At 35.9% G+C, this 72,089-nt stretch overlaps 2 protein-coding genes and 1 long non-coding RNA gene across 5 annotated transcripts; 2 read left to right on the forward strand and 1 right to left on the reverse strand.

Annotated features, from left to right (window-relative positions):
* Positions 1–25,114: 25,114 nt before the first annotated feature.
* LOC142632596 (uncharacterized) lies at positions 25,115–25,696 on the reverse strand. Its single transcript, XM_075806971.1, has 2 exons — positions 25,390–25,696; positions 25,115–25,335 (listed from the first exon to the last, which is right to left on the reverse strand). The coding sequence occupies exons 1-2, from the start codon at positions 25,694–25,696 to the stop codon at positions 25,115–25,117; spliced, it is 528 nt and encodes a 175-aa protein (XP_075663086.1).
* Positions 25,697–27,858: 2,162 nt separating this feature from the next.
* LOC142631749 (putative GEM-like protein 8) lies at positions 27,859–36,314 on the forward strand. Of its 2 annotated transcripts, none has more exons than XM_075806046.1 (4): positions 27,859–28,283; positions 28,399–28,485; positions 28,569–28,846; positions 35,926–36,314. In XM_075806046.1, exons 1-4 carry the CDS (start codon positions 28,112–28,114, stop codon positions 36,106–36,108), a joined length of 720 nt encoding a protein of 239 aa, XP_075662161.1. In that variant the 5' UTR covers positions 27,859–28,111; the 3' UTR covers positions 36,109–36,314. The 2 variants fall into 2 exon arrangements, with proteins under 2 accessions (XP_075662161.1, XP_075662162.1); XM_075806047.1 differs by lacking the exon at positions 35,926–36,314 and adding an exon at positions 35,783–35,919 and having other exon boundaries at positions 27,945–28,283.
* Positions 36,315–53,567: 17,253 nt separating this feature from the next.
* Positions 53,568–57,022, forward strand: LOC142632257 (uncharacterized). Of its 2 annotated transcripts, XR_012843762.1 has the most exons (7): positions 53,568–55,130; positions 55,270–55,498; positions 55,600–55,820; positions 55,960–56,052; positions 56,145–56,252; positions 56,351–56,724; positions 56,862–57,022. It is a non-coding gene; the product is annotated as an uncharacterized LOC142632257 (long non-coding RNA). The 2 variants fall into 2 exon arrangements; XR_012843761.1 differs by having other exon boundaries at positions 55,270–55,820.
* Positions 57,023–72,089: the final 15,067 nt, after the last annotated feature.

The raw sequence follows: 72,089 nt of genomic DNA on the forward strand, positions 1-72,089 counted from the left end.
CTCTGAAAACATATCAACATATCAACTGGAAATCTACATTTCCATGATCAAGACAAATCATCTTAGTTGATGTGTTATAATCTTCGCAGATGAAATGCCCGATTTCATCACCGACTACGAACTACAATTCTAAGTTTACAAAGAACTTGTGATTTACATCTTCTGTGACTTTTCACATAAATCACATACTATGCATCTCATGGACTATATGATAATGTCCTAATATTCATGTTATCATTATTTTTAGATAAAAATAAAACAACTTTATTAAACACAACATTAAGTCATACATAATGTCATACATAATAAAATACATAGCATCATACAACAGGATTTAAGGGCACACATCCTAACACCACATCACTAACTTCTTGGTGGCTAGCCTATAAAGCTTCTCATGGTTCTTAGAAAGCTTGTATAGTTTCCCATAGGCTGTATGGATATCATCTTGATAATCCATCTTTTCAAATTTAGGTTCCACCAATTCCTCTTCTTCATCCACATCTTCAACAACCCCTTCAGTAGGATTGACAGTGGCAGTGAAGGCATTCAAGATTTCGTCATCCTCATTGTCGGAATCATCCTCAAGCTCAGTGTCGCTTAAAGTAGCAGCTAGTGCCTTACTCTTCCCAATGCTCTTGAGATATGTGGGACACTCCTGCTTCATGTGACCGAAACCTTGACATCCGAAGCACTTGGGTCCTATGGGAACAGTGTACTGACCGCATTCCTTGCATCCTTCTTCCCTTTATCTTGGCTCTTAAACTGAGAAGAACTAGATTGCCTACGGTCCTTGTCGAAGCCTTTTCCATTGACATTTTTCATGAATTTCTTGAATTTCCTGGTTATGTAGGACTTCATCTTAGAGTCTTCATCATCTGATGACTCATCTGTCTCACTGCTCTTGGCCTTTAGTACCATGCTCTTGCCTTTTCTCGACTTGCCAATTCTTGTCAATCCTAGCTCATAGTTTTGCAGATTACCAACCAGCTCAGTTAGAGGAATCTTGTCAATATCCTTTGATTCCTCTATCGCCGTGATCTTGGCATGGAATCTCTCGAGTAGAGATTTGAGCACTTTCCTCACAATCTTGGGTTCAGGAATGATTTCCCCAAGATTGAAGGCTGAGTTCACTATGTCCTTGAACTTGGCATAGAACTCATCAAATGACTCATCCTCCTCCATCTTAATTTCTTCGAAGCTTGTAGTGAGCCTTTGTAGCTTTGAATCTTTGACAGCCTTTGTTCCCTCATAAGTTGTCTGGAGGATGGTCCATGCTTCCTTAGTAGTTTCAGTGGAGGATATCTTCTTGAACTCCTTATTAGTGACCGCACTGAATAAGGCATTCAATGCTCTGCTGTTGAAGTTTGCCGCCTTGATCTTAGCTTCATCCCAATTAGCTAGGGCTTCTTTAGGCTTGGTCCAACCTATCTCCAGAGTTTGCCACATCTTCTCATCTAGAGACTACAAGAAAGCTCTCATGCGTACTTTCCAGTATGCATACTTAGTACCATCAAACAATGGAGGTATGATAAGAGATTGACCTCTATCCATGACAAATAGGGGTCAATGGATCACACACAAAGATTAAATCCTAATCACAGTGTGCCCGCTCTGATACCACTTGATAGGCCAAAAACGTATTGACCCCTTGTGATGGATTAATTAATTAATTAGCCAAGTTCAATTAATTAATCAATTTAACATGCAAAGCATGTGGTAGCACAAACAAATCACCAAATAAACTAAGTATGCAGTGAAAAATAAATAACACGGTGATTTGTTTATGAATGGGGAAAACCTACACGACACAAACCCCACTAGGTGAATTTAAGGTCACCACTCCCGAAACTCTACTATTATCACAACAAGCGGTTACAAGTAAAGGAATCCCAAGTACCTTACCAACCTACAGTTGAACCCTTACCCCAAAACCCAATTGGACTTGTTTTGTAGTGACAGTTTCTCCTTTCAATGCACGGCTCCCAAGTACATGACTAACCAATTGCGCGGATCTTAGTACGCGACTTCAATCACCAACTAGAGAAGATTGTTGGCTGCAAAGTTCTTCAATTTTTCCGCACGATGAAGATTAAGAAGATGCTTGGTTACAAAACCATATGGTGCAAAGACACAGCAACTTCTTCACAAAAGAGATGAACTAGGGCAAGAACTTCGTCTCAAGTTACAATTTGCATGAACAAGGATTTCTCAATGCTTGTGCAACTTGCCACCCTATGACGGCCCTTAAAATAATCCTTTTATATGTCTAGGGTTAGGAGAAAAGAAGGCCCAAAGACACATCCATGGATTAGAATTAAAACAGAACTTGGAATCTGTTTTTCTTAAATCTCGACAGCCATAGGTGTCAAGGTGCTGTCGAGCCTCGGGGCTAGAACAGCTTCTTAAAGCTCGATAGATGCAGCTGTCGAGCCAGCTGTTGGGCTTTAATGAAGAGCACTTCTCAACTTGTTTCTTGGACAGACTTGCATGGCTTTAACACTTGATCTTGAAACCTTGTTTCTTGAAGCATTAACCTCATCCTAAATCTACCCAATTACAAGTAAAGTGCGTTTTGACAAAGGATTAGCCAATTACATAAATAATGAATGACATATGTTCTAAACAAGTGAAACACATATGTCCTAACACACACCATTTTCATCCATTACAAAATTCTGTATGTTTCTCTCCTTATATATATATAACCGATTATCTAATTGGGCTAGCCTTTTTTGCCATTCCAATTGGGTTTTAGTATATGGCTTGGAGTGGGATCAAAAGAGACAAATAAGACACTAGCTATAATGGGTTTTGGGCCTTTCTATCAACTCTTGACAAGCTCAATATTACCATTAATTATATTTAATACCATTATATAAATATAATTTTACTTTAGGCCTTATTAATAAATTATATGCTAAGAGTTTATTATACATTCAACCCCTTCATTAAAATATTCGTAGTAATACAAAGTCATGAATGTTGACTACCACTTTGAAGATTACTACATCTTAATCCTTGAGTACCCGATTTAATCCTTTAAAATTCATCATATATTTATGAAATCTAATTTCATATATATATATATTAGTAAATTTTTACTAAAGTGGTTAGGCCTAACACTCTATATAACCAAACCCATTAAACTTATCTCAAGGGAATATTTTATATCTCTGTTAAGATATTATGAATTACATCTTGAGAATATATATTCCTTCAACATTGATCGTCACTTTAGATCTCACTTTTGATATATCAAAGCAACCTATACTTCATGATCAAGTTCATTATTCTCTTAGGAATGAGAGTTCATGTAAATAGAAGTTGTGAGAATTAATATTCATTTGACAGTCGTTAGTAGAATAATAATTCTCACAGCGGTCCAGTTCAATATGTCTTAAAACTGAAAACATATCAACTAGAAGTCTCCACTTCCATGATCAAGACAAATTATCTTAGTTGATATGTTATAGTCTTCACAGATGAAATGCTTAATTTCATCACCGACTACTTTTGAGTTTACAAAGAACTTGTGATTTATATCTTCTATGACTAAATAACATAAATCAAATACTATGCATCTCAAAGACTATATGATAATATCCAAATATTCATTTTACCATTATTTTAGATAATAATAAAACAACTTTATTAATCAATACAAAATATCTTACATAATGTCATACATAGCATCATACAATAGGATTTAAAGGGCACATATTCTAACAATCCCCCACTTGCCCTAAATACTATTATGCACTAATCTAACTCCCATTTCCTCTAAATATGACTCAAAACTCCTTTGGGGCAAGACTTTGGTAAAGGGATCTGCTAGATTATTTGCACTATCAATTTTTGCTACTACTACATCTCCTCGAGCAACAATGTCTCGGATGATGTGGCACTTTCTTTAAATATGCTTTCCTTTCTTGTGATTTCTTGGATCCTTGGATTGTACAACCACTCCACTACTGTTGTAGAACAATGTGATAGGAACTTGTTCCATTCTCACAACACCAAGATCATAAATGAATTTCTTGGGTTAAACAGCTTCCTTTGCCGCTTCACAAGCAATAATATATTCAGCTTCCATGGTGGAGTCGACAATACAAGATTGCTTAACACTCTTCCAACTTATGGCTCCACTTCCAAGGTGAACACACAATCAGAAGTGGACTTTCTGAAATCAAGATCTGACTGAAAATCAGAATCTGTCTAACCAATAGGTATCAAGTCCTCACATCGATAAACTAGCATATAGTCTCTCGTTCTCCTTAGATACTTAAGAATATGTTTTCCAGCCTCCCAATGTTTTGGTCCTGGATTTGATTGATATCGGCTGACTATGCCAACTGAATAACAGATTTCTAGCCTAGTACATAGCATGGCATACATGAGACTTCCCATTGTAGAAGCATAAGGAACTTGTCTCATTGTCTTTTCCTCTTTAAGAGTCTTAGGCCTTTGATCATCAGACAAAGTAAGTCCATGTCTGAAAGGGAGTAATCCTCTTTTGGAATTTTTCATTTTAAACCGTTTTAGAACCTTATTTATATATCCAGCTTGTGACAAGCCTAACATTTTATTCTTTCAATCTCGCCAAAGCTTGATCCCTAAAATATAGTTAGCTTCGCCTAAGTCCTTCATATCAAATTTGCTTGACAAAAAAATCTTTACTGATGACATTACCCCTACATCATTTCCAATGAGTATAATATCATCAACATAAAGCATTAGGAACATTACTACTTTATCTCGATGTCTTTTGTACACACATGGTTCATCTAGATTTTGTTCAAAACCAAATGACTTGATTGCTTAATCAAATTTGATGTTCCATGATCTAGATGCTTGCTTAAGTCCATAAATGGACATTTTCAACTTGTATACCATATGCTCTTAGTTCTTTGCTATGAAACCTTCTAGTTGCATCATATAGATTTATTCTTCAAGATTGCCATTAAGAAATGTAGTCTTGACATCCATTTTCTGAATCTCATAATCATAATGAGCAGCAATGGATAAGATAATTCTGATAGATTTAAGCACTGCTATTGGCGAAAAAGTTTCCTCATAGTCAATACCTTCCTTTTGTGTATACCCTTTGGCCACTAGCCTTACTTTAAAGGTTTCAACCTTTCCATCTATCCCTCTCTTTCTCTTGTAAACCCATTTGCAAACAACAGGTTTAATGCTGTTAGACGCCTTTACAAGATCCCAAACTGGATTGGAATACATTGAATCCAATTCAAATTTCATAGCTTTAATCCAATGAGGTGCATCTATATCTTTCATTGCCTATTCATAAGTGTAAGTATCAAATTCAGCCTCTTTTGAGATAGCTTCATAAGTTTCTCCCAGACCTATAAATCTTACAGGTGGCCAAACAATTCTCCCACTACGACGAGGCACTTGTGTACTAGTCATCTCATGAGTAGAATCTTGTGGTGTATCTAATACAGCCACATCATCCTTAGTTTCATTTATTGATTGTTCAATTACAAGTTCAATTACATCCACATCATCACTAAGCTTCTTTCTTTGCTCATAACACAACATCAAAACTCCCAAAACTTACTATTCTTCATAAACTGAAATTGGAGGGGAAAAACCCGATGTGGGACTCATCACACACCCACACACATCATACAAAAAATCAAATTGGGACATCACAATCTCCCCCACTTAAATCTCTAATCTTCTCGTTAGGGCCCACTTTGCGGAGTAGTGTCTCCGAGTCTAAACGGAGTTACCGGGGCGGCTCTGATACCATTAAAATTGTCACGCCTCGAACCCAACCATAAAGATAGGTACGTGACAATGACCGCACGCTTATAAAGTAATCACCCTTCAAGTATGCAAGGCCTTCATAGCACTAAAACTTATCCTCAAAATTTTCTTCAAATAAATTAATAATATCTCAAAAATTTCTTTATGAATAGATCTTCAATAATTTAAAAGGAACAAAATCCAAACCTCATGTACATATTGCAAATTGGCCAAAAGATATAAGACTATTACAAGGCCATCTAATTCCAAAATCACTAAGCTTCTTTCCTTGCTCACAACACGATATCAGAACTCCCAAAACTTGCTATTCTTCACAATATGAAATTGGAAGGGAAAAAGGGGGTGAGTTGACAACTCAATAAGTAACCAAAGTCCTAATAAGTTGAATTGAATATATAGGCACAGATCCCATACAAGTCAGAATTCGTGCACTTATCCTTCAGGAGTTGAACATGCAGGCACATCATACAGAACATATCCTATGGGAATTGAACATGTAGGTGCAGTAAAAGAGGTAGAGATAGAGATAGAGATAGAGACCAAGGACGGGTGTTCTTTCTCATGGAGTGTTGGGCTTGAACACTTTGTGCAGAGGTTGTTCTAGCCATACGACATTTGTTAGGTTGTTGTATCTAGGGGAGAAAAGTTATAAAAAAAAAGTTTGCATCGATTATAAAATTTAGCCAACCAAAGGCTTGAATCTCCTTAAAGAGAGTCTCAGTCCAAATAGTGTTGTGTATTTTATATTCTCAAATGAATAATATTCAAAAGTATCATTCAGTTTCTCTTTGTGTTATTTCCGTTATTATTGTAAAGGGTAATTCCACTGCAAAGGTAAACCTTATTTCTGTAAATAATAATATGCCAAAAAATTATTTTCCTAGAAATGGTTTATTGAAGCCTAAAAAGAGAGTTTTCAAAAATAATAATAGACCTCAAGGAAGGGGAAAGCCAAACAAAAATTACAATAAGAACCAAGGCCCCCCTTCACAAGATCAATTTAATAGATCTTGTTTTGTCCGTGACAAGAGTGGGCATATTGCTTGATTTTGCAAATTTTGGAAACATGAATCTGTTCAGCAAGTTATCTTAACCAAAGAGCCTTTAGTGGCTGTGATCATAGTTGTCAGTATTGTATGATACGTATCGTACACAATACATATCGTACGATACGTATTGTATCATGTGTAAAAAGTTTCGTATCATATCAGCATATTGTAAGTGCTCATGAATCGTATGATACCGTGTGCATATCGTATGAATCATATCATATCATATGATACATAGAAAAATGCTTTAAAATGAGATTTTTTTGTTAAAATTTGTACTTTTATTTGAATCTAACAAGTTGTTAGAATTGTTTTTAACACAAAATTATTAGGTTACTTAACTTGGCCTAATAAAATAACATATTTATAAGTTTTTCCCCCTCTCTTTCTCTTACAAAATTTTGGAATACACAGTACACACTTACATTTCACTTTAATATTTGCAAATTTATTCTCTATACTATGAATAAGTTATTAATTGACAATATAATTATTTTTTATTTTTGTCATTATTTTTATAAGTACAAGAAACTAGATTGCCAATAAGAATTTTTTTTTAATTATTAAAATAAAAAGAATAAGAAGAGATAGTAAATGTTAATGACGATGAAGAAAATTTTAATGAAAATATAAGTTTACAAAATGATAAAAATGATGATAGCATTGACTTGGATGGGGTTTATTAGGCAATATGATGAAAATAAATTATTAATTTTGGGTCATTTGTGATATATTATCACTTTTGAATTTAAACAATTTGAATGTGTATGTTATAAACACATGACATTTCGATTTATTTAGTTAACTTGTTAAATATTATTACATAAGTGATGAATAAATTAGTAATTAGTTGAATACATTTAAAATTTATAATGAATATACCACTTATATATGTATATTTATAATTTTTTTATAAATTTTATTAAGTGTTTGTGTATCTTACGATACATGATACGATACGATACACGATAAGGAAAAATAAAAAATCGATTCATGATGCGATTCACGTTTTGACAACTATAACTGTGATTATAGACATCAATATGATGCAATATGTTGAAGGGTGGTGGGCAGATTCTAGTTCTAATAGGCATGTCTGCTATGGCAAAGATTGATTCAAGTTGTACACTACTTTTAAAGAAGAGAAAACATTTATGGTTGGTGACTCTAGCAAAACCAAGGTTCTTGGGAGTAGTGAGGTTGATTTGAAATTCACTTCTAGACATGTACTAACATTGAAAGATGTGCTTTACACTCTGCCAATGAGAGAGAGTTTGACGTTAAGCTTTTTACTTAACAAGGCTGGCTTTATGCAGACTATGGAATCTAATAATTATGTAATCACTAAAAATGGATTATTTGTGGCCAAGGGTTATGCTTGTGATGGAATGTTTAAGTCAAATGTTAAGAATAATAAAGCATCTACTAGGTCAATTTATATGCTTTCTTCTATTAATTTTTGGCATGCTCGTTTATGTCATATAAATAGTAGATATATGGGAATCATGAGTAGTTTAAGATTAATTCCAAGACTGTCAAAAGATTTTGAAAAGTGTGAAAAAAGTTTAAACCGGATGGATCGATAGATAAATTTAAAGCTAGATTTGTTACAAAAGGCTTTAAACAAAAAGTTGATATTGATTTCTTTGATACATTTTCTCTGGTAATAAGAATTACATCTATTAGATTGTTAATTGCTATTGCTGCAATATTTTATTTGAAAATTATCAAATGGGTGTAAAACTAATTTTCTAAATAGGGACCTAGAGAGAGAGATTTATATGGACTAACTTGAAGGCTTTGTAGATCCTGAACAAGAAAGTAAGGTATGTAAGCTAATTAAATCCCTATATGGCTTAAAACTGGCACCTAGAGAGTGACATGGAAAGTTTGATGCTTGCATCATTGTGAATAAATATAAATCAAATGAATGTGAGTAATGTATTTATTCTAAATCATGGAATAATTTACATGTTATTATTAGCTTCTATGTGGATGATATGTTGATTTTTGGCTCATATATGCATGTTATAAATGCGACAAAAAATATACATAAAATCCATTTTGATCTTAAAGATCTTAGTGAGGCTAATTTTATTTTGGACATAAAAATTATAAAAACATGTTATGGAATATTTCTTGATCAATCACATTATGTTGAGAAAATATAGTTTTCATTATCACAAAAGGATTATGCTAGTATTGTTGGTAGTTTGCATTATGCTATTGATTGTACTAGACCTGTCATAGCATATGTAGTATGAGTGCTTAGTAGATTTACTAGTGTTGGGAAATTTAGACCTTGGTTGATAGAATTAACAAGTTTTAAACCCAAGTTGTTAATTAGGTTTATTATGAATAAAACTTGTTAAAATAACAAACATTAATATCATGTCAAAATCATGTGTAGCGGAAAAGTAAATAAACAAGATATGATGACCCAGGAAAAATAATTAAACAAACTAATTTCACAGTAAAAAACCTGGGAGGAAACCTTCTCGAAAAAAAATTCACTATAGTAAAGAGAAGTTTCAGATCTAGTACAAAACTTTTGTCTCTAGACTTTACAATCCCTGTAGATGAACTTACAGCAGAAACCTTCTATTGCTTCAAATTCTCTAAACTCTTCAATATATGAAGCCACCCTTTTATGTACGGATCCCAGTACATGACTAACTCCTTTGCACGAATCTCAATACGTGACTCACTCACCAACTTGAGGAAGAAGAATGTTGGGTGTAAAGTTCTTCACTTTATTAACAATGAAGATCAAGAAGCACTTGGTTACAAAATCCTAAGGTGCAAAGACCCAGTAGCTTCTTTTAGAGAGAATAAGGCATCAGTCACCTTTTGCATATGTTCTCCTTGTATTCTCACATGTAACGGCCTTTAAAATAAGCCTTATATATGTCTAAGGTTGTGAGAAAAGAAACCCTACACAAATACATAAGTATGGGCTGAAAATCAAATCTGGAAATCTGAATTTCATAGTTCTCAATAGATACCTCGATAGATAACTATCTATTGAGCTTTAATGAATCAGCACTTTTGCACTTGTTTCTTAGACAAATTTGCATGTCTTCAATACTAGACTTGAACTCTTGTTCTTTGAAGTATTAAACACATCCTAGATCTACCTAAATACAAGTAAAGTGCATTTTGTCAAATATTTAGCCAATTACATAACATGTTGACATATGTTCCTAACATCAAATTACATATGTCCTAACAACTAGCAAGCCTATTAGAGATCATTTGCTAGCTATTGAGCGAGTCATGAGATCTTTAATTAGTACCAAAAGTTATGGCTTATTTTATAAAAAGTATCTTGCTGTGATTGAAGCTTTTAGTGTTGCCAATTGGAATACTTTGTCAGGTGATTCTCTCTCCACTGCTGGTTATATTTTTACCTTAGGTAGTGGTGCTATTTGTTGGAAATCTAAAAAGCAAACAATAATTGGCAAGTCAACAATGGAAGCTAAATTAATAGCATTAGCTTTAGTTAGTGAAGAGGCATATTGGCTTAGAGATTTGTTATATAAAATTTCACTTTGGGAAAAGCCAATTCCACCTATATTAATTCATTGTGATAGCACTACCATAATTGGTAGAGTTAAAAACCATTATTATAATGATAAATCCAGACTTATAAGAAGAAACCTCATTACCGTGCGATCTTATTTGAGTAGTGGCATCATAACTATGGATTATGTTAAATCTAATGATAATCTTACAGATCCATTTACCAAGACCTTGGCAAAAGATAGGGTTTGGAATACATCGAGGGGGATGGGACTAAAGTCTATAGATTCATAAGCCATGTATGAGGATACCTAACATAAGGACCAGATATCCTGAGAATTGGGTTCAATGGGAAAAATGAACCATACGATGGTTGTAAGAAATGCACTATTTCTTTCTTTATTTATTTATTTTGTAAATAATTTTAAAATTTTCATCCCTATGATGTAAGTGCATTTATCTTGTAATGTGGAGAGGTTAAGTAAAAAACTCTTAATGAAATATGTAGCTCGTATGAGTGGGGTGTTAGAATTACAGCAGCACCCTTGACAAAATTTCACCTATGTGAGCGTGGGGGTAGGGCCGCTCCCTCTGAGATTTGGACTTAATCTCAAATACACTCATGAAACTGGAATTAGCACACAATGGTAAACTGCTAGCTATGAAAACTCATGTCAACACCTGGGTTGTTATGTGTAACCAATGATGCTTAATTTCCCTAAAACAGCCCTAGTTCAAGTTGGAGACCACTACAACTTTGGAGTTGAGATTGCCATTTTATTAACTGAAGGTTTAATGCAGAGCACACCTTCATGAAGCATAGTGACCCATCTTTGCCTAGTAATCTCTCTTTAACTAATAAAATTTAATATTAAAACGAGTAGGGGATTGTTGGAGTATTTTAATATTGATTAATTAAAATGGAATTATATGACAATATAAATATAAAGATGTGGGAGTTAATATGGAAGATAAAGAGTTAGTGGAAATCCAGCATTTAAAATGAGAGAGAATCTTTTATTCTTTTTAATTGTGATGATTAATGGGCTGATATGTATTGTGCAAATATTAAACTAGATACATTCATAATATTTTCCATATTCATTAGTGAGTAAATGGCCTTTTTAATATGGAAAATGAAGAGCTTTTCACCCACTTAATGGATTAACTGTTGGGCCTATTTATTCTTCAAAAACTCCTTATCTCATCCATTAATTGTGTAACTCCAGCCTATTAGATTTATGTCCATAAATTAATCTTGTAACACCCGCTACATTAGAATAATGGACCTAATTAATCAAATTAATTTGGGTAATAATTTGGTGAGGCCTATTGAGCCTATAAATAGACTCATTCAGAACCATTCAAGTCACTGCAATATAACAACATTAAAACACCAAAAAATCCAGAAATCACAAGCATTCTTATACACTAAAAAAATAGAGAGGTTATTGGCTAGGTAGGGTGTTCTTTTTTATGGAGCTTTGGGCTTCAACACTTTGTGCAAAGGTTGTTCTAGCTGTATGACATTTGTTGGATTGTTGTATCTTAGAGGAGACAAGTCAGAGAAGGTCTGCATCGGTTACAAAGTTTAGCCAGCCAAGAGCTTGAATCTCCTTAAAGAGAGTGAGTGTCGTACCTCAATCCAGATAGTGTTGTGTATTTTCTAATCTCAAATAAATAATATTAAGAAGTATTATTCAATTTCTCTATGTTATTTTCATTATTATTGTGTTTGCACCAATAATAAGAGGTAACTTTCAAATGATATATATATATATATATATATGCACATGTGTGTTGGGGGGGGTTATGGGTGTGCAGTCCATGATTAAGTGATAATTGTTGGGCTTAGGCCCCAATTAATTTATGTGAAACTTAGGGTATAGCTCAAAATGGAGATCCCAAGAAGAGTTGGACTGATAGTTGGTGGTTATGAGTGTTTTCAGGGTTGTACTTATAACACTAAAATCAGCCCCTCCCAAAACTAGACTAGGGCTCCCTCTGCTCCAGAGCAAAACTTGTTGACTGAAAGAGTAGAAGAGGTGAGCTACACAGTTTAGTAAAGGTAAGTTACTTGAGAATTTAATAAGAATGCATGCAAACCAAAGAATTTCATTTTGTGAATATTTAGATAGGAGAACATATTTCATGCATAGTATTTTACACTCTTTATAATAATAACCTATACAATTTTGATAGGAAAATAATTGTTCTCCTTTTTCTAAGCAGAATAATATTACAACACCTTTTTCTAATTGAATTTCATTCAATTCTTACAAAATCACCAAACTTAATATTAATGGTTTAAAATCATATATATATATATATATATATATATTCTTATTATAAAATAATCAATTCTTTCATAGTCTCAAAACTTGATAAATTCATAAATTACTGAAATCAGATAATTTGTAACTTTGGCTTAAATCAGAAACATTATTTCTTCATAAAATTTTCATAAAGTATTATAACTTTCTTAGTTACAAAACTTAACATTTCAAAAGGAATGGATATTTGATAACTTTTAACATAAACTTATACTTTCATCAAAAACTTTATCTTTAAGGAACAACAGAAACTTTAGAAACTTTTATCTTTAAGAACCACATAAACTTTTCATCAGAAGCTTCTTTTCATGAGAGCTTATAACTTTTCATTATGCTTATAATGCATTTCAACGAAATCATTCTCTCATGATCATTAAATAATATAGTTGTTCATAAATAATATATTGGTTAGTCCAAAATCCATATCTAAATAGTCTGTACAGAATTGGGAGGCTCCAGCACACTGTGCCAAGCATCCAGCATTCCGCACAATGTCAAGGATTTCTGGGATCATATCATAACACAAATCATCAACCACGTGGGTTGGTTGGCATCCTCCACAAGTTGGCTGTTCCAAACAAGGACTGGTACAATAGAGTCTTCACACTTTAGATGGCCAATCGGATAATATTTTCCATGGAAAGCTAGTAATTTAACTCCTACTAACTGAGTTCAGATCATACTAGAGGACATAACCCAAAACATTTCATACTTATTGTAGACACCACATTTTGTACCCATTAATAAATTTTGGTCCATGGCCCCAATGATGAGTTTAACATATGTCAACCAAGGGTAATTAAAGAGTTCACAATAGTTTAGAAGTAATCACAACTCAAAAGTGCTCAAATCGCTTTGAAACTGATACTGAAAAATGACTTTTGCTCACTATTTTAACCATAACTTTTGATCCACAAAGCATTTTTGAGTTAGATTTATTTCATTGGAAATTAAACATCCTGACTTCAATTTTAATACAAATTTTGCCTAATTTGGACTTATATTAAGTGAGTAATGACTGTTTGAAGTTGGGCCAACTGGGTAGCCCAATTTTCTAGGTATTAAAACTTCATTTTAAGGGTCTAAAACATAATACTTTGATGTGGGCTGGCCCATGGACCCTTGAGAACATCCAAATATCATTAAAAGTCTGAAAACCCTAATTTTAACTTATAAATACGCATCTTATGCCTCCAATCAAAACTTTAGCTAGAGAGAGTCATTCTTTAGACTACATTTTCTCTAAAAACCCTAATTCTCTTTTCTAAAACACACACACATAGCAACTTTTCACGTTTTTTACAAATTAAAAATCTCTCTATAGTTAGTTCTAAGGCAGAAACTATTTTTCCAATTTGATTTCTCAAAACCTTTTTCAAAAATAATCTTGTTCTTAAGTTGTGATTATCAAAAACTATTGTATTCTTAAATTCTCTTGTTCTCTCAACTTAACATTAATGTTGTAGGCACTAAGGGGTTGATTAAATATCAATCAAGTGTGTTTTCATAAGCAATGTGAGTCTCCCTTCATGGCTTTTCCTTGAATTGGATCTTTTATAACTTGTTCTTATTGTTCTTAACAGATTCGTATGTTGTGCATTCTATATATAGAAATATGACTTGATTCTATTTGATTGTTTATTTGTTGTGTCTCACTATATTTTGATCAAAGAGTTAAATGTTTAGATATTTTGATGAACATATTTTGATGTGTTAAGTGTGTTCTTGTTTGTTGTTAGATCCAATGCATGTTTAGGAATAGATTTTTTTTTTGTTGGTTTAGGTTATTTATTTTTTTATTAGAAGCATGTTAGGGTTTTTGGGGGCGTGTCTGCACACATAATTCTATTTGTGCACGCAGGCTTATGTATGCACACACATACTTCGGCCTAGAAACCCTAATCCGAGCTTTTCTACTTCTCTTTCTTTATTTCCTTGTGTCATATGCCTTTGTTTTGGCTCCTTTTTATGTTTTTGAGTTTCTATTCATTTTTTTAATTGTTTGTTTGCCTTTAACATGCTAGATTAGGGTTTTCTTTTTCTTTTCTTGCTTTAATACCATGACATGAATTCGCATGTCCATTCATTGATGCATAGGTTCTGAGATGCAGTAAGGTAAGTCATGCATCCACATGAACCTGCATTGGATATATATTTAATGATGAGTTGAACATGCTTGGTTGGATGATGTGTTCTTAATGTCTAGAATGAAATCACATGTTTCTTTGATGTTGCCATGTCTATGTTTCTACCCTTGTGATATCTTGTTGTTTGCTAACTTGGATGAGGTGATATGATATGCATGATAGATGTATGCTAGGCTTTATGTAAGTTGCCATGATAGATGTATGTTAGGGTTTTTGGGATGATTGATGCCATGTTGATTGCTAGATGTATGCTAGTGTGTGTGTGAGTATAGATAACAATATTGAATGAGCCTTTAATGAGATTAAGATGTAAGACACAATGATTGGAAGCCGACCTACAGGTTGGGTTGGATTGAGTGCCTAACACCTTTTTATCCCCATACCTAAACTTCGAACCCATACTCTGGTAGTAAGACTAGTCCTTCCACGTAAGGGCACTATATTTATGGTTCTTGGACCTAATTTAGGTGACGACTCCATTAGTCCACACTTATACATCATATTGAAATTCAAAATTTCACATAACATTTCATAATAATAGCATTTCCATTATTTTCTTTGAATATCATGTTTGTGAAATAAGTAACAACATCAATATGCCTAAATCATATACTTTAGATTTTGTAAGCATCATGAACATGTATTTGTCTAAAACATAATTGTATGCAATATCTCTATTCAAAACCTTTTAATGCATAATAATATTTTTAAAATAACCTCATGACTTACCTAATGCCTATATCACTTATCCCTTACTTGAAAGTAGAGGAATCGAGAGCCTAAAGTCGAAGGAGATTAGACTTGGATGCAAGTAACACCTATACCAAGTACCAAAGCTTATTACTATCAATTCTACCTTAACATAAACTTATAGATACATTTTGAAAACCTAGCTCTCAAAATTAAGGGCATTCCAAATCCCACCTCAAAGAGGTTCCCAAAACATAAGATACATATATCAAACAACATAATATGTCAAACCACAACAAAATCATTATTTTTATGTTCACATTCATATCATGTCAATAAAAGCTAAATTCAAGTATCATCTTCAATGTCCATAGTGGCATTATTGAACCACTTTCTCAATGGAAAAGAGCTACTCTTGGGGGTAATTTTATAAGTATGTCATCATGTGGATATCTATAATACTCTTGGGGGTAAAGCTTTCAGGTATCTCATCAATGGATCAGTGGACAATTTCTATAATATGAAAAAATGAAAAGAGGATGATTTGATTTCACCACTGTACACTGCTGCCTAGCATGAAAAGAAAAGCACATGATGACATGCTTATAAATTTACCTCCAATAAGATATCTTTATACAGCGAAACTACTCTTGTCCAAATTGTTACCTTATCTTGGCTCAATCCACTTTTGTTGTTGGGTACTAAGTTTTTAGAGAGTGGGTACCTTCTAGCCCTAGCCTTTTTAGGTGCCAAAATGGTTGAGACAATCGCACAGATGCAATGGATTTTTGGGGCATGCCTACTAGGCCTTTGCCTTAGAGTTGCTCTTATACCTCGCATATACAAAAAAGGCTTACTCATGTCAAGTCAATCCCACTAGAACCACAATAGTAGAGAGATCATCAACCATATGAGAATCATATACTTGATTTGTTACTTAAACATAATATGGATGTTGCTTGTACAAATATTCTTAGCAATCTACATTCTACGTACAAATCTAAGTTTGGGGTCATTTTCTACATTAGCTACAACTTTAATAGTTATGGGTTGCATTATACCTCTTACAAGAGTCCAAAAGAGATACCAATCTAAGATCATGGCAACCAAGGACAATAGGATGAAATCCACTTCAGAATTTCTTCAAAACATAAAGACTCTTATACTTAAAGCATGGGATAGTGAATCCCTTCAAAGGTTAGAGAAAAAAAGATCTAAAAGTTAGGTTTTAATTTTTACAAAACCTAGCTTTTAGATCTTCTTTTCTATTAATTTTTGTACATTACACCAGCCAAGGCACGTGAGAGTGCTTGCATGGTTGGATTCAAACCTTACACGTGGAACGACTGTGAGCAAAGGAAAGGAAACGCGGGTTGAAGGTGAGGATCTTTGGCCTATGCCAATGGCGTGACCATCTTGGGGAAGAGTGAGATTTGCAAGCTAACATGGACAACCAGCACTTGCACAAAAGGGATATAGTGACCCCCTATGGTTAGAACACCCCTTATTGGTTAAGCTTGTGCTGGATTACTGTTGGAGACACGTGTTTCACTCCTAGTATCCCTGATGTCCCTTTCTTTGTCCATGAGTTGCTCCCCACATAGTAACAGAGCTGCCCTCCATTCCACTACCCTGACATTGGCGTGTTTTCTCTCTCCTCCAACCATTACACAGTACAATAGTTGTATTAGGATTCAAATGGAGGAATTATGATTTGACAAATGCCCTTATGTACCTGGCAACATTCCTCGTACTATAAGAGGAACATGTTGCTGAAATATTAGGGCAAGAACCTAGAGAGAGACCAAGAGAAAGGTTAGAAAGTTTGGGTTGGAAAGTGAGATAGAGAGAAAAGGCATTCTTTGGGAAAGAACATCACCATTGTACAAAGACCTTCATTTTTACATAATATAGAGCTCAAAAGAGTAAGGGACGTTCCCCTTTGCTCAGCCGTGGTTTTTTATCCCTTTCAAAGTTAAAGCTCGGATTTGTGTTAAAAACATAAGAGCTGTTTAGACCCTAAATTAAAAAATTACGGCTTGGTTGATTTTACTCTAACTTAAATTAAGTATGGAATAGAGTAAATGCGAGTGAACAAATTGATGGAAAAAACATATTTATATCGCATACAAAACATACGCAGTGGAAAATTAACGGATCTAGTTCATTCGCTATTGTTAACATGCACTATCTAAGTCTTAGAATTTAAGAACAAGAGAGTGTACTTTGAAGCGGTGAATTTCAAAACCAAGATTAGAAGCACTTGGGAACACTTTTAATCTTCACTCCAATTTCACTAACGCCCAAGAAGTGTGGTGTCTCAATCAGTTATATGAGTTTGTTCAAGAGAGAATTAGAGAGTGTCTAACACTCACATACACACCATTTCAGAATGATGTCTCACTAACTAAAATTATGTATATTTCTCTCCTTATAAATGATTATCTAATTGGGCCAGCCTTTAGGGCCTTTCCAATTGGGCTTTAGTATGTGGCTTGGAGTGGGACCAAAAGGGACCAATAAGACACTAGATCCAATGGGCCTTGGGCTTTTTTGTCAACTCTTGACAAGTCCAAAGTTACCATTAATTATATTTAATACCACTATATAAATATAATTACACTCTAGGCCTTATTAATAAATTATATCCCAAGACTTTATTGTACATGCAACCCCTTCATAAGATATTTGTAGTAACACAAAGTCATAAATATAGACTGTCACTTTGTAAATTACTACATCTTAATCCTTGAGCACCCGGTTTAGTCCTTTAAGTTATTCATCATATATTTATGAAATCTAATTTCATAAATATATACTCTAGTAACTATTAACTAAAGTAATTAGACCTAACATTCTGGGTAACAAACCCATTAAACTTATCTCAAGGGAATATTTTGTATCTCTGTTAATAGACTATGAATTCTATCTTGAGAATATTTGTTCCATCAACACTAACATACTGAGGTTTTGACCGTAACTTTAGATCTCACTCCTGATATCTGAAATCAACCTACACGTCATGATCAGGTCCATTATTCTCTCAGCATTAAAAGTTCATGTAAATATAAGTCGTGAGTTTATTATTCATTTGATAATCGTTAGGAGAATAATAAATCTCACAACGGTCCAGTTCAATATGTTTTAACTCTTAAAACATATCAACATACCAGCTAGAAATCTTCATTTCCATGATCAAGACAAATCATCTTAATTGATATGTTATAGTCTTCACAGATAAAATGCCCAATTTTATCACCGACTACTAACTATAATTCTGAGTTTACAAAGAACTTGTGATTTATATCTTCTGTGACTTTTCACATAAATCACATACTATGCATATCATGGACTATATAATAATGTCTCATATTCATGTTGCTATCATTTTAGATAATAATAAAACAACTTTATTAATCACAACATAATGTCATACATAGCATCATACAATAGAATTTAAGGGCACACATCCTAACACAAACAATACAGCTACTCTAAGCCATATTCATCAAATCACAACAGTAAAATGAAAGCTAAAAGAATGGGGAAGAGAAATGCAAACACAAGATAACACGCCGATGTGTTACCGAAGAGGAAACCGAAGAACTCGGCGAAAAACCTCTCCGCCGCCCTCTAAGCGGTAAATCGATCCACTAGACAATAAGTTGGGATACACGAATAGCAAGAGACACTCCAAGCCTAATCTACCCAGTGCACCTAAACCCTCCAAGCTCCTACTCCAACAAGGCTTCTAGGAACCGTGTTTTGTCTAGCTTTCTAGATCCCGCAATGCACCCCATTGCATCCGCCAAAACTTGGCTTCTTCCAGTGTTTCCCAGCAGCACCAAAACCTCACTTGACACTCAGTATGAGTGTGGTAAGTGTTTGGGCTATCAACCTCTCAAGAATTTGGATATGGAGAGGTAGGAGTTGAGGAAAACCACAATGGATGGTGTAGTGGATTGTGGTAATGTGGGTATATATAGTGTGTATGAGGATGTAGTGGAGTAGATATGACAAAATAGCAAACCAAAATGTTTTGCGGGTATATCGCAGGAAGGCCTTACCCGCGAGACACTCGCGAAAACCAGCTGTCAGTATCTGTCATGACTCTTCGCATTTCAGTCATATGCTAAGCACATGCTTCACTTCACAAGAAGGCTACTCGTGAGCTACCTATTAAAACTTCTTTAGTCTTCAATGTTGCCTTGAATCTTCACACACTCTCTCTCACACAAACCTTACAAATAAATCCCACATAAAATACAGGGTACAAAAGATTGAACAAAATTATAATAAAATTTGGCTCGAAATCAAAGCCAACACAAAATAGTTGTAAATCACAACTTTACAATCTACCCATTTAGCTATTCTGTGACAAAATACCCTATAGTAGACTCTAGATTTAAACGTGAGTTTGGGAACAATGGCAGAACTCACTCACACCTAATCTAGAAGCTATGAAGCACTTGCATGAATACACCTGTATCCAAAAACACTTGCACACAAACAAAATTTTCATTAAGCTCATGACAAGTTGAATACAAGGTATGTATAGGAGCAAGTATAATGCGATCAAGGTAATAAGCAAGATATAAACAATGAAACATAACTTGATCATACAGGAACAGTCATTAAAGAACGACTACAATGATCATTTAACAAGTAAACAATCATCCGAACACGCAATGTAATTAAGTGCAAAACAAAAATCAATTGCATGTCTAAACACACAACCAATGCAAAACACCAAAGTATTTACATTAAGGATACATGATCCAATAAGGGTACAAGTGTGTAGTACTAAAGATAATGCAACAAAATCCAAAAGTTCTATAAAAAAAAAAGCTACAAAGCAAGGATACAAATACAAAGTACTGAATATAAACTGAAAGTTTTAAACCAAAGTACTTTAAAAGCTTTAAAAGAAAGCAATGTAAATATAAACTAAGAGATATTAAAGTAGAGTGCTAAAACCACAAGTAAGTTACTAAACCACCAAAATGAACCAATATATCTATGATGTGCAGGTGCTACACTATGCTCCCCCTCAAATTGTGCAACTCCCCCTTAAAACTTTCTCCCCCTTTTTGACCTGATATGGCCAAAGGAGCTAGAATTGCTCAGATTCTGAATCGGATCCTTGCGCCATCGTCATGTCTTCAATTTGGGATGATAGTGTAGTAATCTGGCCTTGGATATAAGCAAACTGATCTGCGGTGTGCTGTACATGAGATTCGAGCACGCCATACATTTGGTCTACCCTTGCAATAAGGCGATCAAGACGATTGGGTCCCCGTGCTTGAGCTTGTGAAGATGGTTGTGCAGAGTCCTCCGGGGCTGAGGTGAATCTGTGAATCTCATCCTCCATGTCCCCACCTTCTTCCTCAACATTAGCCCTTGGGATTTGAGAAATGCCGGTTCTTGATCCGATGATGTGGGCTTGGCTTCGGGTCACCGTATGAGCACTAATGGGACAGTCCCTTTTCATAACATTAAGACTGCTTGGAATCTTCAACTTCGTCTTTTCAATGAGACCCATGATGAGAGTAGGGAATGGCATTATTGTCCTTGAGTTCCTTTTGGTGATGCTCTTTGTCATGAGGTAATAGATGTGACCACATATGTCGATCTCATTATGTGTGAAAAGATCATGCAGGAAAATAGTTCTTGGGGTAGACAATGTTGTCAAGTTCGTCACCGGGTAGAGATTCTGGATCATTACATAAGCTAGTGTCCTCATCTCTACATTGAAGGGAATGGTGTTCATTGACCTCTTTTTGAGAGTACCACCGAGGATCCTCACCATCATATTGTATGGAGATTGGTTGAGATGGTGGAAGAACTTCTAGGAACTCTTATATTGAATCCCTTGTGATAATGAACTCTTTTTGGCGCACCCAACAGTTGATTTGATCTCCTTCCACTATGGCATTAGCAAAGAATTCCTTAATTATTTCAGCATAGACATTTCCATTTGGATTCAGCAACTTTGTCGAAGTTCTCTCCTTGAATATCTCAGGAATGGCAGTGTTTTCAAGGGTCTCCATTTTTACAACCCTTTCCATGATGATTATTGCCTTTCTGTAAAAGTCATTGTAGGCTATGTCTGCCTAAATGGAGCGGGAATTTGTTGAGTCCGTGCATGGACTCCTTGAGGATTTCTTGGTGGCAAAGTGCTTTGTAGGAGACATCTACAAAACAGACATAAAGCACCCAAAAAAAAAAAAAAAAAAACAAAAAAAAACAAAACAAAACAAATGCAAAAATACAAAGACAATAACACAAACTTGATTAGAGTCAAGTTAGTCCATAAAAATAAGCACAAAGTCCTAAAAAGAACAAAAATAGTGTTACACAATCATGTTGAAAAGTGCTAAACATGTAACAACATATATCTAGCATGAATGATATGCAAAACATGACAAGTGTGCATGTGGTATGCATACGTAATGCATGTGTAAGGCATGACTAAGCACATTTGGGACAAAGTGTATGAAACACATTTCCAATGATCAAGACATGATAAACAAGTCCAATCATGGTAATCCCCAAAGTTTGGTACTCATTGGAGTCCAAAACAACACCGAAATGCCATTTGGGCATTTCATCAAACACTTGATATGCACTTATAAAACTAACATGTAGGCAATGCATGAGCATGAGTGAATCTTGCCTAAATACATGTTTAAATTGCCACAAGGGGCCAACACAAACACAAACAAATCAAGTGGGATAAAGCCCAATCAAGAAATTGAACAAAAATTCACAAAATTTATAATTCCCAACCCTTTTTCAAAACTAAACCCAACTTAAGAAAACTTAGAATTTTCTGCATAATCTAAGTAAATAGAGAGAAAAGATTGTATAAACATACCTTAGATATGATGTGAAGAAGTTTTCTCTTGATTTTTGGTTGAGTTTTTTAGTGAAAATCAGTTTGGGGTTGAGAGAGGCACAAGGGAGGCAAAATGAGTGAAAAAGGGTATGTTTGAAAAACCATCTACATCAGCCCTTTAAAATTGAAAACACGCTTTTTTTCACGGGTTACCTTCTCATGAATTTACTCGCGAAAAATGCATCTGAAGCACAAAGTTTTTGGCGGGTAAGCATTACTCGCGAAACAGTCGCGAAAGTCTCTGTTTGAATTTTATGTTTTCATGTTTTTGCCTTAACCCATTTTCGCGGGAGGAGCTTAGTCACGAGCTTCTCGCAAAAATGCCTTTGAACAAGTTTTTTGTTGAAAAACAAGGAAAATGTACTTTGAACAAAAACTCAAAACAAGAAAGCATAAAAACACTTTCAAAAACATATAAAATACTTAAAAATCTTTTTGAACAAAGTCTTGTGTGTGAGTATCAAAAGTGGAATAGTCCTTAGTCTAGAGTGAAGCTTCAATGATCAATTCAATCAAGTCATACACAACTAGTACTAAGTCAAGTGGACTATCTCAATTATAGAAATAAACATATATGATCTCCCACAAGAAAATGATTACATATCTTTGAAGTTTTTCATTTGGCTTCTTTACAAATCATAACATTTGATCATTTTTGAACAATACATCTCATTTTGAGATCAATGCCTGAAATTTTTGATATTTCAATTTTGTGAGTAAGCCTTTGGCTTTTTGAGGCACCATACATTTCAATACAAGTTGCTTTCCCTTTTTCCTAGTCAAATACTAGTATGTGTGACGGCTTTTGCAGCTCATTTTCTATTTTCGAGATTTGACATTTGATGAGCTATAAACAAAAACATAAAAACATGGGAAAAGATATAGGCACAAGTCTATACATGTATCAAGACCAACAAGACTATTGACTAATCGTTCATGACAAGCTTGAAGATCAATTTACAACAATCACGCATAGATTTCAAGATTTTTCCCATAAAGATAAATGTTCATACATAACAAGCTAAGCCATTAGTACTAATCATTCACTACGCAATTAGTACGAAGGTACTAGGCCAAACTCACATGTGATATACACAAAATAATCGATCAAACCTTTTTGGAGATTTTTCAATTTTTATGGGTTTTTGAATTTTTTCAACACACTCAAAAACAAAACAGGAAAAGTAAGATCAACAAAAACAAGTACAAAACGCAACTTGCAAATGAAACATGCTATGAACCGGAAGCAATGACACAAGGAGATTTGGCATGACATGATGCATGAACCTATGACCCTAAACATTGGAAATATTAATGCATGGGCATAGAGAGTAATCATGCATGAGTACCCTTCTTCACCCACACTTTACGAGTGTTTTGGGTGAAAACCTTGGATGGAGGGGTACGACCAACATAGCTTTCCAACCTCAGAGTGAAGCTAACAAGGCATAGAGAGATGTTCTTCAACATTTCCATGACGTCTCCAATGAGATGTCTTTCATTTTCTCCCTTAGGTTGTGCTCCCTTTGGTCTTTTCTTTGAACTTTCTTGGCCACGCATTGAGTCAGCCTTCTTGGGTGCATGAAGCTTGAAACAATTTGGTCTTGTATGCCCTTGAACACCACAGTGATGACACATATGCTTCACTTGAGGCCCTCTTTGATTTTTGGGTAATGACTTCCCTTTATCCTTTGGTTTAGCACCAATGGTTTTCTTTTCGATGGCAGGGGTCTCTGTCTCAGGCGTCACTTCTTTAAGTTTCTTAACACTCTTAGCTGATACAAACCTCACTTCTTTCTTGGGTTCGTTGCTGGAGATTCCTTCTCCGATATAACCCAAATTGGTCTTGTCATGTGAAGATTTCTATGAGGACAGCACACTGTCAAGTTTCTTGGTGAAGATACGCTCAACCTTGACATTATCTTGGATTATTTTAAGTTCAAGAAACTTGATCTTAGAGTAAGCTTCAACCAACTCTCCCTTGAGTCCTTGTACTTCACATTTTGCCTCTTTAAGAAGCACAAGAGTATACCCATGCTCTTCTTCAATCTTCTTTATCTTTCTCACAGCATGGTTCGCAACCTTGGCATATTTTCCACAATCTTCTAGCAAAGAATCATATGCTTCTTGAAGGTTGTTCTCACATTCATTTTGGCATACATCTTCATCTTCCGATTCTTCAACTTCCTCACCCTCGGAATGCTCACCAAGTTCATTTACTAAATTGCTCAAATCATCCTTAGAATCAACAGAGGTAATTGCCATAAAGGCCCTATAGTTCCCATCACTGTCACACTCTTCTTTCATGTCTGAATTTGAGCTTCCGGAGTCACTAAGAGTAGTGGAAAACGCCTTACCCTTCCGTCTCAAATAGTCGGGACATTCTTTCTTGATGTGTCCATAGTCGTTGCATTCGTAGCACACAACTCCTTGAGGGGGTTGAGAGTCCTTCCCATCTTTCTTCTTGAACTCCTTCCTACCACCTTTGGATGATGAAAACTTTTCCTTGTTGAAAGTCTTCCCACTATTCTTCATCTTCAGAAATTTTCGGAAGTTCTTCGTAAGGAAAACTACTTCTTTCTCCACATCATCTTCTTCGAAGGAGTCATCCATTCTCTCATTGATGGTTTTGAGAGCTAGTGATTTACTTGGCATGTGCGAAGGCAATCCCGGATTATATGTTTAGAGAGATCCAATGAGCTCTTGCATCTTGATCTCATCCAAGTCTTTCCTTCTTTCTATAGCTGTGACTTTTACGCGATAGCTCTCCGGTAAAGACCTCAAAATTTTTCTCACCACCTTAACATCCTCAATCTTTTCACTGAGATTGAGCTTGGAAATCACGATTTCATTGAGATTCCCATAGAATGAATCAAATGACTCATCGTCACTCATCTTGTGCTCTTCAAATCAAGTGGTCAACATTTGTAGCTTTGTGTCCTTGACTTTCTTGGTACCCTCATAGGTAGTCTCAAGAATTGTCCAAGCTTCCTTGGCAGTCTTTACATGCGATATCTTATGAAATTTATCAGTAGACACACCACAAAAGATAGCTTTAATTGCTTTACTATTGGCATTTGCCAAAGTAAGAGCTACCTTGTCCCATTTGGACTTAGCTATAGTGGGTCTAACATACCCATTCTCAACAGAATCCCATATGGACTCATCTATGGTGCAAAGGAATGCCCTTATATAGATTTTCCAAAAAGCATAGTTGCTTCCATCAAAGAATGGTGGAGTATTGAGAGATTGTGACTGATACATTACAAAAGGGGTCTTGGATTGCACTTAGGTAATGAAACCACAGCAAGTGCATTAGCTCTGATACCAATTGAAAGCTCAGATTTGTGTTAAAAACACAAGAGCTGTTTAGACCCCAAATTAAAAAATTACAGCTTAGTTGATTTACTCTAACTTAAACTAAGTGCGAAATAGAGTAAATGTGAGCAAACAAACAATAGAGCTACTCTAAGCCATATTCATCAAATCACAACAGTAAAATGAAAGCTAAAAGGGTAGGGAAGAGAAATGCAAACACAAGATAACACGCCGATGTATTATCGAAGAGGAAACCAAAGAACTCGGCGAAAAACCTCTCCGCCACCCTCCAAGCGGTAAATCGATCCACTAGACAATAAGTTGGGATACACGAATAGCAAGAGACCCTCCAAGCTCCTACTCTAACAAGGCTTTTCATAACCGTGTCTTGTCTAGCTTTCTGGATTCCGCAATGCACCCGATTGTATCCACCAAAGCTTGGCTTATTCCAATGCTTCCCAGAAGCATCAAAACCTCACTTAACACTTAGTATGGGTGTGGTATGTGTTTGGGCTATCAACCTCTCAAGGATTTGGATATGAAGAGGTAGGAGTTGAGGAAAACCACAATGGATGATGTAGAGGATTGTGGATATGACAATCTCTAACTCTCAAGGGTTTGTGGCTAGGGTTTTCTCTCTGAAAAGCACTCCTTTCAATATGTGGGTAATGTGGGTATATATAGTGTGTATGAGGATGTAGTGGAGCAAATATGACAAAATAGCAAAACAGAATGTTTTGCGGGTATCTTGCAGGAAGGCTTTACCCGCAAGACACTCGCGAAAACCAGCTGTCACCAGCTGTCATGACTTTTCGCATTCCAGTCATATGCTGAACACATGCTTCACTTCGCGAGAAGGCTACCCATGAGCTACCCACAAAAACTTCTTTAGTCTTTAATGTTGCCTTAAGTCTTCACACACACTCTCTCTCTCACAACCCTTACAAATAAATCCCACATAAAATATAGGGTACAAAAGATTGAACAAAATTACAATAAAGTTTAGCACAGAATTAAAGCCAACACAAAATAGTTGTAAATCACAACTTTACACAAAGGATTTTCCATGTATCTCCTATGTCTTCTTCACTTTTCGTGCTATACTTTCTATTTATCTCGACATTAAAGTGTTAGAGTTTTCATTGTTAGTGTTCTTAGGCTTTTTCACTTAAATGTATTGTTAGATCCATCATCCATTCTCTTACATAGTTTTGATAATTGAATTTGTACGTACAATTTTTTAGTTTTTTATGTTTTGAGAGGAGAGAGACATAAAAGGGTGGTAAAAATACAAATTCATCCTTGTTTTTAATAGAGGTGGGTAACAGGAGATAAACTGAGCTTACGTCAAGTGGGTAAAATGCAAAATTTTAAACCACAAGAAAGCAAAATGTTTTTTGGGAAAACCACAGGTGGGCAAAATGTAATTTCCCTTTTTTTTCATGTGAAAATACAAGTTGGCCCGACCCGTCCACAACTCAATTGATTTAACCAGTTTTTAATCAGTTTAAAATGGCCCAATCTTGAACCTGGCCAATTTTGGCCCATCACCTGATTGACTAGACTTGAACTCAATCGTTTGCCATGTTTAGAGGCGAGGTAGGGATGGAACAAGACAATTTGCCGTGTTATGCAGTACGGAGTAGGAATAGAGTGAAGATAAAAAAAAATCATATGGAGCGTAGGAGAATATTCCACCCTTTGACCCAGCCTTGCCCCATTGTCATGACTTATTTGCTTCAAAACAACCCCCACGCAAAAAAGTTATTTAATTCTTGAGTACGACTGTTATACCGGGGAAGTCTAATATTTCTAATCCGCAGACAATAAATGACATAGTGTGAGCATTAAAAATAATCTTTTTTTGTTTTTAAAAAAAGGATAAATGGGCGGTCAGCATTAAAAATAACCGTTACACATATTTTAATATCAAAAATAAAATAAAATTATCCACCATCGGCATCTAGCAACACATCGAAAATTTTATTTTAAATATTATTATTTCCCCTTTTTCTTTGTGTGTGTTATTATTATAATATTAATGTTTACGCAATGTGATTTTGGCAAAAAGAAATATTAATGTTTACACTTATGGGATCCATATAGCCACATTTCATTGACTGGGAAATTGAAATTTTGACTTTTATAATAGAAAGCGAACTAACTTTCCAAGCTTGTAAATTTCCAAGAAAGTGTGCATGTTCTAGAAATCCTTGTTTTTCCTACTTTGAAATTTCAATCATACTAGTCCTTATTGCTTAGTTTAGTTTATATTCTATAATAGCCTCTTCCCTCTTCTATTAATTTTGCATTAAAACTTGAAAGACAGGTGAGGTAAAGGCAGAGATTTTGAGCTTGAGAATGAATTTTCTGAAAATGGATAAGAAGGAACAATATGCGGCTCAGTTTATTGAGAGTCCATTGATGAACTCTTATGACAAAACTCCAGAGAGGCAGATTTCGACTCTATCTGAACCTGTCAGCTTAATTCATAGCCTATCTTCCTCAGATGGCTCTCCCTCCTTCAAAACAAGTAAGCAATCACCTCTCTCTCTCTCTCTCTCTCTCTCTCTCTCTCTCCCTCTACAATTACAAGTTAAAACCAAATACAACAAATTAAGTGATGGGCTACTCTTGGAAAAGTGCAGATAAAGGGGATTCAGAGTCAGAGACGGACCAGAAGACAAAACTTCGTAGGAAAAGTAGCAGTTTTGCATACAGGATTCGCGACCATGGTAAGGATGTTTCATCTCAATTTTATGATGATGATAATGATGAAACTCTTTGTTTTGTTTGACATATGGAATATTAATTGTAGTGAAACTGGGTGGTCCCAAGTTGTCTCAAACTGTAAAGGGAAAGCTGAGTTTGGGGGCAAGAGTTTTTCAACAAGGTGGGAGAGAGAATATGTTGAGACAGATATTTGGAATGAGGGAAGGAGAAGAGATGTTGAAAGCCTCACAATGCTATTTATCAACAACAGCTGGTCCCATTGCAGGACTCCTCTTTATTTCTACTGAAAAGATTGCCTTCTGCAGTGAAAGATCCATCACTATTCCTTCCCCTACCGGCCATTTGATCCGAACACCATACAAGGTTTATTTATTTTTATTTTTATTATTTATACAGAATGTCTCCGTTTATTAATTTGTCATTGCTTATAGTAAAGATTTAAAGACTCCAAAGGGGAGAGGCTCCGACGAGAGAGAGAGAAGATTAGAGATAGTAAACTCTCCTTAGTAGGAGTCTTCCCTCTCGGCCTGGACGAGAATTCCCTCCCCTCACTCTTTTAGGGTTTTTTCCTTGGCCAGCCATAGACACACTCTATGTGCAGTAGTCAACAAACCCCCTGCTATGGAAGAAATAGTCTTGAATGACCTCCAAAACCTCAAATTAACCAAAGAAGAAGGAGAAGAGATATGAATCACAAGCACCAATCCAGTCACCCTCTTTGAAGAATGCTCATTAAGCCTCTTCGGGAAGCTGCTTTCAAATCGTCAACAGAATGTCTGCGCCTTTAAGAACACCCTCAAAGCAACCTGGAAGCTAGGGTCTGATCTAAGAATAGTCGAGGTAGGCAGTGATATTTTGCAGTTCAAGTTCAGTTCCAGATTTCAAATGGAATGGGTTGAAAAGAGCGGTCCATGGAACTTTGAAAACAACCTCCTTCTCTTATGTCGCTGGAAAAAAGGTCTCTCTTCTACAAACATAGTTTTCACGCATGCCCCTTTCTGGATCCAAGTCTGGGGTCTGCCATTAGAGTTCATGAATGAAGAGGTAGGTAAAGACATTGGAGGCACAATTAGTAATTTCTTAGAAGTTGACAAACGCTCTTGGCAATTTGATCAGGCAAAGTTTGTGTATACTAGGAAGCACGAGTGCGGCTCCAGGGCCGCCGCACTCACGGCGACACGGCCACTCTCCTCTGACGCGTCGATTTGCCCTTTTTTTCTTTTTCTTTTTTTCGATTCGCATCGACTCGTGCCGACACGCACCAATTCAAGCCGATACGCGTCGATTCGCGCCGATTCCGGCTGATTCGACTCCGATCCAGCCTATTCACGCCGATTCCGGCCAAAACTGGCCGATATTTGCTTCCTTTTCCCTCTCTGAACCTACCTATTTCGTCTTCTTGCTGGGTCTAAACTCAAAGCCACACTATTTCTTGAAGAGAGTTCTACAACACAAGTAGAGGCACTCTTTGGAGCTGACAGTCATCAGGTTGAAGAGAGTCTAGACTGTTTAGAGAACTAAAGTCCTGAAAGCTAAAAAGAAGAAGGGAACTTCAAAGAAAATTTTGAATACACGGCTGGGATGGGATTTGGGAATTGGGATGTGGAAATATTGGGATTTGGTAGAAATAGGACTTAAAAGAGAAAAAGGAGGATAAGGGAATACGTAAGAAAGAGATGATTGAGAAATAAATAAGATAATTGGTAGGTGGGGCCGGTTTTAGAGTGGAATGAGAGAATAAAAAATATATATATATATATATATTTTTCTAATATATGAACCTAATCTTTTATTATTATCTCCAATTATTCTTAAATTAGCATATATTTACAATTATATAAAAAAAGTATGCTTAGTAATATATAAAAAATATTAATAAAAATATTTTTAATAATTTTTTAATCGCCGCACCCCGCCGCACCCGCATCCTACTTTTTCAAAAACTGCCGAGCCCCGCACCCGCACTCGCACTTGCACCCGAATCCGGAAACGCAACCGTGTTTCATAGTGCGTATAAGAGTTGATGTTCACATAAACAAGCCTCTACGAAGAGGAGGCTATGTCTCCAGCTCAAAGGGTGGCAAACACTGGGTAGCTTTCAAATACGATTTATGTGCGGAAGAATTGGTCACGATATTAAACACTGCTCAGAATCCACCAACGAGTAAGGAGCAGAAAAAAAATATAGGGAATGGATGAGGGCTGGCTAGAACTCAAAGGGTGGGCAAAGCAAAACTCGGACCACCAACAACGAGGACTAGGCCGCGGCGGAGATGGGAACTGGCGGCATTGGATATCGTGTACCCTCTGACAACTCTAGTATACTTGAGTCAGCTGGTCTTAGGGGAAACAATATCTCTGGGGGAAATCTAACGTTGGGGAATGTTCCAGAGGCAAGCATAGCGACAAACTAGACTGCTTTTCTCCTGCATGAGGCGGAAAATCAAGACGAATGGGATAGGGCTAAAAATTTGAAACGTAATCAGAAAGGAAAAGGAAACTCTCGTGATTCACAAGGAAAGTTTATCTTTAGCAGTACTTAGGACTCCGAAAAAGATAAAAGGAATTCAGATTCTAGAATGTAGTCTTCTAACTCTGAAGGCCAAGAAGTGACAAGCCCATTAAGGCCAAAATTAGAGCGCAGGTGCAAATTTGATGCCAACACCCTGGGGCATAGCCCACCCAACAATACCCAGCCAAAAAATAAGGTTGATATAAAAAGAATAGCCAGACAAAAAGCCCAGGATGATGCCCAGGCCAAAGACACTAAGATGCTAGCTTCTAAGACTGAAGTGGGCTCTAAAAGACCAAGTATCTTTGAATCTTTAGAGTTCGAAGAAAATAGAGTTCAAAAACGCATCTTCCATACTCCCTTCCCTCCCTCTCCCTCTCCTTCTCTTGATGGTATATTGGCGGTGGCTGCCATGCAGCACTGCCGAAAGCAATGATCACCCTCGAATGGAACTGCCGGGGGCTTAGGAACCCCCAGACAGTTAGGGTACTGCGTGAATTTATGCAACGTTAGAATCCGCACTCATCTTCCTCGTGGAGACAAAACTCAATAAAAAAGAAGCGGAAAAGAGAAGAAGATCAATGTCTTACCTAAATTGTTTATTTGTTCCAAGCAAAGGACAAAGTGGCGACCTAGCAATGATTTGGAAAAAGGATACCAAGCTTGACATCATAACCTACAGCCCACATCACATTGATGCCATTGTCACTGAATCAGGCTTTGGCTTCAGATAGAGAATCATCGGTTTTTATGGGCACCCGGACACTCATAAAAGAAATGACTCATAGAAGCTCCTAACCTCCTATCTCCACCACCGGTTTCAACTCCCTTGGCTCTGCCTTGGGGATTTTAATGAGATCATCTCAATGGGGGAGAAACGGGGTAGGGTTCAATGGTCCCAACATCAAATGGACGGCTTTAGAAATGCAATAAACTACTGCATCTTTAGAGACTTAGGCTATAATGGTTCCGAATTTACTTGGTGTAATATAAGAGAGGGGTCCGACAGAATTTATATGTGCTTAGATTGTGCTCTTGCCACTGATGAATGGAGAAGCCATTTTGAAAATTCAAGAGTCCACCACCTCATCGACTCTACCTCGGACCACTATGCCCTGCTTATCTCTGATACAGTGAATGCACAACTCCCCCAGAAGCGTCAGTTTCACTTCGAGGCAATGTGGGAACATAAGGAGGAATGCAAAGATATTATCCAAAATGCTTGGAGTGCCTATTGTGACACAAACACTCTTGGGGGCCTTGCTCGTAGCCTTAAGCATTGTGCAGCTGACCCCTCGAATTGGAGCCATTCAGTATTCAGACATATTCCAAAACATATTCAAACTAAAAGGAAAGACCTCCATTCTCTTTTCCATCAAGACACTGATGGTAGACATGGGGCTGAAATAAATCGCCTAAGGAAGGACCTCAATGATCTTCTAGACAGTGAGGAGGTTTTTTGGAATCAAAGATCAAGAGTCCAATGGCTTAAGGAAGGGGATCGTAATACAAAATTCTTCCACCATTAGGCATTCGAAAGGAGGTAAAAGAGCACTATCCTGGGAATTCGAGATGAAAATGGGACCTAGTATGACACAAATGAAACTATTACAGAAGTAGCTATTCAATATTTCAAGGATATTTATACCTCATCTCAACCTACAGTTTTGATGATGTGATAAGCGCAATCCCTTCTCGAGTAACCAATGACATGAATGTGGGGCTGACCAAAGAGTTTACCAAGGATGAAGTCCTCTCTACCCTCAAGCAAATGCACCCAACCAAGGCTCCCAGACCCAACGATATGTCAACAATTTTCTTCCAAAAATACTGGGATATTGTCGGCACTAGTGTCACTAATATGGCTCTCAATGTTCTTAACTTTCATATGCCTATTGTTGAGATTAATAGAACTAACATTGCTCTTGTCTCAAAGAAAAACTCCCCCACCAAAATGATTGAGCTAGGCCGATCAACCTAAGTAATGTCACATATAAAATCATTTCAAAAGTCCTCTCCAACAGGCTCAAGGTTGTTTTTCCTCACATTATCATAGAGAACCAAAGCGCTTTCCTCTCCGAACGTCTCATTACCGACAACATCTTGGTTGCATTTGAAGTTATGCATTATCTCAACAACAAGAGAGAGGGAAAGGAAAGCCTCATGGCCATAAAATTAAATATGAGCAAAGCCTCCGACCATGTCGAGTGACGTTTTATTAAAGCTGTAATGGAAAAGCTTGGGTTTCAAAAGCGGTGGATTAGTCTCATCATGCATTGCATTACCACGGTCTCGTACTCTATCCTCATAAATGGTACGGCCTATGGATGCATAACTCCTTCACGAGGTCTACGACAAGGGGACCCCTCTCCCCCTACCTTTTCATTCTTTGTGCCAAAGGTCTATCCTCCCTTATTAATCAAGCTACATGAACTAGGGAGCTAAATGGCATCTCCATCAGCCGAGGTGCCCCCAAGTGAGCCACCTCTTCTTTGTCGATGATAGCTTGCTATTTTGCAGAGCAAGCAGCCAGGAATGTCACAAGCGAACTGAGATCCTCACTAGATATGAAGCCGCATCAGCTTAAAAGATAAACATGGACAAATCATTTGTATTCTTTAGCCTCAACGCAGCCCAAGAAACAAAGAATGAGGTTCTTGATATCCTAGGTCCAATGCAAGACTCTAGGCACTCCAAGTATCTTGGCCTCCCTTCCATTATTGGTAAGTCCAAGAATGAGGTTTTTGCGGAGTTAAAAGAGAAAGTGGGAAGGAAGCACTCGGGTTGGAAGGAGAAAATTCTCTTAATGGGTGGAAAAGAAGTCCTTATAAAGGCAGTTGCTCAAGCCGTACCCACATACGGAATGAGCTATGTCCTTCTTCCAAAGGATTGTGTGATGATCTTGAAGGCATGATGCGTTATTTCTGGTAGGGGCAGTGTCATCAAGAGAAAAAAAATTTGTTTGGGTTGCTTGGAAGAAAATGTGCAAGTCCAAGCTACACGGGGGAATGGGGTTCCAATTTGGCCATGCTTGCTAAACAATTTGGCCATGTCATCATACAACGGCGTAATTTCTAGTTGGAGCAGTGTCATCAATGTGGCCATGCTTGCTAAACAAGCTTGGAGACTACTCACCAGACCGGACTCTTTGACCTCAAGAATATAGAAGGTGAGATACTTCCCATACTTTGATGTCCTCAATGCCCAATTTGGGTGCAGTCCATCATATGCCTGGCGTAGCATCCATCGCAACCTAGAAGTGATTCGTAAAGGTACAAGATGGCGGGTTGGTAATGGCAAAACGATCCACATATAGGAGGACAAATGGCTCCTAACACCTACAACATACAAAGCAATCAGCCCACCCCATGACTTTAATGACTTCCCCATGGTCTCTACCCTCATCAACCAAGACACAAAACGTTAGAAAGCTGACCTTGTTAAAAGAACATTCCTTCCTTTTGAAGCTGAAACCATAGTCGGCATCCCTCTCAGCTACTCCCTCCCGAAAGACATGCTTATATGGACTGGGAGCAAGAGGGGTGAGTTTTCGGTTCGGAGTGCATATTATGTTGCCCTCACAATTGTTCGGTCAAACCATGAAGGCAAAAGCTCAAATGGTGACCCACGAACTCCACTTTGGAAAAAGGTGTGGCATTTCAACCTGCCTGCAAAGATTCGTATTTTTGCATGGTGGGCATGCATGAATGCACTACCTACAATACAAAACCTAAGGACTAGAGGGGTCAATACTGAAGGCAGATGTCCCATGTGTGATCAATGCATTGAAAATACCTCGCATGCCCTTCTTGATTGCGACACGCCTAAGTCTGTCTAGGGGTTCTGGTTGGGTAGGCCTGCCATCCTAGAAAACAGTTAAATGGACTTTGTTGATGTGGCTCTTCAAGTCATCAGTAATGGCACTTCCAAGGATCTTGCAACTTTTTTTGTCACTGCCTGGTATATTTGGTTCAACCGAAACCAGGTAGTATTTGAATCCACCTCCCTCCCCCCTAAGTCAAATTTAGGATTCTGCTTTATGGCATGCAAAAGATTCAAAGGTGCTCTGGCACCCACATTTCAGCAGCAAGGCTGCCAAGACTCATACTGGTCCCTCCCCCCATCTAGTTTCCATAAAGTAAATGTGGATGGAGCCACAAGCCCTGATGGTTCAACCTTAAGCATCGGGGTGATTATTTGGGTCTCAGTTGGACAAATCACCGCGGCACTGAGTAAACCTTTACTAGCCTATTATGCTCCTGATGTAGTTGAAGCCATTTCCCTGGAAAACGACATCATTCTAGCTCATGAGATGAATCTCCTTCGTGTAGTCATTGAGTCTAACTCCCTCTCCACTATGCAGTCAGTTATTGCAAAGAAAACAAGTCGACCTCTTGGCCATATTTTCAGTGGAATCCATAGCTCTCTCCTCCAATTCAGTACTTGGAGCCTCCATCATCTGAAACGGGATCTCAACAGAGCACCCCGTGAGCTCGGCCAGCTTGCAAAATTCACGGGCGTAGCTCAATCTGGAAGGGAACTCGCCCCCCACTGCCCCACTCTCTGCTTTCCCCAAACCGGACCCCCCTTAAGGCTCTGTACCGCTTGAGTTTTAGCTCACCTCTGTTATAATTCCATTTCTATGTTGATGAATGAATGACAGGTTAATTTTCAAAAAAAAAAAGACCCCAAAGGGTTAAACATTATTATTATTAACTGTTTACACATAAAACAATACTTACTATACAAGGATTAAATGTTACGCTTAAAGGAGTTCTGTTCTACAGGAAAATCAAGGCGGCTTTTGTGCGTATTTTCCTAAGTTTTATAAAAGGAAAAAGAGTGACTGAAAAGAAAGCTAAATATCTTAGGTGGAACATTTATTTTAATGTCTACTGATCCACAAAGCTACGACTAATATATATGGCAGGTTCTGATACCAGTAAAGAAGATTCAAAGAGCCAACCAAAGTGAGAATGTGAACAAGCCTTCCCAGAAGTACATAGAAATAATTACTGAGGATCATTTTGAATTTTGGTTTATAGGATTCATACGGTATGAGAAAGCTTTCCTTAACCTCCAAAAGGCCATTTCTATGGCCAACCAAATGTAATGTAAGAAGCAAGCTTCTGTTTAAGTTAGAGGAGAGAAAATTTCATCAGGCATTATCGTGCTTATGAAGTTGGGGAGTTTGAAAAGTTATTTCAATGTTGCTTGTACAATTTTGTTAGTTTGTAGCTGGGAAGCTACTTGTAGCCCTTTGTTGTGTTAGGAATTTAAAATTAGTATAAAATAGCCATTTCAAAGTTATTTGTACAATTTCGTAGCCTACAGGTGTGTGTGCCTGGCAGTTTGAAAGGAAAGGAGAGTTGAGAGTAAAGACTCGAGGGATAATGGCTACCTCTCTTCTTATTTAGATGTTTTTAAAATTAAGTAGAAGAAAGATGAATTAATATCCCTCCTATTTGTTTGGCTGTTTTAAAAATCAAGAAGAGTTGAATGATTGTATAATAAATTCATTATTTGGATTCACTTTTGCTAAATTTAAGTAAACTAATATAAATTGACAAAATTAACCATTTGAATTTTTTCTTAAAGAAAAAAATATAGGAGAATTCTCCCAATTTGGGGGATTAAAAATGAGTGGTTTGGAAGGTCTTACCCCACTAAATCCTCTCAAACCCTCCCTATCCTCCTGTTGGGGTTTATGCCCTAAAATCCAATTTATTGGCATGTCATAAATAATTAAATTGTTTAATTATATGAGACTATTTATAAATGAACTAATGGGACATTATCATAGTCCATGAGATGCATTGTATGTGATTTAGTCACAGAAGATGTAAATCACAAGTTCCTTGTAAACTCAAAATGTAGTTTGTAGTCGGTGATAAAAATGGGCGTTTCATCTGCAAAGACTATAACATATCAACTAAGATGATTTGTCTTGATCATGGAAGTGGAGACTTCTAGTTGATTTGTTAATATGTTTTAAGAGTTAAGACATATTGAACTAGACCGCTGTCTGTGAGATTTATTATTCTCCTAACGATTGTCAACTGAATAATAAATCTCACGACTTCTATTAATATCAACTCTAAATCCTGAGAGAATAATGGACCTGATCATGAGATGTAGGTTGATTTGATATATCAGGAGTGAGATCTATTAGTCACGGTCAAAACCTCAGTATGTTGAGCAACCGCATTTAGTGTTGATGGAACATATATTTTCAAGATGGAATTCATAATCTCTTAACGGAGATATAAAATATTCCCTTGAGATAAGTTTAATAGGTTTAGTTATTCAGAATGTTGGGCCCAACCACTTTAGTAAGGAGTTACTAAAATATATATTTATAAAATTGGATTTCATAAATATATGATGAATAACATAAAGGATTAAACTGGGTACTCAAGGATTAAGATGTAATCTTCAAAATGGTAGTCTATATTCATGACTTTGTATTACTACGAATATTTTAATGAAGGGGTTACATGTATAATAAAGGCTTGGGATATAATTTATTAATAAGGCCTAGAGTGCAATTATATTTATATAGTGGTATTAAATATAATTAATGATAACTTTGGACTTGTCAATAGTTGACGGAAAAGCCCAAGGCCCATTGGAGCTAGTGTCTTATTGGTCCTTTTTGGTTCCACTCCAAGCCACACACTAAAGCCCAATTGGAAATGCCCAATAGGCCAGCTCAATTAGATAATCAGTTAGTTATAAAGGGAGAAACATACAAAATTTTTATTAGTGATTTAAGAAACGATGTGTATGTGAGAGAGAGACACACATTCATTCTCCCTTTGAAAACTGATTGAGAGACCACACATCTTGGGCGTAAAGTGGAATTGGAGTGAAGATTAAAAGTATTCCCGAGTACTTCAATCTTTGTTTTTTGAATTTCACCACACCAAGGTACGTTATCTTGTTCTTAAATTCTGAAATTTACATAGTGCATGTTATCAATCATGAATGAAATAGATCTTTGTTTGTTGTTTCCGCTATGTGTTTTGTATGAGATACAAAACCAGTTTTTCCAACACCTCCCTGTTAAAAAAAAAATTCAAATAAGGTTTGTTAAATCCTTCCCATCCTAATTCCTTTTCAATTCTCTCATTTCCCTCCATATTAAATCCAAAAATATGGTAAGTTTTTCCCATTTCAAAAATATAATGACTCTATGGCTCCAGTTTTTACAATACAATATATCCAATTTTTTCTGTGGATTTTATTCTCTCACATCCACTTTTTTACATCAATTTTCAAATCAACCTTCACGTTTTAAATGTAGACAATTTTTTTGCTTTTTAAAATGTGAACATTTCTGTATTAATTATAAATATGCGTGTAAAATATAGATATAAACGAATATAAAAGAATATTTAAACCTCTTTATGTTGATATCACTTCGGCTCTGTGACTGTGAGTGACCCACATTGGATGGGTATTCTTCTAGAATGATGTTAGTTTAAGGCTGAACCTTTTGACTTTTAAAACTGCTAAAAATGGCTTTTAAAACCATCCTCCCAGAACTTGGGCTACAACAATCATATTTTAAAGGTGACTCAGAATTTGTGATTAAAGCTTTACAGATGGGTACTATGTTTTCCTTATCTTTTGATCAATTAGTTAGAGATACTATAACTCATGTTAGCTCCCTACGGAGTCTCTCTCTCACATTGCTAGGCAAGAAACTGCTATTCCACATGCCTTAACCTAGAAAGCCAAATTAGCTTTTCCTTTGTTAGCTTGAATGGAGTTTTTTACATCAAACGTTGTTGATTATGTTTCAAAGGATTTTTCGATTTATTGAATAAAAAAAATGGCTTCACGTGGGAGATCTCTTATCTATGCTTACTATGTTGGAACAACATGATTTGTATCTTATACAAAACATAGGCAGCAGAAAATTAACGGATCTACTTCATTCGTAATTGATAACATGGACTATGTAAATTTCAGAATTTAAGAACAAAAGAGCGTACCTTGAAGCGGTGAAATTCAAAACAAATCTCGAAAGCACTTGGGAACACTTTTAATTTTCACTCCAATTCTACTAACATCCAAGTAGTGTGGTCTCTCAATCAGTTCAAGGGAAAATAAGAGAATGACTTTCTCTCACTTATACACACTATTTCATAATAGTGTCTCTCATATATATAAAATTCTATATGTTTTTCCCTTTGTATCTAACTGATTCTCTAATTGAGCTAGCCTTTTAGGCCTTCCCAATTGGGCTTAAGTGTGTGGGTTGGAGTGGGACCAAAAGGGACCAATAAGACACTAGCTACAATAGGCCTTGGGCTTTTCTGTCAACTCTTGACAAGTCCAAAGTTATCATTAACTATATTTAATACCACTATATAAATATAATTGCACTCTAGGCCTTATTTGTAGATTATATCTCAAGACTTTATTGTACATGTAACCCGTTCATAAAATATTTGTAGTAATACAAAGTCGTGAATGTAGACTACCACTTTGTAAATCACTACATCTTAATCCTTGAGTACCTGATTTAATCCTCTATGTTATTCATCATATATTTATGAAATCCAATTTTATAAATATATACTTCAATAACTCCTTACTAAAGTGGTTAGGCCTAACACTCTGAAAAACCAAACCCGTTAAACTTATCTCAAGGGAATATTTTGTATCTCTGTTAAGAGACAATAAATTTCATCTTGAAAATATATGTTCCATCAACACTAAATGTGGCTGCCCAACATACTGAGGTTTTGATCGTGACTTTAGATCTCACTCTTGATATATCAAAGCAACCTATATTTCATGATCAGGTCTATTATCCTCTCAAAGCCTGCAGTTATTCCAAAGGTGCATTTCTATAGGTTCAATCTCAGCTTATACTCCTTGATCCTTTCGAAAAACTTCCTCAAGTTAATGATGTGACCCTTTCTCTCTCTTTGGATTTCACAATCATATCATTGACATTATCGAGAGGACCCTTTAAAAGGATCTTGTAACCCTATAATACGATCTGGAGATTGAATAAAGGTTGCCTTAGATGGGAAATACTATGCATCATAAAAGGTGTGAAAAAAGTGGAATACTTTGGTTCAGAAATCTCTTACTATCAATCTTAAAAGGAGTCCAGCTTTCTTTTGCAATCCAATTCAATACCCCAAAACCACATAAACTAGAAGTTCCACTATCCGTTCTAGCATGAGCACGATAGAGCTTCTCTTGCCATGAAAGACGCGCACACGATTTCTTGTCACTAAATATTTGGAATGTGGGAATCATAACACAAATATCTCCTTGATTATGACTCTTTATATCACTCTCAAAAGGAAAAGCTGATACCTTTTAGGATATACCTTTCGGTTTTGTACCGACGACAACAGACTGGGATTGTGGAAAAGGAATCAATCAGATGCTATTACTAGCGGCTCCTTTTTTGCACTGATGAGGCACGTGGGCCACGTCTTTGGAATGGAGGTTTTCCCCCTCCACTCCATACATATTGCCCAGCTCAATTTCCTACCTCATTGTGCCGAATATCATGTAACAAGGCTGTGGCCATTCTTTGGTAGGTTGCACCCACATTCTTGAGCCCAAATGGCATTTCGGTGTAACAATAAATTCTCTATTTTGTGGTGAAGGTAGTCTCGGTCATATCCCTAAGAGCCATCTTGATTTGGTTGTATCTCAAGAAACCATCCATGAAAGACATCAACACACTACCGGCTGTGTTATCACTAAGACATCTATGTGAGGAAGAAGGAAGTCATCTTTAGGGCACGCTTTGTTCAAATCCCTAAAATCCACACACATTCTTACCTTCCTATCTTTCTTGTGCATAGGCACAACAATGGCTATCCACTCGGTTTGATGTACAAGTTTAATGAACCCCGCCTTCAATTGCTTATTGATCTCTTCTTTGATCTTTAAAATCCATTCGGTTCTCATACGCCTCAACTTTTGCTTGACAGGCACCATGTGGGCATAAGTGTCAATGTGATGTTAAGCCATCTCGAGATCAATATTGGGCTTATCTTCATAGGACCATGCAAACACCTCTTGAAACTCGATGAGCAACTCTTTAAGGTCTTTTCTTTCTTTTTCATTTAGGATTGAGCCAATTTTAATTAAACGTGGAGTCTCATCATTGCCTAAATTAAGAGTTTCAAAAGTTGGTTCCATAGGTTCAATCTTCTTTTTCCAATTGGTTATTAATTTCATTTTCAAATTCTTTTAAATCATTTAAGTGCAGAATTTCAATATTATGGGACATATCAAACTAAGCCAACTCAGAATTAATCTTATTAAAAATGTTGAAAAGTACATTGGGACTTGCATTACACACTTTCTTTCCCACATTTTCAAAAAACCCAACCTAAGTCCAATTATTAAGTTGTCCCACGACAGGCATGATGAAGGCAAAAGGATCACTTGGCTCCTCGTTAGTGATGGCGAGCACGTCCCCCTCCATCTTCAACATCCATGTAATTCACCTAGTCGACTTCTTCTTGAAATTCCTTAATCACCATCGTAGGCTTCTCCTTGAAAGTGAGCTTTTCGTTGAAGAATATCTACCAACCCAAATACACCTTTCCATCCTTACCTACCCAAAGTTCAAGAAAGCCACAAAAAGGGAAGTTTCCCCCTTCCTTCACAAAGTTTCCATTAAGGGTACCAAGGTTCTTCTTGATTCCGTCGCAGCCTTCAAAGAATCCCAAACCTTCCTTGGTTAGTTTAGTCTTGAAATTGGGGAATTCAGCCACCCCTTTTCCTTCTTTTTCAAGACCCATACTAGGCATATACCCCATGTTCTTCATCATTGAAATTACCTCAAGGCTACAATATAGAACCAAATCTGAGGTATATCTTTCATCCTGTCGGACCGTGTGCCTTACCAATCCATCCAACGACCAATTGGTGAAGGATGAGGGGGCACAAATCTTTTATAGCATTCGATCGCAAACCAAGCCCATTGGTATTGGAGCGAATTGTGAAATCCCTCACATATCCTTTAGTCCATAATTAGCCATGTTCATAAATTCAAAGCCACTCATTTGGAGATTACCTCCTTCTTCCTCTAGTCCACAAGTTAGTGCTAGGATCTCACCATCACTACGCACTACAGCAATTCCTCCCTTCCATGGGGTCTTCATCTTTTGGTGTAGAAAAGAGGGGATAGCCCAATAGCATGAAGCCATTCTCTTCCTCAGCAAAGGTTGTAATTAGGAGTGATGTCCATGACATGGAATTCCACAATTGTCTCTATTGGGCCAATCTTGCAAGGAGCTTTGAAAGTAACCATAACTTTCCTTAAGGTATTACCATATGCCTTGACAGTCAAAGGAGAAGGTATGATGGTCTCCACATCTAAGGCAATGGTAAGCGCAGTCCTAAAAGGGCATACATTCAATGTGAATCCATTATCAATCAACACCATAGGAACCTTGGCGCCCAAGCACCCAATGGTTATTTGTAGAAGTCTAGTGTGAATGGCTCCTTGGGAGGAAGTTCCTTATCGGAAAAGGCGAGAAAAGGATGAGATAGGGCCTTAACTTCCATGAGAGATAGCACAACGTGTGGTGTAGTTTCTATGGGTACCTCATTTCCATTCAAAGCATCCAAAAGAGCACCATGATGATTGTGAGAAGCCATAAGAAAGCCCCATATAGATACATAAGCTTGAGTCTTCTTCAATTAAGTCAAAACTCAATCTTCTTCCTCTTTCTCTTCTTTCCCTTTAAGTTCTGTGGGCTTGGACCCTTCTCCTATGTCCCTACCAAGATGATCCTTCTCCAAAAAGGATGGTTTGTAGTGTTTCTCACTCCTAGTAATATTGGCCACATTTTCATCTCTGACTATTTTCTTTAGCTCGATCATTCCTTTGGGAAGTATCCCCCACACAGCCACCGCATTCTTCAAAACCTCATTTTCTTCATCCCATATTCCTTGAACTTCTAAGGCATTAACTTTCACGGTCTCTATCAACTTTGAACAATCCCATTCAATCTTATCAATTTGCACCCAATTCTAATATAAAGGAGGAGCTTTATGATAATCAGGCAAAGGGTTCTTTCTAATGCTAGGCTTGGTGATGATATTGGGGTTTGGGAGGGTTCCATTGTCTATGAGGTCTTGTATCTCATGTTTGAGGAAGAAGCAATTGTTGGTTTTATGGCCGAATTTCTGGTGGAAGTGACAATACTCATTGAGGTTCCAAGTAAGAGGTACAGGATTAGGCATGGGTGTGGGATCTAGAGGCTTAATGAATCCTTTGCAAGACAAATTCTTATATGCTTAGGCAATGGTCATTCTTAGGTCAGAAAATTCTCAGCGGGCTTTCTTTGTGATGCATGGGTAGGTTAAGGTTTTTTGAGATATGATGGCACTTACATTCATGAGATTGGGAGCTTTAGAGGTAGTCACACCTCCTCCATATGTCTTTTTTATTGGAGTTTTGCTCTCACCCTTCTCCAATTTTTCATTATTGATGCATCCTCTATCCTAGTTCCACAATCACACAACTCTCCAATAGAACTCATTGGCGATGACAAGAGCCTACTATTATATGCCGGAAGCAAATTCTTGATAATCATGTTGATTTGATCTTTCTCATTTGGCCTAATAACCATTCTAAATGCCTTTCCCTTACAACTTGTCATGTATTTGGAGAACGTTTCCCCTACTCCTTGCTTAGTGGCCTCCAAATCTCTTAAAGTCACATTAATCATAGTATTGAAGATGAATTGATCCACAAATAACGGCACTAGCTCATTCCACACCTTAGTCTTGCTAAGATCCGAACTATAGTACCATCTTGATGCACCTCTCATGAGTGAGAAAGAAAATGCATGCAAAGTTTGCTTCTCATCTAGCCCCTTCATTTCAACAATGCTTAGATACCTCTTAACGTGTTGCTTTGGATCTCCAGTTCCGTCAAATTTTTCCACATCAAAAATTTTGAACTTTAGAGGTAGTTCAATAGGAGTCTTGGAGCTTATGCCCCCTATGTTATAGAGACAATCATCCATCCCTTGGGTTTTGCGAAAGGCTAGTTGCATCTTCTCCATCATTTCTTTCATGGCCACTGTCTCTGTGCAAGCTTCTCAAATTGTTTGTTCCTCTCATGATCAGCCTTATCCTTTTCATCCCAATCTTCCATTTCTTCTTCATCAAGAACCTCTACTTGTGGGTTCAACTTCTTCAACTTGGCTTCCTCGAGCTTAGTGAGGCGACTCCCCATCTTTTTGAGAATGTCACTTTATCTTCCATTACCTTGAATATCTTTTGTGCAATTTCATCACTAATTGGAACGGCCATTGTTGCTTGAGAAGTTTCCCCTACTTGGAACTCTTCTTCTTGACATGTGTTTTCAATTTTGACCAAACACTTTCCGTTCTTTTTTCGAATCCAAATTGGAGTGGGGGGCGTGTTTTCTTGATTTTGGTGATGCAATAGTGCCTAAAAAGAAGTCTCATTTTCATCAAGGCCACGTCACATTTAAAAGGTTCCTTTTATTTTTAGATGTTCTTAGAAAATCTTTAAGTCCATTCTGATGATGGGCCAAGTACAGAATCACTCCATTTCCTCTCATGAACCTTGCCCCTTATTTTGTTGGGCTTTAGTCCATTTACAACAATGCTCTCATCTAACTCTCATGGGCTTTCATTAGAATGTACTTAGAGATTTTCAACATTTTGTCTCAAACATGGGCTAATAATATATTCATCACCTTTGGGCTCTTCTCTTTTCATTTCATTATCATCATCATTTTTTTTTTTGAAGTAGCCCTTTAGCTAAAATATTTTGTAGCCTTCCCCTCAAGGTCCATGAAGTTCTCATCATTTTGGACCTAGGCATGCAACAAAAAGGCCCAAGATTAGGGAAATCCATATTGACTTTGTAGGATCTTGGATGCTTAGTCCATAGTATACTTGTTATCTTAGGCCCAAATTCCTCTTTCTTTTCAAAAGGGCTTTTTGGTTTGGGCGTATGATAGCAGTTAGGCTATGGTCTTATGAACCTTTAGATATACCCTTTAGATTTAGGGACAAGCCTCTTGTATGTGAGAACTTCTTTTCTTTCATCCCCATTGTCTTAGGGTATGCCATAACTTAGGGTCATCCTTCCAATTTTACATCTTTTATTTGTCCCTTAATATTAGATGAGCACAAGATATATTGTTGAACAAATAAGAGATATATAAAAGATATCCACTTTTGATTGGGGGTAGGATCTCTCTAAGTGTGAGTAAGCTTTCCTAAGACTAAAGGGTTAAATGAGTAGGTCACTCACAACTAGGTGGGCCATGGTTCCAACCGAGGGCCTAAGTGGACCTTTGTTGATTGGTGGTAAACCGTTAACGTACTCAAAGCCCATCATAGGCAATGGTACACATTGTGAGTTGGTGGGGTGAACTTTGAAAGACTTGGGCCCGAATGAAGCCATCCATCTTCCCACTCATCACCAACCGAGCTAAAAGGACAAACGAACCAAGTGATGTGTGTTTAGGATTTATTAAGGTTTAGACAAACAAGTATTGAATAAGCCTTTATTAAGGCTTAGAAATAGGATGCATAGGAATTAAATTCACAATCCCCAGCGGAGTCACCATTATGGACACAACGGAAATGGGAGTCGCTACCTAGTTTTTGTAATAGTCTAGGAACCATATGTATAGCGTCCTCTCGAGAAAGGACCATTGATCTTACTACCAGAGATATGGGTTCAGAGTTAAGGTATGGTCTTGGAAATGTGTTAGGTACCCAAAACCGCCTAACCCTAAGATTGGCTTCCTCTCATTGTGTCTTATGTCTTAACCCTATTAAAGGCACACTCAATATTGTTATCTAACTCACACACACACTAACATGCATCTAAACACACAACATGGCATCTATCATCCCAAACCATACATTTATCATGCTTGTCAACCAAAGCCTAACATTCATCTAGCATGACATCTCTTAACATACATCTAGCATGCATGTCAACCAACCTAGTATTCATCTAGCATGGCATGGCATAAACCCTAGCATGTTACTATCATCATATCCATTCAAGGCAGAAACACAGGCATGGCAAGCATACATAGATCATCACATGTATTCCAAGCTTTTAGACATGAAATCAAACTTCAAACAAACACATTACATCATTAAAATGCATATTCATACCAATGCATGACTTACCTCACTTAAAAACTCAGCACCTATGCCATTATGCATGAGCATGTGAATGCATACTCATGGCATCAAGCAAAGAAAACACAAGATAAACCTTTATTCTAACATGTGAAAAGCAAACAAACATGTGAAACAGAGACTTAGAACTATGAAGACATGAAAAACGGATCTAAAGTAGAGGTATACATGTGAAAGCAGAAGCAAAAACAGACAAAACAAAGTTAGGGTTCCTTGGACGAGTTCATGCGCACGCATGAATAACCTTACTGTTAGGACATATGTGGAACTTGTTAAAACATTTGTTATGTAAATTGGCTAATCCTTTGACAAAATGCACTTTACTTGTAATTGGGTAGATTTAGGATGGGTTTAGTACTTCAAGGAACAAGAGTTCAAGTTTAGTATTGAAACCATGCAAATCTGTTCAAGAAACAAGTGAAGAAGTGTTGTTCATTAAAGCTCGACAGATAGATATCTATTGAGGTTTAATGACTAATCTCAACAGCTTCTCGATAGAAACAGTATCTATCGAGAATTACGAAATTCAAATTCCAAATCTATTTTCATACATATCCAAGTGTATTTGTGTAGGACTTATTTTCTCACAACCCAAGACATATATAAGGATTATTTTAAAGGCCGTCACAAAAGGAATCATAGCATCCCTTCATGCATTGTGTGATCGAAGACAAAATTTGACCTAGTTCATCATATTCTCTATAGAAGCTACTGCGTCTTTGCACTAATGGTTTTGTAACCAAGGAGTTTCTTAATCTTTATCGTTTGGATGAACTACAAAACTTTGCAGCCAACATCTTCCTTAAGTTGGTGTGTTAGTCACGTACTTAGATTCTTGTAAAGGAGTAAGTCACATACTGGGATCCGTGCATCGATTTGTTAGTCACGTATTGGGAACCGTGCATTGAAAAGAGAGATTGTCACTACATTACAAGTCCAATTAGGTATTGGGGTAAGGATTCAATTGCAAGTTGACATAAAATACTAGGATTCCTTTACTTGTAACCGCTTGTTTTGATAATAGTGGATTATCGGGAGTGGTGACCTTAAATTCACCCGGTGGGGTTTTGCCTTGGTAGTTTTCCCCATTCGTAAACAAATCACTTGTGCCAAACTTATTTTTCACTGCATTTACTTTTAGTTGGTGATTTGTTTGTGCTACCATGCTTATTGCATGTAATTAAATCTAATTAATTAACTTGGCTAATTAATTGATTGCTTTACCAAGAGGGTCAATACATTCTTGGTTGATGAAGCAAATTAAACCATTGGAGCTTTGCAGTTCGAGAACAACTTCCTTGCTGAAAGGACCAAGAAGCTTGAAGAGGAGCTATTCCAGGTTAGAGCTCAATTGGAGAGGACTTCTAGTGCAAATCTCGAGGAGATGTTGAGTTCCCAAAAAAGTGCTTCTGATAGAACTAGTTTGGGGTATAATTTCTCTTCTTATAATATTGCCTCTTCTAGTACTACTGTGTTTGTCTCACCTGCTAATAATGTTAATTCTGAGAACAATGAATGTAAAACACATATAGCTAGTGAGAATGTAGACAAAGGAAAATCCATTTTAGGTGCACCCTCTAAGCTTGAAAAGAAAGAGACTAGAAACCCTAGGACTAAGAAAGTTAACAACAAAAGTCTCAACTGAAGAAGCTGCATTTCTATCATCACTATGGAGCTTCAAGGCATACTCGTCCAAATTGCTACAAATGATTAGCCACTCAAAAAGCAACAATATGATCTCAACTGGAAACCAAAATCAGTTTTCATTCTCTTTTGCCCCTTTTAGAGATCTTCTAAAGGCCTTCATGTTCCTTTCGAAGTTGAACGGTTTTAATTCTTTCCCTTCACCATCGGTTCAAGGGTTTGCACAAAGGAAAGGTTCTTCCTCCAAGGCTTTAAGTGATTCAATCACTTTTTCTCTCTCCCCCCTTCTTATGGTTATGCATTACTTGTGTGTTTTGCTTTCCTGTGTTTGAGTCAGTCTAGTTTTATGCTATATTTTGTTTAACATGTTTTTGTTTGCACGTTTTCAGTTTTTGCATTAATTTAGTTTTCATAATAAAAAAAATAAAAAAAATGAATTTGAAAAAAATCAGAAATACAAAAACAGTGTGTGTTTTGTGTGCATTGGTACTTGTGTACCTTGGATGACTATTAGGTTCTAAGGATTTAGGATCTAAATGTATTAGAACTTCAATGTGTAATGTTGGCAAAACCATGATCAAAACTTATAGTCTAGATTTAGGCTACTCAAATTATATTTAACGTAAAGTTGATATCGAGTAATTCCAGGAATTACTATTCACTTTTTGCAAGGCTCGATCAATCGAAAATTAGACTCAATCAATTGAAGCTCGTGCAGATTGTTTTTCTGCAAAATTTTCCAACTCAACCCAAGCCCATATGACGTGTAGGGTTTTATGTTTTGCCTTAAGTATAAAAGGAAAAACTCTAGCCACGTTTTTATGTTGTTGTTTATGCTCTGTGTGTGAATCTCTTGTGAGATCTAGAGGTGTTTGCCTTCATACACACTTAGGGTTATCAAAATCAAAATTGAGTCGAGAGCTTGGTGATCGTTTCAGTTGCTGCATAAAGAGTTTAAAGAAATACAAGTGGGATACTTGTGGATGCTATGGATCTGAGAAACAAGTAGTTTGTGGTCTCGAAGCTGTCACGTGGTCGTGGTAGTAAGTTTTCTACTCGAGGTAGCAATAGGATGTTAGTGGTTTGAGTCGCTATTGTAAAACTTCAATTCTTTCATAGTGGATCTGTTTTATCTTAAGAATAGCTAGGTTAAATCCTTCCTAGGTTTTTTACCGATTTGGTTTTTCTAGGTTATCATATCGTATGTTATTTACTTTTCTGCTTTGCTTTACATGATATGATTTACTTGTGTTAACCTAGATTTGAATAATTTTCCTAACACTACAACAAAATGTATTTTTAGTGAGGAAATATTTTTTGTTGCTAAAGTTACAGCTTTAGTGACGAAATATGCATTTCGTCACTAATAATGAAAAAAATTATAACATTTAGCAACGAAAAATAAATTCAATCACTATTGTGATCTGAAAAATGGGCGTCAGTGGAGGGAAACTTTGGCGTGAGTTTTTTTTTTCTTTCATTCCCTTCGGCTCATGTTTGTTGAGAATGGGTATTTTTATTTTTGTTGAGAATGGTATAAATCAAACGAAAAGGCATGGCTCAAATGCTCTCATGTTTGTTTTGTTGTGGTGTGGCCCTCGTTTGTGTTTATTATTTAATTTTGGATTGGAGGTTAATAATGTGTTGGTGTTTGCTCAAGCATGAAGTTTATGCCTTATTTGGTTGCCAAGAAATGTGAGAGAAAGTTAATAAATACCCAGTTTTTGTTATAATGTTTTAGTTAGTTCAATACTTGCATCAACATAGTTTGGTAATTTTATTAAAATTCAGTTTTTTACGTTTTCTCAGCTACTAAGTGAGCATTTAAAGATTGATTTTGATGAAAGTTCTTACCTTTTGGCTTTTGTCAATTAAAAGGAAGTTCCCAACTTATCAGAATTTTTGGGGGAAAAAAGGTGCAAATTTGATGAGTGTGACTCTCTAATAGTGTAGAATGTAATTAAGCAACAATTTTTTTCTCTTTAGTTCCTTCCTTTACAGAGGGGTTAGTGCAATTTCTTTGGTGGATGATACCAGCGGGCCCTTTCATAAGGATTCCATAAGAGCTATTTGTTATAGTGCCAATTGGTAATCTCTTTGTATCTACAGGGGATGTTAAAGATAACTTTCCCTTCATCACTTTTCTGATTGGTGTAAGCACTACGTGTATTACATGTGTAAGCTATGAGTTTGTGTAGTAATTTATGAGAGGATCATTTTCAAGACTAAAGTACTTATAAATTTAACTTTTCTTTTGCAGGCTAAATACACATTGTTTGCAATTACTTTGGATTTTTTCTAAAAATTGTAAGCTTAGCTTGAGCAAAGTAAGTAAATTTTAGTTGAAAACCTTATAAAACTCTATACTTGTGATGTTAGAAATTTGATTTGTGGTGGTATGTTGTGTTGGAGCAAGCGGGTGGCTTGCATGGTGTTATAAGGTGGGTTAAACTAATATTGGGAGTATTTTTCATTTCTTACAAATGTGAATGAGTATTGTTGATTAAATGTGATGAATAGTATTTTATTTGATTTAAATACTTGTAAAACTCTATACTTGTGAAGTTGGAAATTGGTTTTGTGGTGGGTTGTTGTATTGGAGCAAGCGGGTGGCTTGCATGGTGTTATAAGGTGGTTTAAATACATATTGGGAGTGTTTTTCAATTCTTGCATATGTTAATGAGTATTGTTGATTAGATGTAATAAATAGTATTTTATTTCATTTCAATACTTGTAAAACTCTATTCTTGTGATGTTGGAAATTGGTTTTGTGGTGGTATGTTGTGTTGGAGCAAGCGGTAGCTTGCATGGTGTTATAAGGTGGCTTAAACTAATATTGGGAGTGTTTTTCATTTCTTGCAAATGTTAATGACTATTGTTGATTAGATGTGATGAATAGTATTTTATTTGATTTAGATACTTGTAAAACTCTATACTTGTGATGTTAGTGATTGGTTTTGTGGTAGTATGTTGTGTTGGAGCAAGCGGGTGGCTTGCATGGTGTTATAAGGTAGTTTAAACTAATATTGGGAGTGTTTAAGTATTAATATAGACTTGTGCATTCATGAATGGGATAGAACTTTATCTAAGTAGCTAATAGACTTAGATGTTAGAATACATTATGTATGAGTTGTCCTTATTTTACTAAAGTATCATTCATCTTGTAATTGTAGTCAAACATGGATAAAAATTGCATGACAATGGGTAAGACACCCAATGGCAGATTAAGCCATCCATATATTGAAGGGGTCAATGCATTTATTAATTTTGCAGAGCGGTTGTGGACTTAAGTGGTAATATTCTGTGCCCGTGTATTCACTGTGTGAATTGCTATCGATAATCTCCTCATACTGTACGTATCCATTTGCTTCATCGTGGGATTATGCAATCTTACATTAATTGGTATAATCATGGAGAACCTCGTGTATTGAACGAGAACATTCATGATAATGAAATGTCGGATGGTGATCATATAGATGGTATTGATGCCTTGGTAGGTGACCGAATTAAAGGGGAACCAAGAAATGCAACTGAAGATGAGGAGGTATGTCAATTTGACAAACTTGGGAAGATGCAAAGTGTGAGTTGTATCCAGGTTGCACTGATTATAGTATCTTGAAGTTTGTTATTGAGATGTTGAATGTAAAGGTAATAACCAACTTGAATAATAAGGGACTTGATATGATGCTAAAATTGCTGACAAAGGTTTTATCGAAAGTTAACTTGGTTCCAAGGTCAACTTATGAAGCAAAGAAGATATTATGTAACTTGGGCATGTCATACGAGCATATAGATACATGCAAAAATAATTGTGCACTATTTTGGAAGGAAAATGAAAACCTTGATAAATGTCTGGTGTGTGAGGCGCCTAGGTACAAGGATACACATGCCCAAGGTAAGAAGATTCCTCATAAGGTATTGCGTTACTTTTCGTTGACACCGAGACTAAGGAGATTGTACATGTCAAGCCAAAGAGCTAAGAACATGAGATGGTATATAGACAAACGTGTGGATGATGGGATAATGAGGCATCCGACTGATAGTGAGGAGTGGAAGGAGTTTGATTTGCAACATCCTAATTTTGCCCTCGAACCTCACAATGTAAGGTTGGGGTTGGCTACAGATGGATTTAACCCTTTTGGGAATATGAACAAAAACTATAGTATGTGGTTTGTCATACTTATCCCCTATAACCTACCATCTTGGCTGGTTATGAAGGAGCCATATTTTATGTTGTCCTTGCTTATTCCTGGTCCCCATCAACTAGGAAATGAGATTGATATTTACTTGAAACCATTGGTTGACGAGTTGAATGAGTTGTGTGAAGAAGGTGTAGAAACTTATAATGCTTATAGTAAAGAGCATTTTCAGATGTGTACAACTTTGTTATGGACAATACATGACTATCCTAGATTTGGTAACGTGTTTGGGTGGAGGACAAAGGGTTATCATTCTTGTTACACTTACAACAATGAACCATATTCAAAAGCGTTGGAAAGTAAAATTGGATTCATTAACCGTTGAACTTATTTGTCTATGGAACATCGTTGGAGACATAGTCAATTGCATAATGGTTTATCAGAGAAACGGAAGAGATCTTTAGAGTTACAAGTGAGAAAGATACAAGAGCAGTTAGATAGAATGTCAAATATAATTTTAGGAAAGCATCCAAGTAACAAGAAGAGATAAGTCATTGGGGAGCCAAATTGGTCAAAGGTAAGTATTTTGTACAAGCTTCCATACTAGAAGAATAAGAAACTTAAGCACAACATTGATGTCATGCATGTGGAGAAGAACATTAGTGAGAGTACTTACGGTACTTTGTTAGGAATTGAGGGGAGAAACAAGGATACTGACAAGGCATGGATAGACTTTAGGTACACGTTGCATTTGAAACAACGTCCTGATGGATCATATGACAAGCCATGGGCTTTCTTTTCATTAATTCCAAATAAAAGGGATGGTTTCTATGACTTTTTGAAATCAATCAAATATCCAGATAGCTATGCAGCCAACATATCAAGGTCAGTGAATGCAAAAAACGGTAGATTATCTGGTTTGAAAAGCCACGACTATTATGTGCTACTACAACGAATTCTTCCAATTGGGTTGTGAGGGTTTGCACATAAAGACATTAGTATTGTATTGTTTGAGTTGAGCAGCTTCTTCCAAGACTTATGCTCAAGGACCCTAAAATGGAGTGAATTGGAGAAACCAGAAGAACATATAGTTCTTATACTATGCAAGCTTGAGAGGTTCTTTCCTCCAGTATTCTTTGATGTTATGGTCCACCTTGCTGTTTACTTGCCTTGAGAAGCAATTCTAGGAGGCCCGGTACAATATCGGTGGATGTGCCCAATTGAAAGGTAATTAGATCCTTTAATGCATCCATCAATTGTATCTTTCCCATGTGATATAAAATCACATAATGTGCGTATTTTTTCCTCGTAGGTACCTTGGAAAATTGAAAAAATACGTTTCCAACCGAGCTCGACCAGAAGGTTCGATTGCAGAGGCTTACATTCTCAAAGAATGTATTAACAACTGGTCTTTGTATATTGATGGGATCGAAACTGTGCATAATCGAAGAGAAAGAAATAAAGATTTTTGTGAATCTAGCGAAGGATTGATAGTTTTCTCACAGACTGCCTGACCTACAGGTGGTAGGCGGAATGATGGCAACTTGTCTCGTGCATTGCTTGATACTGCTCATTGGTACTTGTTGTACAATAGTCTTAAGCTAGAGCCTTATTCAAAGTATGTGATTTCATATGCATATACCAAAGGGGACCTAGACAATCATCATGTAACCCAAAAGAGTGGTGTATGTACTAAAGGGGACCATGAGGGAAAAATGCACGACTTCTATGGTCATGTGTGCAAAATTTGGGAATTGGAGTATGTGTTTCGCCATAAAGTTGTTTTATTCCAGTGTGAATGGTACAATACTGGTACCAATGGTCAAAGGAGAACGATAAGAACCAATGCACACTACACAAGCATTGATGTTACAAGTCGGTGGTATGAAAATTACCCTTTTATACTTCCTAGTCAAGCAAGACAAGTTTTTTACCTTCAAAATACCAAATTGGGTGAACTTGGGAAAATTGTGCAATCCATCCAACATAGGGGAGTGTTTGATGTCCCAAAACTCGGGGGTAGAGAATCCAATGATAATACAGAAGATAGTGATGCATTCCAACAAGAAGCGATTGTTGATGCTGTCTCTATCAATGTTGAGGACAATATTATTGACTATTGTATGGGTGATGTTGAAATTGAGGTTGTTCTTGAAGATGGAACTTCAAGAGATGCTAATCAAAATGAAGAGCATGACATACCTGATGTTGATCTTGATATGGATTATGATATGTAGAATTCATAACAATTGTCTTAAATGTTGTGTGCTTGTCTTAAAGTTTTATGCTTGTCTAAATAGCAATTGTTTTGTACTTATCTTGAACTTGATATGGATATTGATGTGGTCATTTGTTGTGTTGAGTTAGTAGTAATTGTATTCAAATTTAGCACTTGTGAATTGTTTGATATGGATAATGGTGTAGACTATGATATGTAAAGTTAGTAGTAATTGTTATTGAGATATTTTGTACTTATCTTGAACTTGATATGGATATTGATGTGGTCATTTGTTGTGTTGAGTTAGTAGCAATTGTGTTCAAATTTTGCACTTGTGAATTGCTTGATATAGATAATGGTGTGGACTTTGATGTTAAGTTAGTAGCAATTGTACTTATCTTTCACGTCAATACATAGTTTTAAAAAAATGCCCAAAAAGGCTAAATACACTCATAACATACCGAGGTATGAGACGACAAGATTGGATAAAATGAGACAAAACTAAGAGAGAATTGATGCTTGGGGATTGAAGCACATATCAACTTCTCTAAAGGATACTGCTCAATCTAATTGTGCAAAAGGGAAAAGAAGTAGAGCTAGTGTTGTGGTAGATGATGATTATGTACTACCTATTGATGATGATGACAATGATGATGAGTCATCTAATTCTGTAATCCATAAGGTACAATAGATGTTCCATAGAGTACAATAGATGATAATAACTTTATTGTTCCATTACTTGTAATGACTTTGTTGTTCCATTATGTGTATATTTGTTAGTTACAGATGGCATCAAGACGACTTAAACGCTCGCGAGGTGAGGCATCTATCCTAGTGGTCCAATCTACGAAAACACCTCCTGAAGCAAATCCTCCCGTCCAAAGTTCTTCTAGTGCGGAGGCGCAAACTACCGGCGCATTAACTAGCACAACTGGTAACTACATAGAACATACTTAATTACAACTGCACCTTATTTTTATTTTTAAGATTATATATCACTTAATTAAGCTATAATATACATGGAATGTATAATTTTTTAACATTAATAGTGTTTAAATATGATCTGCTAGCAGAAATACCCATGGAACAACATGTGATATATCAGTACAGGCACTTGTTGAAAAAAGTGGTAAGTTGCCAGTACATATAGCTGCAGAGTATGATGCTCCTGTTGGGAAAAATGCGTGCAAGTTTGTCAATCAAATTGGCATACAAGTACGAAGTAATTTGTCCAGTTACAACATAAAAAATTGGAAAAATGTTAATGCTGCCACTAAAGATGTTGTGCTTCCAAATATCGCGGTAAATTTACATTTATAAAGTCTAACTCGTCTTTGTTGTCACTAAGTATTTAAATTCATATAATCATATTTTTATAATACATATACACTTCATTTTACAAGATCAGTTTGAGCTACAAGGGGATTCTAACTTGGTAACGAAAACATTAAATACAAAATGTGGAAGATTATTGAGTTCCAGCTCCCACAAGTTGCATCAGGCTTATAAAAAGCTTGTACAATCTCATAGTGCTAACTATGCAAGAAGCCACCCGCCAAAGAATGCCAAACTTGAGCGGTGGACTGAACTCATTGATGGGAGATGGACCAATGAGGATTGGCTGGTAAATTATTTATACGTATATTATTATTATCTAATGTTTACTATATTATGTTGTAAACTGATTAGATTAATACTTAGATGAAGTAAATGTATATTGTTTTATTCATGATCTAATAAATATCTTGAATGTTGTTTATTAGAAAAAACTAAGAAAGAACTCTGAAAATAGGACGAAAACTTTAGGCAAACATAGATGCGAGACAAAGGCGCTTACTGTTAGGGTTGATGAGGAGGTGCGTGTTTTTTCATTTTCTTAAACCTTAGTATATTACATGTTGTGATTAATTAAGTATATCTATCTAACACTTGAATGTTAATTAATTAGACAAATAATAATGACGATCAAGTTCCTGAATTGGCAAAAATCTTCAAAGATGTTCATTTCAATCCAAATACAAATATGTGGATACACCATGAGGATGAAGCGACATATGTATGTATATTATTCCATCCCTATCATGTTTGTGAAGCTATAATATATGTATCATTAATGTTGTGATTGTTTGTTTCTTTCTCTTTTTCAAATGATAGGAAAATATTCTCAAAGTGCAAGAGGATCATTGTTAAGATCCTAATGCAATTCCTCTTACACAAGAGGAGATCTCAAACTTGGTTTTTAAGAAGAAGTCTGGTATTGTAAAAGGACTTGGCATGAGACCTTCCTCTTCTCTAGTAACCACCGTCTTATCTAATTCCTCGGTGGAGTATATCCAACGGCTAGAAAATAAGATAATTGAGCTCAAAGAGACAAGAGCTAAGGACCAAGAGGAGCGAGCTAGGGACCAAGAGGAGCGAGCTAAGCAAAAAGAGATCCAAAAGAATATTCTTAACTTTTTAAGGAGTAAGGGTTATGGTGACACTCTTACCTATGGGAGTGGTTCAACTTCAAGTTAAAATATTTTTTGGTTAGTACTTTATTTTAGCAATTGACCCACATTACATGATGTGACTACTCTTAATGCATTGTTAGAAATGTTTCTTATAACATAGTTAATATTTTTACTTTACGATTTAATGTAGTATTGTTTTTATATTTGTGCAGATTTCTTATTAGTGGCTTTTAGGAGATTTACTTTTGGCATTACTTGAAGACATATAAGGACATCTTCCATTAGTTCTAATTATATTATACTACACTTTTTGTATTATAAAACATCTCGAGTTATTGTATATGTTGCAAACAATTATTGTATGGAAGGAGTTTAAATTGGATACTTGTTTTATTTTTTACTTGTGGAATGTATGGATCTTTTTTTATAAATGTGTTGTTGAAATAAATGTATTATTCAAATGTGATGTTTTAATAATGTAATAGCAGGTTCCAGGTTAATATCAAAGCTATGAAAAAAATAAAAATAGAAAATAAGTTTTAGCGGCAAATTTTTTCGTTACAAATATAGCAACAAAAAATTATTTTAGTGACGAAATATTTCGTCACTAAATGTAGCAAAATTTGGTAAGAAATGGTTTTAGTGACAAAAATTTTCGTCGCTTTATGTGCCTGAATTTTCTTAAAAATAGTTTTAGTGACAAACGTTTTCGTCACTATATGTATCCGAAAATAGTTTTAGTGATGAAATTATTCGTCACTAAATATGATTTAATAAACTAAAGTATTTTTAGTGACGAAATATTTTCGTCACTGAATGGTGTTTTTAGCGAGGAAAACATTTAATGACGAAACGTTTTTGTCGCTAAAAGTTTTTTTTTTTAAATCAAATTGGACTTTTAGTGACGAAATTTTTCGTCACCAGGACTTTTAGTGATGGGGTTTCAGTGACGAAATGAGTTTCGTCGCTAAAAGTCCAATTTCATTACTAAAGGTCCTTAGTGACGGAAAACTGCGCTTTTAGTGTCGAATTTTTTCATCACTGAAAATACATTTTGTTGTAGTGTAAGTTAATCACTTGGCTGAATAACTAGGTTAAACAACTTGTGTTTTAAGGGGTCTAAAAACGTACAAGTGGTATCAGGACGGATTAGCTCTAGTGTTTAGATCCTTTGATCTAAGAGTTGATTCTTGACCCCTGTTGTCATGGATATTTGGAAGTTCTTATTGCTAAAGTTTCAATTTATCTACTTTTAGTTTGTGTCTCTTGTTGCTTTTGTTAAGTCTTTTCTTGAGTATCTTGGTATAATTACATGTGATGATAATTATGTATGTTATACTGCTTTAATCGCCTTAAAGGCACGTGTTCCAAGCATATAACATGAAATAAAGCTTTATTTAAGACACTCTTTGAAGGAAAGATTAGGACAGTCAACTTTGGAGATGGAAGCAAATCTGTGATCAGAGGCATTGGAACTGTGGATATCCCAGGGTTGCCAGTTTTTGAAGACGTCTAGTATGTTGATGGGTTGAAGGCTAATTTACTCAGCATCAGTCAGATTTGTGATAATGGATTAAATTGTCTCTTCACCAATTATGAATGTGAGATACTTGATGGAGGAGGTGACTGCATGTGTATTGGTGTTAGGACAACTGACAACTGTTATGGTATAACACCAAGTATAAGCAACAAGTGTTTTAGTGCAAAAATCAATCAAGTAGACTTATGGCATCAATGGTTGGGACATGCAAGTCACAGGCAATTAGAGAAGATCTCCAACTGTGATGCAGTTATTAGTTTGCCCAAGTTTGAAAAGATAGAAAAGTACATATGTGGATCATGTCAGATAGGTAAACAAGTGAAGTCCAAACATTCGTTTGTGACTGAAGTTCAAACTTTAAGACCTCTAGAGTTATTGCACATTGATCTCATAGGTCCTGCCAGAGTTCAGAGTTTAAGTGGAAAGAAGTATATTCTAGTTGTTGTGGATGATTTCACTAGATATACTTGGGTTGTGCTTTTGAGAGATAAAGCTAAGGCTCTTGAAAAGATGATACATTTGTGCAAGAAATTGCAAGTTAAGAAAGGAACTATGATAGCCAAAATTAGAAGAGATCATGGAAGGGGATTTGAAAACACAAAGCTAGCTACCTTCTGTATTGATTAAGGCACACATCAAGAGTTCTCTTCACCCAAGACACCACAAAAAAAATGGAATAGTGGAATAGAAGAATAGGGTTGTTCAAGAGATGGCTTGTTTCATGCTACATAACAAAAAGATGCCCAAGTCCTTCTGGGGAGAAGCAGTTAACACTGCTTGTCATACGCTTAACCGAGTGTATTTCAAACCTGATTCCAAGAAAACTCCTTATGAACTCTGGAGAGGAAAGAAGCCTGTTGTCAAATACTTCCGGATATTTGGCAGTGACTGTTATATTTTGCTTGATAGGGAAAACTTAAAAAAGTTTGATGCAAAGAGTGACAAGGGATACTTTCTGGGATACTCCTCCACTAGTAGAGCTTATAGAGTATACAACCTGAGAACTAAAATAGTCATGGACTTTTCAAATGTGGTGATCAATGATGAACTGTGTTCGAAAACTCAGTTAGAAAACATTCCTCTAGTTCAAGAAAAGACTGTAGAAGTTGATGATCCTATTCCTGATGATCATATTGGGAAGCGTAGTGATGAAAAACTACTATTGTTAAATGATGCTATTTCAGCACCATCAAGTTCAGAACCATCTACATTGGTTCATGAAACTCAACAAAAACAAAGTGAGTCTAGTCCTTCATCAGAACAAAAAGGTACCTTTACATCTCTAGTCAAAGGTCCATCTTCAAGAGTAAAGTTAAATCACCCTGTCACAAACATATTGGGTAGTTTGAATGATAACATGAGATTGAGATCCAAAGCCTTGGATGATATTACTCACTCATGCTACCTATCCCAATTTGAACCGAAAAAGGTGGATGAAGCGCTTCAAGATGCTGATTGGGTTAATTCTATGCATGAAGAACTTCATCAATTTGTTCGGAATGATGTATGGGAATTAGTTCCCAGACCAAAAGGAGTAAATGTGATTAGAACTAAGTGGATTTTCAAGAACAAGTCGGATGAACATGGTACCATTATTCGAAACAAATCAAAACTTGTTGCTTAAGGATACACACAAGTGGAAGAGATTGATTTTGATGAGACTTTTGCACCGGTAGCAAGACTAGAATCCATTAGGATACTGTTGGCCATAGCAAGTCATTTAAATTTCAAGCTGTATCCAATGGATGTCAAGAATGCTTTCTTGAATGGGATATTACAAGAAGAGGTATATATTGAACAACCACAGAATTTTGTTGGTCCTCACAGACCGGATGATGTCTACAAGTTGAAGAGAGCCCTCTATGGTTTGAAACAAGCTCCCAGGGCATAGTATAATAGGTTAACCACTTATCTCATTGAGCCTGGATTCAAAAGAGGATTTGCTGATACTACTCTCTTCATACAAAAGAATAAGAATTATTTTGTAGTAGCTCAAATTTATGTTGATATTATTTTTGGTGCTATTAATGATTCTTTTGCAAATGAAATGAAGAAGATGTTTGAAATAAGTATGGTCAATGAACTAACTTATTTCTTAGGATTGCAGGTGAAGCAAACGGATTCTGGAATTTACATCAACCATGCAAAATATGCCAAAAATCTAGTCAAGAGATTTGGACTTGACAAGGTTGCACATGCTAGAACACCAATGGTTGTTAATGCAAAGCTAACCAATGACCCTTCAGGTGAGTCTGTTGATTTTACATTATATAGAAGCATGATTGGTTGCCTTTTGTATTTAGCTGCAAGTCGTCCAGAGATTGCTTTCAGTGTTGGTGTATGCTCTAGAACGGCCTTGCTCACCAAACATCTCCTTCAAATTTAGCATTATGTCTGAAGCTAGTTTTACATCCTGCATTTGATACTGTAGAGCATTTGAGATAGATGCTAAGATATAGCATTTGACCATCTCATTAGATTTCTGCCAACGATTATATCGCTGTTTTTCCTCAAGATGAGCATCTAATGAAGGAAAGTTAGGACATGGTTGAGTAAGTACATATTTGTGCTCTTCAGCAGTTAAAACAATGTCTAAATTTCTTTTCCAATCAACAGAGTTGGATCCAGTCAGTTTGTTTTGATTAAAAATAGCAACAAGTAAGCTAAATAATGCCATGATAAAATCTGAAAACAATAAACATAAATATAATAAGTGAAATGGACATTTTCTATTTAGCATATAAGCATATAATATGGAACCTTAATAAAACCATAACATAATATATGCAATGACAACCCAATCTCATATTCAATATCCCTCAGTATAGAGTGAACATTAAATACTATGATTGATTAAGAACTATTATCATTATTAGTGCTACCATGATAACTCTTATCAAACACTAATAATATAACGTTTTACATTTAGCCTCTAAGTAATAATAGTAAGAACTCAACATAGAGGATACTATAATACTTAGTCTAGTGTATACCGTTGTTTAGAATCATGTGTAACCACATGTCATCCCTTTAACTGGCTTATTTTGTAGTACCATAATACAAAACACCTTCCGCATAGAATGCAAAGCTCAAGGCTAAGACAAGATGTTCGATCAAACCACTATAAACCAAGAAATTCAATCTTGTAGGACCATGAAATAAATACTCTCCGCATGGAATGCTAAGCTCAAAGCAAAAATAAAGTATATATTTCAAACTACTATGAACCAACAATGGAGGCCGTGAGATGCAACCCTTGTATCTCTCTCCCACTAGATGTTTTAAAATAAAGGTTTTTAATTTAAAACATAAGTAAACAAATTACACATAGCCTTGCTCTTTATATATGTAAAAAACACTTAGAGAAAATTCTAAATCTTGAGTCCTCGATCGATCGAGGGATGTACCTCGATCGATCGAGGATATACCTCAATTGATCGAGGGATGTACCTCGATCGATCGAGGGATGTACCTCGATCGATCGAGAAAAATTCTGCTAGTTTGATTGATGATTGACAGGTTCTCAATCGATCGAGAAAAATTTCGTGAAGCTCGATCGATGCTTGACAGATCCTCGATCGGTCGAGAAAACTTCTGCCAGCTCGATCGATGCTCAACAGATTCTTGATCGATCGAGTTTCACGAATTTTGAATTTTTCAAAATTTTTCTAAGACAGTTTCTTAATGTTTTTATGAACAAAACAACCATCATATAAACATAATGAACAAAGATTGATATGAAAACTGAATTTCATTGATGCTATAGCGTTAAAGTTCAATTTAACATATTTAAACTCAAATTTAAACAACATCATAACATCAATATCAGTTTTTTATCAAACAATAATTTCAACAACCATGCAGAAAACTAATTTCTAACAATATGAAACTATTGTCACTAATTTCAAAACTCACAAAGCATGTTCTACAAATACGAAAATGAAGACCGCTCTGATACCAAATTGTTGGATAAAAACATGTTTGTATTGCATACAAAACATATGTAGCGGAAAAATAACAGATCTACTTCATTCATAAATGTTAACATGTACTATGTAAGTTTCAGAATTTAAGAACAAGAGAGTGTACCTTGGTGTGGTGAATTTCAAAAACAAAGATCAGAAACACTTGAGAACACTTTTAATCTTCACTCCAATTCCATTAACGCTCAAGAAGTGTGGTCTCTCAATCAGTTTTCCAATGGAAAATGTCAAAGTGTCTAACACACCTTACACACCATTTCACAATAGTATTATTATTTTTCATACACACACAAAATTCTGTATGTTTCTCCCTTTGTATCTAACTAATTATCTAATTGGGCTGGTCTTTTGGGCTTTTTCAATTGGGCTTAAGTATGTGGCTTGGAGTAGGACCAAAAGGGACCAATAAGACACTAGCCCCAATGGGCCTTAGGCTTTTCTGTCAACTCTTAACAAGTCCAAAGTTACCATTAACTATATTTAATACCACTATATAAATATAGTTGCACTCTAAACCTTATTTATAAATTATATCCCAAGACTTTATTGTACATGCAACCCCTTCATAAAATATTCGTAATAATATAAAGTCATGAATATAGACTGCCACTTTGAAAATTACTACATCTTAATCCTTGAGTACCTAGTTTAATCTTTTAAGTTATTCATCATATATTTATGAAATCCAATTTCTTAAATATATACTTTAGTATCTCCTTACTAAAGTGGTTAGGCCTAACACTCTGACTAACCAAACCCAATAAACTTATCTCAAGGGAATATTTTGTATCTCCGTTAAGAGACTATGAATTCCATCTTGAGATTATATGTTGCATTAACACTAAATGTGGTTGTCCAACATTCTGAGATTTTGACCGTTACTTTAAATCTCACTCCTAATATATCAAAGCAACTTACACCTCATGATCATGTCTATTATTCTCTCAGGATTAAGAGTTTATGCAAATAGAAGTTGTGAGATTTATTATTCATTTGACAGTTGTTAGGAAAATAATAAATCTCACAGCGGTTCAATTTAATATGTCTTAACTCTTAAAACATATCAACTAGAAGTCTCCACTTCCATGATCAAGACAAATCATCTTAGCTGATACGTTATAGTCTTCACAGATGAAATGCCCAATTTCATCACCGACTACGAACTATAAATTCTGAGTTTACAAAGAACTTGTGACTTATATCTTCTGTAACTAAATCACATACTAAGCATCTCATGGACTATATGATAATGTCCCAATATTTATGTTGCTATCATTTCAGATAATAATAAAACAACTTTATTAATCACAACATAATGTCATACATAGCATCATACAATAGGATTTAAGAGCACATATCCTAACATATGCTTTGAATACAGCAACACATCTTTTAAAGTTAGTTCCATCAAAATCTGTTCCCAAAACATCCATGGAATTGTAGAGTGGGAGTAAGCCTAGTTTGAGATTTCTCCACATTTGAGATTGTCCAGCACATGTGATAAAAGGAAAGCCTAATAAATTGGAATCAAAATCAGAAGTATGTTTGCTTATGGGTTATTCAAAAGAAACTAGGGGTTATTTATTCTATAGTCGTAATGATAACGAAGTATTTGTTAGTACAAATGCTAATTTTTGGAAAATGACTATATGAATAATTTTACTCTTAAAAGTAAAGTTGTTTTGACTGAAATAAATAAACTTGTAATTGAACAATCAATGAATGAAACTAGGAAGGATGTGGCTGTATCAGATACATGACAAGATATTACTCATAAAATGACTAGTACACAAGACCCTCTTCGTAGTGGGAGTATTGTTAGGCCACTTGTAAGATTTATAGGTCTGAGAGAAACTTATGAAGCTATTTTAGAAGAGGTTGAATATGATCTTTACACTTATAAAGAGGCAATGATAGATATAGATGCACATCATTAGGTCAAAGTTATGAAATCTAAATTGGATTCTGTGTATTCCAATCAAGTATGAGATCTTGTAAAGGTGCTTAACAGCATTAAACTTGTTGGTTGCAAATGGGCTTATAAGAGGAAGAGAGGAATGTATAAAAATGTTGAAACATTTAAAGCAAGACTAGTGGTGAAAGGGTATACACAAAAAGAAGGTATTGACTATGAGGAAACTTTTTCGCCAGTAGCCATGCTTAAATCTATCAGAATTCTCTTATCCATTATTACTCATTATGATTATGAGATTTGGCAAATAGATGTCAAGACTACATTTCTTAATGACAATCTTGAAGAGGAAATCTATATGATGCAACCAGAAGGTTTCATAGCAAAGAACCAAGAGCATATGGTATGCAAATTGAAAAGGTCTATTTATGGACTTTAACAAGCATTTAGATCATGGAACATCAGATTTGATCAAGCAATCAAATCATTTAGTTTTGAACAAAATCTTAATGAACCATATGTATACAAAAGACATCGAGATAAAGTAGTAATGTTCCTAATACTTTATGTTGATAATATTCTACTCATTGGAAATGATGTAGGGGTTATGTCATCAGTAAAGGTTTGGTTGTCAAGTCAATTTAATATGAAGGACTTGGGCGAAGCTAACTTTATTCTAGGAATCAAGCTTTGGCGAGATCGAAATAATAGAATGTTAGGCTTGTCACAAGCTGGATATATAGATAAGGTTCTAGAACGATTTAGTATACAAAACTCCAAGAAATGATTACTTCCTTTCAGACATGGAATTCCTCTGTCTGATGACCAAAGGCCTAAGACTCTTGAGGAAGAAGATATGATGAGACAAGTTCCCTATGCTTCCGCAGTGGAAAGTCTTATGTATGTCATGCTATGTACTGGGCCAGATACCTGTTATTCAATTGGCATGGTCAGCCGATATCAATCAAATCCAAGACTTAAACATTAGCAAGTTGTAAAGCATATTCTTAAGTATCTAAGGAGAATGAGAGATTATATGCTTGTTTACCATAGTAAGGATTTGATTCACATTGGTTATACAAATTCAAATTTTTAGTCAGGTCTTGATTTCAGAAAGTCCACTTCAGGCTTTGTGTTCACCTTGGGAGGTGGAGCCATAAGTTGGAGAAGTGTTAAGCAATCTTATATTGCTGACTTCACATTGGAAGCTAAATATGTTGCTGCTTGTGAAGAGACAAAAGAAGTTGTTTGGTTCAAGAAATTCCTTTTTGATCTTGGTATTCTGAGAATAGAGCAAGTTCCAATCACATTGTTCTATGACAATAGTGGAGTGGTTGCACAATCCAAGGATCCAAAGAATCACAAGAAAGGAAAGCACATAGAAAGAAAGTACCACATCATTCGAAACATTGTTGCTCGGGGAGATGTAGTAGTAGCAAAGATTGATAGTACAAGTAATCTAGCAGATCCATTTACCAAAACCTTGCCTCAAAGGACTTTTGAGTCACATTTAGAGGAAATGAGAGTTGGATTAGTGCACAATAGTCTTTAGAGCAAGTGGGAGATTGTTAGGATATATGCCCTATAAATCCTATTGTATGATGCTATGTATGACATTATGTTATTATTAATAAATTTGTTTTATTATTATCTAAAATAATGGTAAAATGAATATTTGGACATTATCATATAGTCCATGAGATGCATAGTATGTGATTTAGTCACAGAAGATATAAATAACAAGTTCTTTGTAAACTCAGAATTTTAGTTTGTAGTCGGTGATAAAATTGGTCATTTCATCTGCGAAGACAATAACATATCAACTAAGATGATTTGTCTTGATCATGAAAGTGGAGACTTCTAGTTGATTTGTTGATATGTTTTAAGAGTTAAGACATATTGAACTAGACCGCTGTGAAATTTATTATTCTCTTAACGAGTATCAAATGAATAATAAATCTCACGACTTCTATTTACATGAACTCTTAATCCTGAGAGAATAATGAACCTGGTCATCAAGTGTAGGTTGCTTTGATATATCAGGAGTGAGATCTAGAGTCACGATCAAAACCTCAATATGTTGGGCAGCCACATTTAAATGTTGATGGAACATGTATTCTCAAGATAGAATTCATAATTTCTAAACGGAGATATAAAATATTTCCTTGAGATAAGTTTAATGAGTTTGGTTATTCAAAATGTTAGGCATAACTACTTTAGTAAGAAGTTACAAAAGTATATATTTATGAAATTAGATTTCATAAATATATGATGAATAACTTAGAAGATTAAATCGGGTACCCAAGGATTAAGATATAGTAATCTTCAAAGTGACAGTCAACATTCATGATTTTGTATTACTACGAATATTTTTATGAAGGAGTTAGATGTATAATAAAGTCTTGGGATATAATTTATTAATAAGGCCTAGAGTTCAATTATATTTATATAGTGGTATTAAATATAATTAATGGTAACTTTGGACTTGTTAAAAGTTGACAGAAAAGCCTAGGCTCATTGGAGCTAGAGTCTTAATTATTCCATTTTGGTCCCACTCCAAGCCACATACTAAAGCCCAATTGGAATAACCCAAAAGGCTAGCCCAATTAAATAATCAATTAGAAATAAGGAGAGAAATATACAAAATTTCATAATTGAATAAGGAATGAAATGGTTTGTATGTGAGAGTAAGACATTCTATTATTCTCCCTTAAACACATACGTGTAAACTGATTGAGAGACCACACTTTTTGGGTGGGAGTGGAATTGAAGTGAAGATTAAAAATGTTCCCTAGTACTTATAATCTTTGGTTTTGAATTTCACCGCACCAAGGTACGCTTTCTGGTTCTTGAATTCTGAAATTTACATAGTACATGTTAATAATTGTGAATGAAGTAGATCTGTTAATTTTCCCCTGCGTATGTTTTGTATGCGATACAAACTATGTTTTTCCAACAAGATATATGTTAGGGTTTAGAATGATATAATGCCATGTTGTTTGCTAGATGTATGCTAGTGTGCGTGTGAGTCTAGAATGCATATGTTGAATGTGCCTTTAGTGAGATTAAGATGTAAGACATAATAAGTGGAAGCTAACCCATAGGTCAAGTGGGGTTGGATGTTTAACACCTTCACATCCCTATACCTAAACTCCGAACACGTGCTCTGGTAGTAGGTCAATCATTCCACGAAGTGCGCTATATTTATGGTTCCTAGACCTAATCTAGGTGGCGACTCTATTTTTCTTCTCTGCCCCGGTCTATTCAAGCGAGGTGTACTCTCCTCTGTTGCACCCACACATAGTAGTGGGGAAAAAGTCTCTACACATTAAAGGGAGGTCACTCTTTATAAGTACATTCCTACATGCTTCCCAAGGCGATGTGGGATTCCATGGATTAAAAGACCCTCTTTTGGGTCTCTACAAAAAACCTAGCTAGAAAGACTTTATTTTTGTACCTCTATGTTCTAAAAACCCTAGTTCATCTTTTCTAAATACTACCACAACACCTTTGCACTTTTTTCTAAGTTTAAAAAACATTTTTCTAGCACTGAAAGTAAGAGAAGTTTGAAAACAAAAAAAACAAAAAAAAAAAAAAAAAAGGTTTTGAAAAGGTCTTGAAAACAAAACAAAAAAAAAAAAAAAATTTTTTGTTCTTGAGCTATGATTATCTAATTCTACTATGTTCTTCATTTATCCTTGTAATCTTGATCTAATCTTAGTATTGTAGGCACTCAGAGGTCGGTAAACTAAGCTTCAAATCTATAATTTTTAAGCAAGGTGAGTCTTCTTCCTTGACTTTTCCTTTGTTTGAATAATATAATCTTGTTTGTTTGATTTGGTATATATATTTGACATGATGATAATATGTTTTTGTTAGATGTGTTCTAATATGGTCATGATCTAATGTTGCTTCGTTTTTAATATTTCATTTGTGTTTTCTATAGTTTATGTAGTTGAATATCAAGTTGATTTATTGATGTAAGACTTTTCACATGTGTTTCCTTTGATTACAGTTATTTATTTGATGTATGTTAATATGACCATGGTGCAATTTTTCATTTAATTTTAGTGTTTCATTTGTATTTCTCTTTGATTTAAATTCAAGTATGCAATTGATTGAATTTGAAAATGTGATTTTTATTGTTCCTGTGCAAAGGATTTGTATGCATCCTTGTGGATGTGCACGTAGAGTTTGGACCCTGGTTACACATGGTTGAATATGCGTACGCACCATAAACTCAGATTTGGCAAAATCTTGTTTTTACTAATTTGGTTGTTTTTCACATGTTATTTGATTTTGTTTGACCATATTTTAGGTTGATTATTTGTTTTCCATGTTTTGTTCAGTTAATTTTGGCATGTTAGGTTTTATTGTGATATTTTTCCTTGTGTGTTTAACTAATTGTTATATTTTCCTTTTTAATAATATGTGTTTGATTGTGTTTTAATGTGTCCCATTTTCAATTGTGATGTGATATTTAACATGTTGTGTATACTCTTTTTATTTAGTGCATGATGTATGTTTAGGTTAAGGATTTGGGCTCACTTAATAAACTAATTATTTAAACATGGCATATTAACACATAATGGAGGTTGTCCCACAAGCCGGTTGGCCTTGAGTGCCTAATACCTTTCAAAGCCGTACCCTAGCTCCGAATCTAATATCGGGTATGTAGATCTGTGAAAGAGCCCCAATTTAGTTCCTAGACCTAAACTAGGTGACAACTTCCAAATCTCTGCCTTCGGTCCCTTTGGCTGAGGCATACTTCTCATGGGGGCATGAACCATGCATGCAGTGCGAGACAATGCACTTTCAACGTGATAGCTTGCTCATATGCTTAGTTGTTCAAAGAGAAACAGAGGTCTCAACAGCTATTGCCAATATCATTGTAGGTACCAAACACCACCTACAACTCTTACACTAGTTTGAAATCAGGCACATGCGAAGATAAGGGAATAAGGCAACACATAGACTAGCGCAATATGCCCAAAGTATAGATAATTTTGTAACATGTTGGAGGAAACTCCACTCACAATTAGTTTTGAGGTTTCTTCAGATGTAAACTAGTTTTCTCAAGTATGAAATAAACAGATTCACAAATTTCCTTTAGAAGAAAATGATTTAATGGAGGGTTTAAATGCAAATTTTAAGAAGTCAATGGATGCCTTGTGTAATAAAATAAAATCTAGGGTGCAATTATATTTTTATGATGGAATAACATATTAATTAATGATAGCTCTGGGTTGATTATAAGAAGTTGGGTCTCATAAAATGAACGAATTGTATAGGTAATGTTAAGGGTTATTTTTTCATGTTTTAACACCTTTGACATGTGTCTTGATACTATTGGATAACATCTAGTCTGGGCATTTTTCTAAGAAGGAAGTTGGGCATGATGCTTTGGCAGAGTGGGCTTTGGGGTCTCATCCTGCTGTTACCAATTTGGGCACGAACATTAAGCCCAGTCCAAGAAGTGATGTTGCAAAATGGACTTATTGTCCTCTTCTATTGATATATAAGGGGTTAGTCTCCACTTTTTGTAGAAGGAACATATTTTGTTGTATAATGAGACTTTCTCCACAAAATGGATTATTCTTCACCTTTTGTAGATTGATCATTACTCCGCTTTACGATTATAAGTCTGCATAAAAAATAATAAAACAAAAAGAAAGTATTCATCAATCAAATGTAGTTTACAGCATGTTAGGATACATATTCTCAAATATATCTATATATTTACACTTATATATTTGTATACATACTTATACATATTCGTACATATATGTATAAAATATATTCTACAAAAAAAATCGGCCCAAAAAGATTTCAACTCCAATTCACACAATCTTATTGCCTAGAGTTGACACCTTTCTTGTTGGAGAGAGCGTCTTCCTAGTGGTGCATGTCAATACTACTATTTTATGGTAATCTCTTTCTTTCTAGATGTTTTTTGCAGAAGGGTGCAAGAACACTATTGGGCACAAATTCTCAACATTTTTTCAACTAATTTTTCTTTTATTTATTTCTCATTATATTCTTTCATTCTTTTTTTCTCTCTCTCTCTCTTCCACTTGTGTTACATCCTCCCTTGGGAAGACAATATCTACTCCTTTAATACTTGAAATTGAGTGTCTTTTAACCCTTTTGTTTATTTTATTTATTTCTCGAGCCCCTTTTTTGTCTATCTCTACTGACTATATTTCCTCTCTTTTCTGGGGTACAACCATGGAAGAGTTCTTTGGTTTTTTTTTTTTGGTGGGTTTACGACTACAGCTTAGTTTCTATTTAGCGTAAATGGTGGAAGACCATTAATGCTATTTGGATTGGTGTGAATCGACCCTATGACATGCACCTTGTGATAATCCACAACTTTTTTCTCTTTTGGTATGAGTGCTTTTCCCATAAAAAGCAACATCTAAAGAGTTGCGACAGATTACCATAACTAGGATCTTCCTTCCCTTTGCCAGCCAACACCTCCCTGAATCTTAGGAATGATAGGTTAAATATCCTCTGTATGTCTGGAATACAGATTGGGTAATCCATTTGCCTACTCTGCTTTACCCATTGGATCACATTTTGCAGCTTGAAACTTGGGAATTTTCCCATTTTGCAATGTTCTACCTGTTGGATATTCTGAAGTGTTTAATATTTGAGAATTTTTCTCATTTTTTCATAGCATGTTTTACTCTATGCTTTCTCATTAAAGTACCTGACTTTACCTTACTTTATTTATTGGTTTCTCTTCTGTAGTTAGGACTTGGGAAGTCTCCATTATTGGGTCTCTCACTTTTCCACTATGCTTTGTTTTTCTCTGCTTTACCCATTAACTTTTTTCCTCTTCTTTGTTCTGCGATGTGCTCTCTTCTCATTGAAATGCCAACGAAGGTTCCAAGTTTGTCCAGCTTCTTCTAACTCCTTCATGCAAATGGATTGAGCCATTTTGAGCTTATTTCATGACATTCCCTTAATGTAAGGGTCTTGGTCACTTATGCGCCCACTTATCCTCATATCTAAGCATTCTGTAGTAAAACCTTTTCTTAGGTTGCTCTTAGCTAATTTAGCTGGTCATGGATTTGGGTGTTAATTCTCAGATTTTCTCTCTCAATTCTCTAAGACTCGACTTGTTGGGTTTTGGGCCTTACTTATTGGCCCAAAGTGTGAAAATTTGGACATTAACCGGTAATAAGAATAAAATATTTATTTAAATAGGAAATTATAAGACAAAGTTTGAGTTAAAACATGTTTGGAAATACACGTATATGGTTACTTCAATCCTCACATAAGTTAGAGTAAGATAGCTCAAAAAGCATGTTTGGGAGCCAAAGTGTTTTTCAAAATCAATCCATTCAAAGCTGCGTAGTTTGGGGAACAAAATTTTTAAATAACTATAAAATGTAAACAATATTATTAGTTGGGCAACGTTTCAAACTTATTTGGTTTCTAACAAATCGAGTTCATTGCACTCGATTTTGGGCTTATAAATCGAGTACAATGTACTCGATTTCTCCGTCGCGGCACCGGCTGATGTGGACAGAATGTCCACGTAGATTTAAAAATCGAGTCTATTAAACTCGTTTTAAGAACTCGAGTCTAAGAGACTCGATTTGTGTTCAGTGTCCCATAACTCTCCAACACTCAGTCTCGCTCTCACTCTCACCAAAACACTCTCAAACACCTCACACACTCAGTCTCTCGCTCTCACTCTCAAAGCCACAGATCACACTCATCTCTCACTCTCAAAATCACAAAAATTCAAACACTCTCTCTTTCACTCATAGTCTCTCACTCTCAAACACCCAAACGCTCAACTCATCGGCGGCTCTCCCTCTCTCTGTCATTCTCCTCTCAACTCATCGGCGGCTCGGGCTCATCGGTGGCTGGTTCTGTCGTCGGTGGCTCTTCTCAACTCATCGGTGGCTCGGGCTCATCGGTGGCTAGTTCTGTCATCGGTGGCTCCTCTCAACTCATCGGCGGCTCGGGCTCATCGGTGGCTCGTTCTGTC

The sequence above is a fragment of the Castanea sativa genome, chromosome 4 (genome assembly GCF_040712315.1).
Source record: "Castanea sativa cultivar Marrone di Chiusa Pesio chromosome 4, ASM4071231v1".
Classification (NCBI taxonomy): domain Eukaryota; kingdom Viridiplantae; phylum Streptophyta; class Magnoliopsida; order Fagales; family Fagaceae; genus Castanea; species Castanea sativa.

Bases quoted from the DNA above. Each gene is read 5' to 3' on its own strand.
- LOC142632596 (XM_075806971.1), bottom strand. From the start codon at position 25,696: ATGTATCAGTCACAATCTCTCAATACTCCACCATTCTTTGATGGAAGC. The intron at 25,336-25,389 runs GTACCAAGAAAG...CTTGATTTGAAG, and splicing joins TCTTGAGACTACCTATGAGG to AGCACAAGATGAGTGACGAT.
- LOC142631749 (XM_075806046.1), top strand. From the start codon at position 28,112: ATGAATTTTCTGAAAATGGATAAGAAGGAACAATATGCGGCTCAGTTT. The intron at 28,486-28,568 runs GTAAGGATGTTT...TATTAATTGTAG, and splicing joins ATACAGGATTCGCGACCATG to TGAAACTGGGTGGTCCCAAG. The intron at 28,847-35,925 runs GTTTATTTATTT...TATATATGGCAG, and splicing joins TGATCCGAACACCATACAAG to GTTCTGATACCAGTAAAGAA.